This window comes from Zingiber officinale, chromosome 3B (genome assembly GCF_018446385.1).
Source record: "Zingiber officinale cultivar Zhangliang chromosome 3B, Zo_v1.1, whole genome shotgun sequence".
NCBI lineage: Eukaryota > Viridiplantae > Streptophyta > Magnoliopsida > Zingiberales > Zingiberaceae > Zingiber > Zingiber officinale.
The window spans coordinates 64,170,038-64,242,126 of record NC_055991.1 but is presented as its reverse complement, the minus strand read 5'-3'; the positions used below and the strand labels follow the sequence as shown (position 1 = coordinate 64,242,126).

Here is a 72,089-nt window from a genome sequence, read left to right as displayed (position 1 = left end):
GACTGCCAAAACCATCAGTTGACTGCCCTCTGTGGAGATTCAACCATTACATCCCAACAACTCGATAGCAGTCGACTGGTAAATGTACCAGTCGACTGCTCCACACTGGTTGAGCAATAGAAGCATTCTGTTGACTCCTAGTTGACTTCCCAGTCGACTACGACAGTAGACTGATGAAACCACCAGTCAACTGCTACCCGAGTACAATCTCTCAGCACTTAGAGTCTCGCCCTTACGACTCACTTAACACGTCTTTGTAGCCTTGACCTCTTGCCTTCAAGCATACTTCCTTTGGCTCTCGTCCCTCAGATGCATTCAAGCCCATAGCTCATCCCCAATGTCATCCTACGAGTATGCCTCGAAGCCACTTCCCTTAGCCCTTATCCTTGCTGCCTTGTCCACGGTCCCTCAGATGCTCCATCCTTCACCGGACCCGAAGCCATCAACCTGAGTCATATGTGTATCCTGTAAACTTGCACACTTATATACACATATCAAATACAAGGGTGAACCTAACTTAAACTTTTTGCCCAAATACTAAACACATGGTCGCTTGGACCATTGGGATTGCTGCAACAAAGGACACAAGGCAAATTGTCTAGACAGATTGAGGACTGGATGTCTAGAGGAAAGTCTCAGAGGTCAAGATCAGATGCTAATCAAAATTCCAAATAGGTTTAGAAGACTGTATGTCTGAAAACAAGGAAAGCTCTCCTAAGAGAAGTAGGTGAGGATGCATTCCCTATTTAGGGAATAATAGGTGTTGGTCTGACCTAATGATTTAGTGAAATTCAAAAGTCTGTCAAATCATTCTATTTCATATTATTGTGTTTTCTATGCTAACTCTGTGATGTAGAAGTCAAAAGTCTAGAAGAGCTTATCTAGGCGCCTGGAATGGATCTAAGTGCCCTAAGCTGATATAGGCACTTGGAAGGGATCTAGGTGCCCTGATCACCTTAGCTAATAGTAAGATGAGGTGGCAACCTCTGATTGGTCAGCGTATGTCAGCATCCAGGCACCTGGGATGGGATAGACTCGACTAGGATAGGGCTTCACTTAGAACTCTCCACATTAGCAATCAAGGTGGCTAGAAGGGATCCAATCACCTGGAAGTGGATAAGTTATGATTGTAGCAGATCTAATAGGCTTTGATTGAGGCGCTTGGAAGTGATCCAGGTGCCTGGATAAGGCTATAAAAGGTCTTGATCTTCTCAGAATCATCTTTCACATGTCTAAATGACTCTTGAGCTATTCTAAAACTCTGCTACAATACTGAAACACTATTTTAACAATAACCTCCAAGTTTATACTCTTTCCGAGTTGTTGGTATAATTGTTCATTTTTTAATTAAGCTTTGTTTCTATATTTGTAATCAGATTTCTTGTACTTAACAAACTCTTAGTGAATTTTTGAACAAAAGTACTCAACAAGTGCAGACCTTGGATTAGCAGCATGGGTTGTGAACCAAGTAAAATAAAGTATATTAGCATTCTTTCTAATTCTTATTATTCCACTACTTTAATTCATGTTTTCTATAAAAGTGAAACAGTGATGCACGCTATTTAACCCATCCCCCTATTAGCACTCCTTTCAATTCCTACAGGGGTTCATCTAAGAAACAAGAGTACTAGTTCAGTTCTATGAATCATGACTATTTAAAAATATATCAACTATCAAAATCATCCATGATGTGAACAAAAATCATAAACAAATAGGCCAACACAATACTCTTACAATAAAAATGTTGCTCAAGTCATACTACTATTGATATAAGAAAAGAGATTGCTATGTATACTAGCAAATTACAAAAGAATATAAAGTCTATCATGCTAATGTCATGCTATAAGAAACAAACAAGTAATGCATGAATTATGACATGCAAACATGACAAAAGGAATAATTATGATGTCAAAAGAAACATAACAAAACTAATCAATCTAAGCTAAAAACTAACTAATTGACCTATATACTGTTGAACCCCGTGGTAGTTTTGATGTGATCAACCAAGTTTGGGTTAGGTCCTGTTTTGTGTTTGATCCCTGTGTCTAAGTGTGCAGGAGCTTAGGAGCGCAGGAAGTCGAGCAGAAGACGTAGCTAGCGAGAAGGACGGCACGGGAAGGGAGCCGACGGGCTCGGTGCATCCGAAGGATGAGAGAGCTGCGGAAGAGTACACCCGGTGGGCGTGAAGAACATGCGTAGTGTTCGAGGGACATAAAGCCAGGACGGAAGACTACTCGAGGAGAAGGCCGGGAACTGGGTTCGGGTGAGCCCTATTCCGGATGGCCGCAATCACCCAAGGAGCTGAACCGGAGCAAGTCAACTGGAAGATGACTTGTCAACTGTTCGGTCGACCAAACCTATTGATCGGTCAACCGAACCCTTCCTTAACCGAAGCCAACCGCAGCAGACACGTCGAATGCCACGTCAGAAGCTGACCATTGGTGAAGCTGATCGGTCTACCGAACCTCCTGATCTGTCGACCGAACCGAAGTTAATCCAAAGACTTAGTCGAGCAAGATGATCAGGCCAACTAAGCTGGAAGACCGTTGGTCGATCGATCGACCGAACATAAGGATCGGTCGACCGAACAAAAGCTCATCCTCAGAGACTACACCTAGACGGAAGACTGGGCAGGTACAGCAGGTTCGGTTGACCAAACCTGGGGATCGGTCGACCGATCCCTCTCGAGTCAAACCTGATCCCGAAGGATCAGGTGATCTGATAAGCTCGAGAACCCCTATATAAAGAGGGTCTCGGGCAGCTTTAGAGTACAACGATTTTAGAACGAAATTCAACTCTGTAATTCCTGTTTAAGCAACCTATGTGCTCTCAAAGTGTAAATGGCTTCTCCGCCTTCAAAGAAGGAGTTTCTTACTGCGCTTTCCATCGCCTTGGATTAACAACCCTCTTGGTTGTAACCAGGTAAAGATTCTGTCTTCACTTCTCTTTATTTTATTAAGTGTTGCTTTATTTTAGAGTTGAAACGCTTTGAGGAGGGTACCTTTTATTTGCAGACAATTCACCCCCCTCTTGCGGGTCCCCACTGTACCAACAAGTGGTATCAGAGCCTGACAGCCTCAGAAGGACTAACTGTCGTCTGAAGCACTAAGATCAAGACAATGGCCGGCGCGAACATTCATCCCCCGAAGTTCGACGAAGATTTTGCTACATGGAAGCGAAAAATGGAGGTATTCTTTAAAACATACTTTGATATTTTAATTACTATGAAATGTGGTTTTGCAGCTCCTAAAGACAAAGAAGAAAACACGTGGAGAAAGAAGGAGCAAGCCGATTTCGTTGCCAACGGAAAAGATGAATTCACCTCCTCGGCGTTCTGCCACCTCAGGAGGTAAGTAGGATCGGAAGCTACAACTCAGCGAAAGATCTCCAGGAGAAATTTCTGGAGCTTCACGAAGGTACCTCTGAAGCGGAGCTGGCGCGGCGTGACATCCTCCGCACACAACTAACAAACCTCCGAATGAACTACGGCGAGAAGGTAGCGCAACTCCAAGCAAGAATCAAGGAGCTGATAACGCAACTAACGAACCTTGGAGAAGAAGTAACGAACCGGGACTCGATCCGGTACGCGCTCAACGCCTTCCCGAGAACTCCAGAGTGGGCCTCCTTAGTAGATGCGTACTACATCTCTAAGGACTTCGAGGTAAGTACACTAGAACAACTATTTTCCACTTTTGAACTTCACGAATCTCAAATTTCAGAGCCCAATGGAGCAGAGAAGACCAGTCAGAACATTGCCTTAAAGGCAAAAATGAATAGTTCTGACTCCGAAGCCTTGGTTGACGAATCAGAAGCGGCACTACTGGTAAGATGATTCAATAAATTTTTTAAATCTAACAAATTTAGATCGCAGAGGCATGAGAGAAAAAGAAGAACGATTCGTTGCTACAACTGCAACGAAGAAGGGCACATCAAGGATGACTGCCCGAAATTGAAGAGCAAGCAAAAGGAGAAGGCAAAGACCAAGTACAAGAAACCAGAATCCTTCAAGCACAAGAACCTGAAGGACACTTGGTCAGACTCATCCTCCGAATCAAAAGTCGAAGAATTCTCGGGAATAGCATTGATGGCCAACCATCAGCTAGAAGAAACGTCTAGCTTAGAGATGAGCATCGATGAAGGGGGAGGAACATCAGAAGAAGAAAGCAGTAGTGAAGGGGGAGCGACACCAGATCAGGTAAGTAAGGTACACAATCTAACCCCGACTCAGTCTTTTAAATTTATCAAGTCTCTGTCCAAAGAATTAGATCAATTAGAAAAAGAAAATGCTGAATTAAATAATATCTTAGATAAATTTAAATCAGAAAATGAAAGTTTGAAATCAGAAATTGAAAAATTGCAATCTGCTGTATGCTTAAATCATTTTCCAAAGTCAAAAATAAAATTATATGGAAAATTAAATTGGTACATAAGGAAGGATCAGGGTCAACTTAGAAAAATACCGAGAAACTATGTACCCCCTAAGTTTTTAATTAATCCTATAGGAAGGAATTTGTATTGGATCCCAAAATCCTTACTAAATTAAAACTATATAAATTAAAAGCTTACAGTGAGAAAATTAAACATTGAGGTTCTTTATGGAAGCTTTGTCTAAGGAAGTGGTTGTTGCTCCAATAACCAAGAAAGCCAAGTGTCTCGCCACGACCTGGAAGCTGAAATATCGAAATAAAAATGTTTAATTAACATTCTGATAAAAAGAATTAAATTTAGAATTAAACAAATGCTTTTAAAAGTTGTTAAACATTTCCTTAGAAAATTCTTTAAATTTTTTTTTGAAAAACTGTTCCTTAAAATTTTTACTTAGAAATTCTCTTTGGAAGATTCTGAAAAATTCATTTTAACTTAGAATTTTTTTTTAAACCTAACTCAATTTGTTTACACCCCGTTTTTGCTGTGATCAAAGGGGGAGAATAAAGATAAGTTCAGTTAGTTAGGGGGAGTTAGTTAAAAAAAATTTAAATTGTCATATTGCAATTTATTTTAAAGTTGCAAATTTATGCCAGAATTGTTAGTTTAGTAATTTCGTTAAATTACTATCTCTTTGTTTTACCCTAACCTGAACTTGGGTTGATGCACATCAAAAAGGGGGAGATTGTTGAACCCCGTGGTAGTTTTGATGTGATCAACCAAGTTTGGGTTAGGTCTTGCTTTGTGTTTGATCCCTGTGTCTAAGTGTGCAGGAGCTTAGGAGCGCAGGAAGTCGAGCAGAAGACGTAGCTAGCGAGAAGGACGACACGGGAAGGGAGCCGATGGGCTCGGTGCGTCCGAAGGACGAGAGAGCTGCGGAAGAGTACACCCGGTGGGCGTGAAGAACATGCGCGGTGTTTGAGGGACGTAAAGCCGGGACGGAAGACTGCTCGAGGGGAAGGCCGGGAATTAGGTTCGGGTGAGCCCTATTCCGGATGGCCGCAATCACCCAAGGAGCCGAACCGGAGCAAGTCAACTGGAAGTTGACTTGTCAACGGTTCGGTCGACCGAACCTATTGATCGGTAGACTGAACCCTTCCTTAACCGAAGCCAACTGCAGCAAACACGTCGAATGTGTTGGTTGCTACTTGGAAAACCTAATGGTTCCACTGTATAAAAATTTTGTTCAAAGGTCTGAACCATTTCCTAGCTACCATGTGTTCTTTTAAATTAAACTCGGATCGCCTGCGGAACTTAACACGTTTGATCCTAAGTTTAATTTATTTGTTCTTTTAGGTTTAGACTTAGATCTCCTGCGGAACTTAACACGTTCGATCTAAATCACCTAGGTTATTAATTCCATTAAATATTAATTTTCAAAATTGGCTTCCAGGACTGCATGGCGAGGCACATGACCTTTTTGGATAGGGGAACAACCACCACCGCCTAGACAAAGCCTTTTAAGGAAAGCTAATATTTAATTTCCTTAAATTACTTTAGGTCAACCAAAAGGAACAATCAAATCACAAGGAAAAGAAAAAAAAAAAGAACACAACATCGAAAACTAATTCGAAATACTAGAATCGCATGCCTCTTGTATTTGGTATTTTTACAAAGAAATAAAACTAGTATGATGCGGAAATTAAATACTAGTATACCTTTTCTTTTGCAAGCAAAAACCTCTAGGTATTCTACCGTATTCCTCTTCTAACCTCAGACGTTGTGTGGGCAACGATCTTCCAAGATGAGAAATCACAAAAGCACCTTCTTCTCCTCCTTGCAAGGTTCAGCCACAACAAGAGCACCTCCAAGGATGAATAGATTCAACCACCACCAATGCTCTAAGGGATGCTAGAAAAGAGACTTCTTTTCTCTCCTTCTTCTCCTTCTTAGATCCGGCCACCAAAGCTATCTCCACCAAGAGAAGGTTTCGGCCACACAAAGGAGAGGAGAGGAAAAGGAAGGGCCGGCCACACCCAAGGAGAAAAGAGAGGAAAAATAGAATAGAGTCATTCACCCATGAAGGCACCTCTACCCCCTCTTTTATAATCCTTGGTCTTGGCAAATAAGGAAATTTTAATAAAAACTTCCTTAATTCTTTTGCCATGAAAAGGAAAATTTAATTAATTAAAAATCAATTTTCTTTTCTCAATTCATATGGCCGGCCACCACAAGCTATAAACAAGGAGAGTTTTAATTAATTAAAACTTCCTAATTTGTCTCCAGAAATTTATAAAAATTTCTCCAATAATTTTAATCCCTTCATGGTTAGTAAAAAGGAAATTTTATAAATTAAAATCTTTCTTTTAAACATGTGGATAAAAAAAAAGTTATCTCTAAAAATTAAAATCTCTTTTAATCTACAAATAAGGAAAGATATCAAATCTTTTCTTAATCTTTTGTAGAAACTTATAAAAGAGAATAATTAATTTTTAAACTCTCTTTTAAATCATGAACATGGTTAAAAAGGAAAGTTTTCTTAAAATTTAAAATCCACCTTTTAATCAACAAATAAGGAAAGATTTCAAATTTTAAACTCTCTTTTAAACATGTGGATGATTTACAAATAAGGAAAGTTTTTACCAAAAATTAAAACCATCCTTTTAATCTACAAATAAGGAAAGAGATTAATCTCTTCTCTTAATCTTTTGTAGAAAGCTATAAAACGAAATTTTTAATTTTTTTTAAACTCTCTTTTAGAACTATGATATCCACATAAGAAATAATTTTAATAAAAATCCTTTTTAATATTCTAGTGGCCGGCCACCTAAGCTTGAGACCAAGCTTGGCCGGCCACCAACTTGGCTAATTCACTTGGTCTTGGCCGGCCCTAGCTTGGGTTCCAAGCTAGCTTGGCCGGCCCCATTGGATGGGTAAGAAGGTGGGTATGTGGTGGGTATAAATCTCTATATACAAGAGGCTACGATAGGGACCGAGAGGAGGAATTGGTTTTGGTCTCCCGATGAAATTAAGCTTCCCGTGTTCGCCCCGAACACACAACTTAATTTCATCAATAATAATTCATTCCACTAAAGAACTATTATTGAACTACCGCACCAATCCCAAATTATATTTTGGGCTCCTTCTTATTATGAGTGTGTCAGTCTCCCTGTGTTTAAGATGTCGAATGTCCACTAATTAAATGAGTTACTGACAACTCACTTAATTAATATCTTAGTCCAAGAGTAGTACCACTCAACCTCATCGTCATGTCGGACTAAGTCCACCTGCAGGGTTTAACATAACAATCCTTATGAGCTCCTCTTGGGGACATTATCAACCTAGATTACTAGGACACAGTTTCCTTCTATAATCAACAACACACACTATAAGTGATATCATTTCCCAACTTATTGGGCTTATTGATTTATCGAACTAAATCTCACCCATTGATAAATTAAAGAAATAAATATCAAATATATGTGCTTGTTATTATATTAGGATTAAGAGCACACACTTCCATAATAACTGAGGTCTTTGTCCCTTTATAAAGTCAGTATAAAAGAGGCGACCTCTAATGGTCCTACTCAATACACTCTAAGTGTACTAGTGTAATTATATAGTTAAGACAAACTAATACCTAATTACACTACGATCTTCCAATGGTTTGTTCCTTTCCATTTTGATCGTGAGCTACTATTTATAATTTATAAGGTACTGATAACATGATCCTTTGTGTGTGACACCACACACCATGTTATCTATAATATAAATTAATTGAACAACTACATTTATCATAAATGTAGACATTTGACCAATGTGATTCTTATTTCTAGATAAATATTTATACCAAAAGCTAGGCTTTTAGTATACATCCTAACAGAATGCAACGTCAGAAGCTGACCGTTGGTGAAGCTGATCGGTCGACCGAACCTCCTGATCGGTCGACCGAAACGAAGTTAATCCAGAGACTTAGTCGAGCAAGATGATTGGTCCAACTCAGCTGGAAGACCGTTGGTCGATCGGTCGACCGAACATAAGGATCGATTGACCGAACAAAAGCTCATCCCAAGAGACTGCACCTGGACGGAAGACTGGGCAGGTACAGCAGGTTCGGTCGACCGAACCTGGGGTTCGGTCGACCGATCCCTCTCGAGTCAAACCTGATCCCGAAGGATCAGGTGATCTGATAAGCTCGAGAACCCCTATATAAAGAGGGTCTCGGGCAGCTTTAGAGTACAATGATTTTAGAACAAAATTCAACTCTGTAATTCCTGTTTAAGCAACCTCTATGCTCTCAAAGTGTAAAAGGCTTCTCCGCCTTCAAAGAAGGAGTTTCTTACTGCGCTTTTCTATCACCCTGGATTAACAACCCTCTTGGTTATAACCAGGTTAAGATTATGTCTTCACTTCTCTTTCTTTTATTAAGTGTTGCTTTATTTTAGAGTTGAAACGCTTTGAGGAGGGTAACTTTTATTTGCAGGCAATTCACCCCCCTCTTGCCGGTCCCCGCTACACCAACATATTTAAATATTTCGCTGTCCCAATGAAATTCTAGTATGGAGGAGGAGAAGAAAATTTTGGTAACTAAGGTTGATTACCTAATTGCCCATGCTAGCTGTATACATTGTCGATTTAACATTAGGTACAACCTAGAGATGGGGAGAATACATTCAAGTATGGTGGTGGTTAACTGGTATGGCCGAGCCATGCTAAAATATATGCTTGGGGACACAATCGTACTTGGTAACATGACCATATCATGTCTCATTCTGGAGTCGCCGACACGGTCTCGCCTGGGGGCACAACCTAGCCGTGTTTCTTAGTGTATGCTTGGGTATGGCTATGCTTTTGTTTCAGTCACCTTCCGCACATATGGTAATCACAATAACCATCTCATAGGTACTCCCGACCCTAAAATAAATCAAAATAAATGTTAGAGTTAGAAAAATCAAAGCTAGAATGAAAGAAAACTTGGGTTGCCTTATAAAAAGTGTTTGTTTTATGTCATTAGCTTGACCCTTATCTATCTTAATCTAGAGTGTCTGGCTTGAGGAAGTCTTGATCCTCTTCTTTCTCAATCAGCATGCCAAAGAAATGTTAGAGTGTATACTAAAAGCCTAGCTTTTGGTATAAACATTATCTAGAAATAAGAATCACTTTGGTCAAATATCTACATGTATGATAAATGTAGTTGTTCAATTAATTTATATTGTAGATAACATGGTGTGTGGTGTCACACACAGAAGATCATGTTATCAGTTCTTTATAAATTATAAACAGTTGCTCACGACTAAGATGGAAAGGAACAAACCATTGGAATAGTCGTAGTGTAATTAGGTATTACTTTATCTTGACTAATAAATTACACTAGTACACTCTAAGTGTATTGAGTAGGACCATTTTAGGTAAGTTATTTTTATACTGACTTGATAAAAGAACTAGACCTTAGTTATTATGGAAGTGTGTGCTCTTAATCCTAATATAATAACAAGTATTTGATATTTATTTCTTTAATTTATCAATGGGTGAGATTTAGTTTGATAAATCAATAAGCCCAATAAGTTGGGAAATGATATCACTAATAGTGTGTGTTGTTGATAATAGAAGGAATCTGTGTCCTAGTAATCTAGGTTAAGAATGACCCCAAGAGGAGCTCATAAGGGTTGTCATGTTAAACCCTGCAGTAGGACTTAGTCTGACATGACAATAAGGATGAGTGGTACTACTCTTGGACTAAGATATTAATTAAGTGAGTTGTCAGTAACTCATTTAATTAGTGGTCATTCATTATCTTAAACACAGGGAGACTAACACACTGATAATAAGAAGGAGCCCAAAATGTAATTTGAGATTGGTGCGGTATTTCAATAATAGTTCTTTAGTGGAATGAATTATTATTGATGAAATTAAGTTATGTGTTCGGGGCGAACACGAATGCTTAATTTCATCGGGAGACCAAAACCAATTCCTCCTCTCGGTCCCTATCGTAGCCCTTGTATATAGAGATTTATACCTACCACATACCACCTTCTTACCCAACCAATAGGTGCCAGCCAAGCCAAGCTTGAAGCTCAAGCTTAGGGTCGGCCAAGCCTAAAGGTTGAGCCTTAAGGTGGCCAGCCAATAGCTTGGAGCCCAAGCTTAGGTGGTCGGCCACATCATATTTAAAAGGATTTTTTATTAAAATTATTTCTTATGTGGATATCTTGGTTTTAAAAGAGAGTTTGAAATTTAAATCTTTCCTTTTATAGCTTTCTACAAAAGATTAAGAAAAGATTTGAAATCTTTCCTTACTTGTAGATTGAAAAGGTAGATTTTAATTTTAAGAAAACTTTCCTTTTTAACCATGTTCATGGTTTTAAAGAGAGTTTAAAAATTAAATATCTCTTTTATAAGTTTCTACAAGAGATTAAGAAAAGATTTGATATCTTTACTTATTTGTAGATTAAAAGGAGATTTTAATTTTTAAAATAACTTTTCTTTTTGAAAATTATCCACATGTTTAAAAGAATGATTTTAATTTATAAAATTTCCTTTTTATAATCCACCATGAAGGGAAAAATTATTGGAGAAATTTTTTTCCGGAAACAAATTAGGAAGTTTTAATTTTTGTTTTAATTAAAACTCTCCTTGTTTTGGGGAAATAAGTGGCCGGCCATGTATATTGAGAAGAGAAAATTATTTTTAATTAAATAAATTTTCCTTTTCATGGCAAAAGAATTAAGGAAGTTTTTTTTTTATTTAAATTTCCTTATTTGCCAAGACCAAGGATTATAAAAGAAGGGGTAGAGGTGCCTTCATGAAGAACGACTCTATTATTCTTCTCCTCTCTTTTCTTCCTTGGTGGTCGGCCCTAGCTTCTCCCTCTTCTCTTCTTCTTTTGGCCGGTGGCAACCCCTCTTGGTGCTCTTGATGGTGGCCGGTTCTAGCTAGGAGAAGAAGGAGCGAAAGGAGGTTTTGTTCTTGTATCCCTTGGAGCTTGGTGGTGGTGGCCGGACCTCTACTTCTCTTAGAGAATTAAGGTGGCCGAAACCTAGAAGGAAGAAGAAGGTGCTTGGTGGTTCTCATCTCGGAAGATCGTTGCCCACACAACGTCCGAGGTTAGAAGAGGAATACAGTAGAAGATCAAGAGGTTATTTTTGCATACAAAGAAAGTTATAACTAGTAATTGTTTTCCGCATCATACTAGTTTTCTTTGTATTGTTATTTTTGGAAATACCAAACACAAGAGGCATATGATTCTAGAGTTTTCGAAATAGTTTTTTGAGTTTGTATTTTTCTTCTTTTTTGAATTTGTGATTCGATTGTTCTTTTTGGTTAGCCTAGAGTTATTTAAGGAAATAAATATTAGCTTTCCTTAAAAGGCTTTGCCTAGGCGGTGGTGGTTGCTCCCATGTCCAAGAAGGTCATGTGCCTCGCCATGCAGTCCTGGAAGCTAATTTTAGAAATTAATATTTATGGAATTAATAACTTAGGTAGATTTGAATCAATAGTGTAAAGTTCCGCTTGCGATTCAAATCTAAACCATTAATAACAGATAAGTTAAATTTGGAATCAATGATGTTAAGTTCCGTCTGCGATTCCAAATTTAACTTCTAAAGAACACAATAGGTTATTTAAGGAAAGGTTCGACACTTGTATAAAAAAATTTTGTACAGTGGAACTGGTACGATTTTCTTAGGACTAACCAACAATTGGTATCAGAGCTAGGGTTGCCTCTGTGTGTTTGGTTTTCATATTAGGTTATGCACATGTCATACATAATTTAGGCAAGATAATAGTAGGATGTGCTAACTTTGTGGTTGCAGGCTCCAACTATTATGTCTTATAGATGTTGTGTGTGATTGGACCCTTGGACATGTCAAGGGCATTATTTTGTGTGTGCATGTTTGTATGTAACTAATACAGCAGGAGCTGTATTAGCCCTAGGATTTTAGAATTTTATTTTCGATCGAGATTACATGTTCATTCCCTCGTGGAATATAGGATCGATATATGTAAAATTCTATTTTTATCGTAGATCGGATGCTTGTGAGGCGAGGTACTTTTGGAGCACCAAAGGCGCAGCGGAATAAGAAGCAAGATGGATGTGACGATTCGACCCGATGGCGGTGGCTAAAGATGGCAGCAGCTAGGGTTGGAGCACATGGAGGACAGTGATGGAAAAGGACATAATAGTTGGAAATATAATTTCCATATTTATTGCTTTTATTTACTATGATGTGTATGTATGCATGTGATGTATGCTAGCATAGGTTAAAATTCCTCACTTTAAATAACTAAGTGGGAGAGGGATTTATTTTAATAAATTCCACGGTCTCCATTACTGGTTTGTGAGTGATGCAAACAAACTTGCGCGTTGGCTCTTAGTGCCTTCCTCCATATCGGATGAGTTTGTTTGCGGATCACTAGATCAAACTTCCATTTAGGATTACTATAGGAAATTAATTAAGAGCGTGTGATCTTCCCCATCGGAAGGGGCATAATCTTATTAATGGACTTAGTGTCAAGTAATGGTATACACTTAGGCACGTCAAATAGTATCCTCCCCATCGGAGTCACTACTATTATTTGTGTGACCAAAGGAAAACCAACTATTAATTTGTCAAAAAGATAAGTTGACAAGATAATAAAATTAGAACACCCTCTTACAAATGTCGATTTTTTGTATACGTCCACACTATTGTGGCATACAAAATTCACGGTGTATGAGGTAATTTTATTTGTCAGGATGACAAGAAAATAAAATTAATGAGAAAAACTCCTCTTACAAATGTTTGGTTTTGTATACGTCCACACTATCGTGGCACACAAAATTTACGGTGTTTGAGGTAATTTTATTTGTCATAAAGACTTATTGACAAGATAATTAATGGGTAAAACCCTCCACCTACAAATGTTTGAATTTGTATACGTCCACACTATCGTGGCATGTAAAATTCACGGTGTTTGAGGTGTTGGTAAATTTAAATGATATTGTTTAGAGGAATCAATATTATTTCAAATTCAAAGTTATTGACCAAAATAATTGATAAACCAACTATTAATTTTATTGGTCATAAAGTTAGGATGACGAGATAATAAAATTAATGAATAAAATCTCCTCTTTGTTTTTGTATACGTCCACACTATCGTGGCATACAAAATTCATGAGGATTTTAAGGTGTTGGTCTTGACCAAATATTTTTGTGATTCTTTGGATTTAAAATGTTTGTCAATCCCTAGTTGTTATACTATAGAATAGACTTAGTAGTCCCAATTGTAATGATTGAAAATAGGACTTGGACATTTAAGGTAGACTGTCCACTTAGAGCTAAGAATAAAATAGGTGTATTTCATTCATTAGTTAATACATGATTAGTGATGTTATCTACCGGTACCTGATGTGTAGATACGGGAGCCACTAATCATGTCTTCAATTCATTACAGAGGTTCCAGGAAACCCGATAACTATATGAAGGGGAAGTCACCATCCACATGGGAACTGCTGTAAAAGTAGCAGCTGTTGCAGTGGGAGATGTTTATCCTTTGATTGGAATAAAATATGGATTATTAAAAATTGTCTTTACGTACTAAGTTTAGAAAGAACCTGATTTCAGTTTCTAAACTATTAAAGAATAGATATTCTATCTATTTTGATAACAAACTTGTTATCAAGAAAATAGGAAAGATATCTATTCTGGTACGTTGGTTAACAATTTATAAATCCAATAACTCCCACGATGCAATAAATGAAAATTAATAACACATCTTCTAACTATTAAGAGAAAGCAACCTTTAGAAATGAACCAATTATATCTTTGGCATCAAAGGCTAGGTTATTTTAACTTAAGTAGGATTCATTGGTAGTTGATGAACTTTTGGGTTCATTGGTAGTGGAAATCTTTCTAACCTGAGAGTCTTACTTGGAAGGAAAAATAACCGAGAAGTTTTTAAGTCTAAGGGATATGGAGCCAAAGATATAATGGAATTGGTTCATTCTGATTTTTGTGGTCCTATGACTATCCAGAAAAGAGGTAGTTTCAAATATTTTGTCTATTTTATAGACAACTATTCGAGACACAGATAGATTTACTTGATACACCGCAAGTCTAAGTGCTTTGATTAGTTCAAAGAGTACGAGGCTGATGCGGAGAAATGTCAAAGTAAAAATATCGAGACATTACGGTGAGATCTAGTAGCAAATACCTCTTGCGAGAATTTAGGAGTCACTTATCAGAAGTAGGGATTCAATCCCAAGTAACTGCACTTGGTACATCCCAACAGAATGGCGTAGTAGAAAGAAGGTATAAGGCTCTTATGGAATAATTAGATCGATGATGAGTTACCAAATTCGTTTTAAGGATATACACTGGAAACGGAAGTCAACATAGTACCTTCTAAGTCAGAACTCTCTACTCCCACAGAATTGCAGAATAGGCGTAAGCCTAGTCTGAAGCATATTCGGATTTGGGTGGTCTAGCACGTGAGAGACATTGAAAAATTGGACATGAGTTCACTTGTTTGTGAGTTATCCTAGAAAAACGAAAAGAGGTTTGTAGTCCTTAAAATCGGAAGGTCATTGTTGGCACCAATGCTCGATTTGAGAAAAGGACTATACTATAAACCACAAGCCCATGAGTAAAAATTGTTCTTAAGGAAATTAAAGGACACGTCGAACCTAGTACCAACTGTACAAGATGAAATATCACAAGAAATTGCAACACGTATCACAAATGATACACAATTGCAGAAAGTGCCTCGTCGTAGTGGGAGGGTTGTTAGGCAACCTAAAATATTCATGTTTTGGGAGAGTCTTTGGACTCGATCCCTGGTGGACATGAACCTGATCCCCGGATATATGACGAAGCACTCCAAGATAAAGAGGCAGCATCTTTCCAAAAAGCAATAAATATAAAATTAGAATATATGTATTCTAATAGAGTCTAGGAGCTTATAAAATCACCAAATTGTGTAAAAGCCATTGGGTGAAAATTAGTCTACAATAGGAAAAGAGGGATAGACAGGAAGGTAGAAACTTTCAAAGCAAGGCTTGTTGAAAAAGGAAATCTTTTTTTACCGGTAGTCATGCTTAAGTTTACCCGGATTCTTTTATCTATGAGATTTAGCAAGTGGATGTCAAGACAGTTTTCCTTAATGAAAGTCTTGAAGAAAACATCCATATAAAGCAACCAGAAGGGTTCATTGCAAAGGACAAAGAAGCATCTTGTGTGTAAGCTCAATCAGTCTATGGACTGAAGCAAAGCTTCAAGGTCTTGGAAAATCTGGTTTAATGAAGTAATCCAGACCTTTGGATTTATTTAATAACCGAATAAGTCTTGTGTATACAAAGAGTGTGATGGAAATGTGGTGGTATTTCTTGTACTATACGTAGATAACATTTTTGGTAGTTGGAAACAATATCAAAGTGTTGTCAGAAGTAAGGGTATGGTTTTCCAAACAATTTGATATGAAGGACTTGGGAGAATGCATATATTCTTGGGATCAAAGGGATCGCAAGAAAAGAATATATTTTACTTATCCCAAGCTTCATATCTTAGCTCATTTTAGCATGCAGAAGTCCAAGAAAAGTTTCTTACCTTTTAGGCATGGAGTAGCTTTATCTAAAGAGATGTCTCAAAAGACATCAAAGGAAATAAAGGACATGAAGGCAGTTCCTTATGCTTCGGCTTTAGGAAGTCTAATGTATGCAATGCTGTGTACGAGACTGAATATCTGTTTTGCCGTGAGCATGGTTAACAGATATCAAAGTAACTCTGGACAAGGAAATTTGTCTATGGTAAAGCATATATTGAAGTACCTTAGAGGAACTAGAGATTATATGCTAGCTTACAATGCAGATAATTTGGTCCCTGTGGGTTACATGGATTTTAACATCCAATCTGAAAGGGACAATAGTAAGTCAACCTCAGGGTTTTGTGTTTACTTTAGGAGGTAAAGTCATAACTATGGAAGAGCGATAAGCATAGGTGCTTTTTCAGACTCCACCATAGAAGCTGAGTATATGGCAGCCTCTGAGGTGGCCATAGAAGCTGTATGGCTCAGATACTTCAAGATAGACTTAGATATGATTTTTGGTTTGCCCAAAATAATTTGGTGCAGTAGCAAACTCGAAGAAACCATAAGTCCATAATGCAAGTAAACACAATAGAGTGCAAGTACCACCCAATACGAGAAATCGTATAAACGAGGAGAAGTTGTTGTCACCTAGATTGCATCAGATGATGACCTATAGAACTTTTCACTAAGGCCCTTAAGGCAAGAGCTTTTGATGGGCATGTTGAAGGGTTTGGAATCAGATGTATGGCAGCAGATATGGTAGCTTAGTCTTTTAGTATAAGTGGGAGATTGTAAGAGTGTATACTAAAAGACTAGCTTTTGGTATAAACATTTATCTAGAAATAAGAATCACATTGGTCAAATATCTACATTTATGATAAATGTAGTTGTTCAATTAATTTATATTATAAATAACATGGTGTGTGGTGTCACACACAGAAGATCATGTTATTAGTTCTTTATAAATTATAAACAGTTGCTCACGACTAAGATGGAAAGGAACAAATCATTGAAATAGTCGTAGTGTAATTAGGTATTAGTTTATCTTGACTAATAAATTACACTAGTGCACTCTAAGTGTATTGAGTAGGATCATTTTAGGTAAGTTCTTTTTATACTGACTTGATAAAAGAACTAGACCATAGTGTTGGAACCCCAAGGTTGTTTTGGTGTGATCAACAAGTTAAGTTAGGTCCTGCGTTGTTTCTAACCTTGTGTCTAAGTGTACAGGAGCTTAGGAGCACAGGTACTCGAGCGGAAGACGCAGCTAGCGAGAAGGACGGCACGCTGTGCGTCCGAGGGACGAGGTGCTGCGGAAGAGTACACCGGCGGACGAGAAGGAAGTGCGCGCGGTGGTTCCGAGGTACGAAAGCCGGAGCGGAAGATTGCTCGGGGAGCAAGAGACGCAGCTAGCGCGAAGGTCGGCACGGGGTACGACCGAGGGACGAAGTCTGCGGATGAGTACGCTGGTGGACGAGAAGGGACACGCGGTAATTCCGAGGGACGAGAAGCCGGAGGGAAGCACGCTCGAGAAGACCGGAAGATGGGTTCGGGTGAGCCCTATTCCGGATGTCAGAGATCACCCAAGCAAGCGGAGCCGGAGCAGAAAGACTCGGACCAGAGGCGAGCTGAACCAGAGAAGAGAGCACGGACCAAAAGTCAACTGGGTTGACTTTTGGCTCCGGGGCGCCCGGAACTATCCGGGGCGCCCGGAACCATCCGGGGCGCCCGGAAGGGACTTTTTCACAGGATCGAGCTTTGACTCGATCCAACCGTTGGGGGATAAATTTTATCCCCCCAGGGCGCCCGGAACCCATCCAAGCGCCCCGACCAAGGCTATAAATATAGCCTTGGTCCAGAAGCTTTTGAACAATCACGCTCATTCTATTTCCAAGCACTTGTATGCTTTAGTTGTAGTTAAGCTTCTGTTTTCTGTGCCTAAACGCTGTAAGAGGCTTCTCCGCCTGAAGGAGTTTTTCAGTTTAATCTTCCTTGGATTAACAACCACATCGGTTGTAACCAAGTAAACATCTGGTGCCTCATATTTACTTTTATGCTTTTTATTTATCTGCTTAATTCATTTTACAAGTGTTAGCTTAATCGTTCGAGGAAGGGCTGTTTTTAATTGACAGGTTATTCAACCCCCCCCCTTCTAGCCGGCCCAACGGTCCTACAAGTGGTATTAGAGCCGAGTACGCCTCAGAAGGACTAACCGCCGTCTGAAGCAACAAAACAATGGCCGGAGCTAGCGAATATCCACCAGCATTCGAGGGGGAGTTTTCTTCATGGAAGAAACAAATGGAGGTATACCTTAACTCAGACCTTGGTATTTCCTTAATTTTAAAATCTGGTTATGAAGAACCGAAGAACACGAACAGAGAAAGACTCGATCTACGTCTCTGGAACAAAAAGCAACGTAACGAATCGATGGCAAACGGACGGGCAAAATTTCATCTCCTAACCGTGATACCAAATGAAGATCTCAAAAGAATCGGTGAATACAACAGCGCAAAAGAACTTTGGGAAAAGTTCTTAAAACTCTACGAAGAACCAACTGAAGCCCAATCCGACTCTTTGATGGACACCGAGCTGCCGACAGAACAGTCTGAGATGGAAGAAATTACCGAGACAGCCCCAACAGCCGAAGTACATCCCGAGAGTGATGAAGGGGGAGAATCTTCGAATAAAAGCAACTCGACAGGGGGAGAATCAACTACCGAAAAGGTAAGTCAGGTATCGACTCGAACCTCTGATCAATTAAATGATTCAATCGAAAAATTGCCTGAAGAGTCTTTCGAATCAGAAATTGAATCATCGAAAGAATTTTTCGAATTAGAAATCAATTGTCAAACTTGCCTTGCAAATTCTTATTAAAAGAATTTTGCAAGTTAGAAATTTTGTCGAAAAACTTTTGTAAATTGCAAAATATTTTTTCGAAAGAATTATGCAAATTAAAATTTTTATTAAAAAATTCTTGCAAATTACAAAATATTCTTTCAAACGAATTTTGCACATTGTCGAAAGAATTTTTTATAGCGTCGAAAAATTTTATCAAGTTAGAATCTATGCTATCGAAATATTTTCGTGAACTTGAAATTCAAAAAATAATAGAAATTAACATGATACAAATTGTTGCATGTTTAATATTTTTTGCCTTAAATCTGAAAAAGTGTGACTTAAGAATTTCTGATAAATTAAAATGGAAATTTAAACCTTCTGATTAAAGCATAAAATATATAAATAAATAAATGCATAGAAAATTTCTCTTTATGTTATTCTCTGAAATTTTCTTGCATAAAGCTTTCTGTTTAGAAACTTCTTAATCTTGATGTCGAATGACTTAGAATTTTGTCTTGACTTAGAAATATTTCCCTGAAAATTATTGAAATATAGTTTCAAAATTTTTTTAATGTCAACCCTTAGATTTCGTTTGTACCCCATTTTTATTGTGATCAAAGGGGGAGAAGGGAAAGTATAAGTCTAGGGGGAGGTAGAAAAAATTGAAAATTAAAATTTGGAATGTTTGAAATTTAATTTTTTCTATCATGTTGCATGTTATTGCAATAAACTGTTTAATTTCATATCTATTGTTGACCCTAGCTTAACTTGGGTTGATCACACCAAAAAGGGGGAGATTGTTGGAACCCCAAGGTTGTTTTGGTGTGATCAACAAGTTAAGTTAGGTCCTGCGTTGTTTCTAACCTTGTGTCTAAGTGTGCAGGAGCTTAGGAGCACAGGTACTCGAGCGGAAGACGCAGCTAGCGAGAAGGACGGCACGCTGTGCGTCCGAGGGACGAGGTGCTGCGGAAGAGTACACCGGCGGACGAGAAGGAAGTGCGCGCGGTGGTTCCGAGGTACGAAAGCCGGAGCAAGAGACGCAGCTAGCGCGAAGGTCGGCATGGGGTGCGACCGAGGGACGAAGTCTGCGGATGAGTACGCTGGTGGACGAGAAGGGACACGCGGTAATTCCGAGGGACGAGAAGCCGGAGGGAAGCACGCTCGAGAAGACCGGAAGATGGGTTCGGGTGAGCCCTATTCCGGATGTCAGAGATCACCCAAGCAAGCGGAGCCGGAGCAAAAAGACCCGGACCAGAGGCGAGCTGAACCGGGGAAGAGAGCACGGACCAAAAGTCAACTGGGTTGACTTTTGGCTCCAGGGCGCTCGTAGCTGTCCGGGGCGCCCGGAACCCTTCCGGGCGCCCGGAAGTGACTTTTTCATAGGATCGAGCTTTGACTCGATCCAACCGTTGGGGGATAAATTTTATCCCCCCCAGGGCGCCCGGAACCCATCCAGGCGCCCCGACCAAGGCTATAAATATAGCCTTGGTCCAGAAGCTTCTGAACAATCACGCTCATTCTATTTCCAAGCACTTGTATGCTTTAGTTGTAGTTAAGCTTCTGTTTTCTCTGCCTAAACGCTGTAAGAGGCTTCTCCGCCTGAAAGAGTTTTTGAGCTTAATCTTCCTTGGATTAACAACCACATCGGTTGTAACCAAGTAAACATCTGGTGCCTCGTATTTACTTTTATGCTTTTTATTTATCTGCTTAATTCATTTTACAAGTGTTAGCTTAATCATTCGAGGAAGGGATGTTTTTAATTGACGGGTTATTCAACCCCCCCTTCTAGCCAGCCCAACGGTCCTACACTTAATTATTATGGAAGTGTGTGCTCTTAATCCTAATATAATAACAAGCACATATATTTGATATTTATTTCTTTAATTTTTCAATGGGTGAGATTTAGTTCGATAAATCAATAAGCCCGATAAGTTGGGAAATGATATCATTTATAGTGTGTGTTGTTGATAATAGAAGGAATTAGTGTCCTAGTAATCTAGGTTGAGAATGACCCCAACAGGAGCTCATAAGGATTGTCATGTTAAACCCTGCAGGTGGACTTAGTCCGACATGACAATAAGGATGAGTGATACTACTCTTGGACTAAGATATTAATTAAGTGAGTTATCAGTAACTCATTTGATTAGTGGACATTCATTATCTTAAACACAGGGAGACTAACACACTTATAATAAGAAGGAGCCCAAAATGTAATTTGGGATTGGTGTGGTAGTTCAATAATAGTTCTTTAGAGGAATGAATTATTATTGATGAAATTAAGTTATGTGTTCGGGGCGAACACGAATGCTTAATTTCATCGGGAGACCAAAACCAATTCCTCCTCTCGGTCCCTATCGTAGCCTCTTGTATATAGAGATTTATACCCACCACATACCCACCTTCTTACCCAACCAATAGGGGCCAGCCAAGCCAAGCTTGAAGCTCAAGCTTAGGGCCAGCCAAGCCTAAAGGTTGAGCCTTAAGGTGGCCGACCAATAGCTTGGAGCCCAAGCTTAGGTGGTCGGCCACATCATATTTAAAAGGGTTTTTTTATTAAAATTATTTCTTATGTGGATATCATTATTTTAAAAGAGAGTTTGAAATTTAAATATTTCCCTTTATAGCTTTCTACAAAAGATTAAGAAAAGATTTGAAATCTTTCCTTATTTGTAGATTGAAAGGTAGATTTTAATTTTAAGAAAACTTTCCTTTTTAACCATGTTCATGGTTTTAAAGAGAGTTTAAAAATTAAATATCTCTTTTATAAGTTTCTACAAGAGATTAAGAAAAGATTTGATATCTTTCCTTATTTGTAGATTAAAAGGAGATTTTAATTTTTAAGATAACTTTCATTTTTGGAAATTATCCACATGTTTAAAAGAATGATTTTAATTTATAAAATTTTCTTTTTATAATCCACCATGAAGGGAAAAATTATTGGAGAAATTTTTTTCCGGAAACAAATTAGGAAGTTTTAATTTTTGTTTTAATTAAAACTCTCCTTGTTTTGGGGAAATAAGTGGCCGGCCATGTATATTGAGAAGAGAAAATTATTTTTAATTAAATAAATTTTCCTTTTCATGTCAAAAGAATTAAGGAAGTTTTTTTTATTTAAATTTCCTTATTTGCCAAGACCAAGGATTATAAAAGAAGGGGTAGAGGTGCCTTCATGGAGAACGACTCTATTATTCTTCTCCTCTCTTTTCCTCCTTGGTGGCCGGCCCTAGCTTCTCCCTCTTCTCTTCTTCTTGTGGCCGGCGGCAACCCCTCTTGGTGCTCTTGATGGTGGTCGGTTCTATCTAGGAGAAGAAGGAGAGAAAGGAGGTTTTGTTTCTTGTATCCCTTGGAGCTTGGTGGTGGTGGCCGGACCTCTACTTCTCTTGGAGAATTGTGGTGGCCGAAAACTAGAAGGAAGAAGAAGGTGCTTGGTGGTTATCATCTTGGAAGATCGTTGCCCACACAACGTCCGAGGTTAGAAGAGGAATACGGTAGAAGATCAAGAGATTATTTTTGCTTACAAAGAAAGGTATAACTAGTAATTATTTTCCACATCATACTAGTTTTCCTTGTATTGTTATTTTTTTGAAATACCAAACACAAGAGGCATATGATTCTAGAGTTTTCGAAATAGTTTTTCGAGTTTGTGTTTTTCTTCTTTTTTGAATTTGTGATTCGATTGTTCTTTTTGGTTAACCTAGAGTTATTTAAGGAAATAAATTTTAGCTTTCCTTAAAAGGCTTTGCCTAGGCGGTGGTGGTTACTCCCATATCCAAGAAGGCCATGTGCCTTGCCATGCAGTCCTGGAAGCTAATTTTGGAAATTAATATTTATGGAATTAATAACTTAGGTAGATTTGAATCAATAGTGTAAAGTTCCTCTTGCAATTCAAATCTAAGTCATTAAGAACAGATAAGTTAAATTTGGAATCAATGATGTTAAGTTCCGTCTGCGATTCCTAATTTAACTTCTAAAGAATACAATAGGTTATTTAAGGAAAGGTTCGACACTTGTACAAAAAAATTTTGTACAATGGAACTGGTACGATTTTCTTAGGACTAACCAACAAGAAATATCTCTTTAATCTTTGTCAATTTACTGTGAAAGATCTTGATTTTTTACTCCAAATGTCTACTACTCTATATAAATATACCTTCTAGATTTTAAAAGGTCATGACTACTGTGATTTTAGTTTTCCTAAAAAAGGGCACAACCTTGAATTGAAGAGTAATACGAGATCTTCTTCATTGAATTCCTTTCGCATAATGTGTTTGGCATGCCACTCTTTGGTTCTCTCCTTATATGACCTTTCATGCTCATAAGCATCCATTTTCAAATCATCTACTTCATTCAGCTGAAGGTTTCTCTTTTCTTCATCCATCTTTAAATAGAAGTTTAGTCATTGGATTTCCTAATAAGCATTATGCTCTAAGTCTACTGGAATATGATAAGGTTTCCCATAATCTAATCAAAATGGGATCATACCAATGGAAGTTTTATATGATGTCCGATATTCCCATAAAGTATTGTCCAATTTAAAATACCAAACTTTTCTCGATATGGACATAGTTTTCTAGGATTCTCTTAATTTTTCTACTTGATACCTCCACCTATCCACTATTCTAAGGGTGATATGGTGTAGCAATCCTGTGGTTCACTCCATATTTCTTGAGTAGATTCTCAAACTGTCTCTCAATAAAGTAAGATCCTCTATCGCTGATGACTACTCTAGGGACTCTAAATATGGGGAAAAAATAAGTTTTTGAACATCTTAATAATTGTCTTGGCATCACAAGTTAGAGATGCGATGGCTTCTACCCACTTTGAGGCATAATCCACTACTACCACAAGGATATAGCTGTTGTTGGATGAAGTAAATGACCTCATATAATCAATTCTCCAAATGTCAAAAAGCTAAACCTCAAGGATGTTATTAAGAGGCATCTCATATCTTCTAGAAATGTCCCTCATCTTTTAATAGTGATTGCAAGCTAGCACATGTCCCGAGAGTCCTTGAACAAATGAGGCCAATAAAACCCAGTTTGCAAGACCTTTATTGTAGTTTTCCTATGCCCAAATGACTCTATAAGACGAAGAATGGAAAAGGTGAAGAATATCCTTGATCTCATCTTCGAGAATACATCTCCGGTAAATCACATCAGTACACTTACAGTATAGCAGAGGTTCAGCCCACACAAAATATTTGATATCTATAAACTTTTTTCTGATGATATGTGAGATATGGTGACAAAATTCTACAAGCTAGATAGTTGACGAAGTCTATATACCATGGAGCATCCAAGCTATCAATAGTTAGAAGGTGTTCATTAGAGAAAGAGTCATCAATGGGAATTTGATTATCTTTATCCCCTTACACATCTTGACACATCCTTGACAAGTGATCTGTGATAACATTCTATGATCCTTTCTTATCCCAGATTTCCAAGTCAAATTCTTGAAGCAAAAGAATCCATCGTGTGAGTCAGGATTTAGCCTCTTTCTTACTTAATAAGTATCGGAGGGTCGCATGATCTTCGCATGATCTTGTATACAATCACCTTTGATCCAACCAAGTATGATATGAATTATCAAATGCGTAGACCACCGATAGTAATGTAGGTGCAGGGATCACTAGATGATCAAACTTGTATTTTGATAATGGCAAAGGATTCAAAAGTTAAGTTATTTTGTTATCTAGCAAGTGTGAATGAACTTGTAGGAAAGTCCTAGTGGATTTTAGGCAGGTGGAAAACCCTAGGGGGAGGTAACCCTAGGTTATGGAAAGTCCTAACTGCGGTTAGACAATGAAATCCTGGTATAGGGGACTGGGTAAAGTCTTAGCAGGTCGAGGACGTCAAGAAAAATCCTAGAGTCGAGGACTCTAGGTGAAAATCCTGGGGCTCGCGGACACTAAGTGAAATACTGGATAGGTTGGGGATCAGACGTCTAGCGGAAAAGTCTTGAGTCTCAGACACTGAGCAAAAGTCCAGACACTCTGGAGGACCAGTCTGGTAAAAGGTAAACTCTTTTGAGAGGAGTAGGTGAGGATGCATTCCCTAAAGAGGGAACAGTAGGAGTCGGTCTGACCTAGAGTTTCAACGAACTCAAAGTCAAGACCAGACAGTCCGAAAGCTATCAAAACTTATCTTTATATATTATTTTATTCTAACTCTATTTTGTAGGAAGACTAACATTTTTACAAGGTCAGATTATACATTATTCGATCGACCGAACCACTAAGCTAGAAGAGCAAATTTCAGCTCATGATGAAGTGTAGATTGAGGGATCAGTCGATCAAACAGGGAGGTTCAATCGACCGAACGTTGGATAAACTTTAGACTAGGTTGATCAGACCAGATAAGCTAAGGAGTGTCAAGGGTTCATTTGACTGAATAGAGGGATCGATCAACTAAACAAAGATTCCATCCAAAGCGACAGCATCTGGACGGAAAGCCGAGTGGGTTCAGCAGGTTTGGTAGACTGATCAAGGGGATCAATTGACCAATCAAGGGGATCGATTGACCAATCAAAGTTGAGTCAAACTTGATCTCGAGATTAGTAGATCTAGATCAGGTTTAACTTGGCTATAAAAGAAGGTCTCATCCTAGCACTTTGACACAATTCTTTTAAGAATAAATTGAGTTCATGTGCGCACTCCGAAAAAGTCTAAATGTTGCTCCGACGATGATCAAGCTAGAAGATCGATTTCTCCAAGTTATTGGTAACTATTTCATTTCGTGAAATACTTGTAAGCTTTATCTTTGTAATCAATACTTGTAAAGATTTTTCTAACCAAGTTAAATATCGACGATCACAAGTCTTGGAGTAGGAGTCGTCACAAGCTCCGAACCAAGGAAAATCCTTAGGGTTCTTGTTCTGTGTTCTTTACTTTTCGCTACGTCTTACTCTGTGATTTGTGAAAAACAAATAGGAAACCATGAGTGTTATTCACCCCCCTAGCACGCATTGATCTTACAATTGGTATCAGAGCGGGGCCGCTCTGAATCGGTACAACTACTGTTCAAGCATTTTCATCGCTTTTTCATTCATTTTTTTTCAAAATAAATTCTTATGCCTTTTTTCCTATTTTTAAATTTTTTTCTATAAGTCAGGATTGGTCTAATAACCTCTCTTGACAAATTTGTCGATTCATCAATTTTTTTCTCAAAATTGGTGCAACCCCATTCAAGCCGATTTATTACTTTATTTTTTTCAACACTACCAATCCAAGACAAGTCTTTAGATATTTGTTATTTTTTTATTATGTGTAAGATTTTTTATAAATGGCCCACCAAGTAGGATATAGCACTGCATGCACACTTCTATTCACCGACAAAGATTTCGGCTACTGGAAGAGCCGAATGGAGTACCACCTCAAAATGCAGGTGGACATGTGGATAATTATCCAGACGGGATTCACATATCCCACTGAAGACAGACCTCTCATCCCCTACAACAAATGGGACGCAACAACTTGTAAGAAGATTGAAGTTGATGCAAAGGCTACCCAAACCCTTCAATGTGGCTTAACTAAAAAAGAGTTGAACCGGGTTAGCGCCTTCAATAGTACCAAGGAGCTGTGTGAAAAGCTAATCGGGCTGCATGAGGACACCTCCGACACTAAGGTAAGTAAATGGGACCTAATTTTTAATAAATTATATAATATAAAAATGTAGGATGGTAAGAAGGTGATCCAACTACACACACGCATCCAAGACCTTCTCAATGGTCTCCATGCTATTGGTTAGAATGTAGAAAATCGCGATGTTATAAGGTATGCCCTTAATGCTTTACTAAGAAACACTTTGTGGGCATCCATGGTGGATGCATACAAAGTGCCCAAGGATCTCTCTTTAATTAGGTTAGATGAATTGTTTTCAAAATTTGAACTTCATGAATAGACTAATGTATTATCGGTTGAGAAAGGTTTTGCTTTGATCGCAGATGTAAGCAGAACGAGGGAACCCAAAATCAAGCGCCGAACCGAGCTCGAGTCCAAAGATGAATCTGACTCAGAAGAAGATGATGAAATTACCACTAAACTCATGAATCTAGTTCAGAAACTATACAAGAAGAAGAAAGAATTCACCAAAAAGGAGATCAAGAAGGTGATCTAGTCGAAGACAACACAACCGAGTCCAAAGGCTATGTCCGAAGTCACCTGCTATGGCTGCAACATAAAGGACATATCAAGGCTAACTGTTCAAACTAGAAGGAAACAAAGAAGCAACTGAAGAAGAAGGCACTACAGGTAACGTGGGATGAATCTTCATTAGAAGATTTTGACAATATGAATCTTCATCAGAAGATTCTGACAATATGAATCTTTATCAGAAGATTTTGACGAAGATCTTGAACAGACAAGCTTCCTTGCACTTCTGGCTCGAGAACAAGTCATCGAGTATGAAATCGAGAGCAAATTTAAAACTAAGTCTAAGAGAAGCCACAAATCTATATCCATTTATGAAGGGTCTAACCACACTGTAAGTTCTTCTCAATTAGATAAGTTACATAACCTAGTAAATTATCTCTGCACAAGATAGCCAAATCCAATGTCTGGGTCAAGTCACTCCAAAAGGATATAACAACCCTTAAGGAAGTGACTAACCCAAGCTCCTTAACTAAATCTGTTCAGATTGAAACTTCAACTCAAGTCCAACAACTTGAGGAAGAAAATTCCCGTATAAAAAGTCAAGTCACTAAAGGATATATTGGAATGGTTCACTTTGGGTTCTAAGAATCTTGATTTGATTCTTGGAAAACAAAGCATATACAATCGATCAGTACTTGGATATAAGGCTAAACATAAATTTAAATCTTCTTTGTCTCTCGTTAATCGAACAAATAGAAGAGTAGTCCAAGCATGGGTTCCCAAGTTTAACTTGATTAATCAAGTTAGACTTGATCAATATTGGATCCCCAAGGATCAAATCTAATACCTTGATAAACACTATCGAGACTTTGATCTAGGGGGAGCCAATAGAAATACCTTCTTCATTATTAAATAAAATTGCTTGATGTTTGCTTTACTGCTTTCTTTATACATGCTTAGACTAAGGTAGATAAGGACTTAGACTTGATCAACACTTGATTAGTTAGACCTAGAATTTTTAGAAAGAAAATTAAATATTTAATTTCTTTAAAAGACTTTGTCTAGAAGTGGTTGTTGCTCCAATACCTAATAAGGTCTAGTGTATCGCCACAACCAGAAAACTAATTATTAAAATGGATGTTTAATTGACTAACTGTTAAATCTTAGTCTAACTCAAATATAAATCAATCCTTAGATATTAATATATATTAAAGATAAAATTAACCATCTCACAAAATAGATAAGGTTCCCTGATTGATAATCTAAAAAAAGGTGAGATTGATTTATATTAAAATAAAAATTAATCAAACTCAAATCAACCTTAATCTAACTAAACTCAAATTAAATTTAAATCAACCTAATACAAACCCAACTTAAATTAAACCCAAATAAAATTAAAACTTAAATTAAACTTAACTTAAATCAAATTAAATCAATCAAATTTAACTAAACTTTAAATCAAGTCAAATTAAACTTTAAATCAAATCAAATTTAAATTAACTTTAAATCAAGTCAAATTAAAATTTAAATCAAATCAAATTTAACTTAACTTTAAATCAAGTCAAATTAAACTTTAAATCAAGTAAATTAAATTTAACATCAAATCAAATTTAAACTTAAATTAAACTTAGCTCAAATCAAATCAAAATTAAACTTAAATTTAAATCAAGTTAAGTTAAACTTAAATCTAATGAATCTAACTAAAGTTAAAGTCAATCAACCATCTCGCAATCACCCATAGTTATAACATGATTGACAACCTAGATTGGGTGAGATGAAAAATAAGTAGTTGAATTCAATCAATCTATCTTATAATCTATTTAAATTGGATTCAAATCAAATACTTTATGTGTAGAAACATAATGATTTAGACCAATGAATGTTGGATAGTGGATGCTTCAGACACTGACTGGAGATCGATTAAAGTGCACCAAGCTAAAACATTAGAACTTAGAGTTAGTTGTGTTTGGCAATGATAGAAAACTTAAGGTAATCAGAATAGGTGATATCAAACTGAGTTTCGATTTTATAATTTGAAAAGTTTTATTAGTTAATAAGTTCAATTTTAATTTACTTAGCATAAGTCAACTGTGTGACTATAGATACTTAGTAGCATTCTCTAACCTTGAATGTTTAATTAAAAATGTTGAAAACCCTGAATTACACTTAAGGGAACTAGGAAATATAACATCTACACAATTAACCTACCAAACTCCTCACTAATGTGTCTTTTGACATAATAAGAGGAAATCAAATTGTGGCACAGAAGAATAGGTCACACTCACATCAGACCCATTACAAAAATGAGTCAAAATCACTTAGTTAGAGGTCTACCTAAATTAAAGAACATTGAAAACATAATCTGTAATGCTTGTCAATAAGGTAAACAAACTAATTCAACCTATAAATCAAGAAACTTAAATCAAACTAAGTCAATACTAGAGCTCCTACACTTAGACCCATTTGGTTCGTATGGAGCCAAGTTACTAAGCAGAAACCAATACTGCTTAGTCACAATTGATTATTACTCAAGATTTACTTGGGTAAAATTTCTAAAAGCTAAAGATAAAACTTTTGAAATCTTTAATACTTTTAGCAAATTAATAGAAAATGAAAAAGAAACCAAAATTAAAAGAATTAGAAGTAATCATGGAGGAAAATTCAAAAATCATAGGTTTACCGAATTTTGATAAACTAATGGTTATAATCATGATTTTTCATATCCTAGGACTCTACAACAAAACGGTTTAGTAGAACAAAAGAATAGAACATTACAAAAGGCTGCTAGAATCATGTTGAATGAATATAACTTAAGTGACTAATTTTGGACAGAAGCAATAAACATAGCATGTTACATTTAAAATAGAATATTAATTAATAAATTTTACAATAAAACCCCCTATGAAATATATTATAATAAAATTCCTAACTTAAATTATTTAAAGGTATTTGGGTGTAAATTCCATATACTAAACACTAAAGACTATTTAGGTAAACTTACATCAAAATTAACAATAGGGATCTTTTTAGGGTACTCCACAATCAGTAGGGTTGATATAGTCTATAACAAAAATACGCTAAAAGTTGAAGAAACAACCAATGTATTTTTTTTATGAAGAAAATAATTTACCTAACTAAATCAAAAAAATATTAATCAAAATACAAGAAACATAGAAGATGTTGAAGAATGAAATTAGACCTAAATCAAGTGAATCACAAGAACCAAGAGTTAACCCTGAAATAAGACCGCATAGGGTAAGAATCAACCACCCACCTGACCAAATTTTGGGTGACCCAACCTAGAAGTTCGAACTAGATCATCTTATAGAAATCTAAGTCAAATAGTACTAATTTCTAAAATTGAGCCCAAAACTATAGAGGAAGCCCTACCTGACCCAGATTGGATAATTGCGATGCAAGAGGAACTAGCTCAATTTGAAAGAAACCAAGTCTGGGAACTAGTGCATAAACCTATAAATAAATCCATAATTGATACCAAGCGGGTATTTAGAAATAAGCTAGATGATAAAGGAGAAATAGTAAGGAATAAGGTTAGACTAGTAGCTAAAGGATTTAGCCAAGTAGAAGGATTAGATTATGATCAAACTTATGCACCTGTAGCCAGACTTGAATCCATCAAGATGTTGCTAGCCTATGTAACACATAAAGGATTCAAGTTATACCAAATGGATGTAAAATCCACATTCCTCAATGGGTTCATTAAAGGAGAGGTTTATGTAAATCAACGCCTAGGATTTGAAGATTTAGACTACCCAAACCATGTCATTAGGTTAAAGAAAGCTTTATATAGATTAAAACAAGCACCTATAGCCTGGTATGAACGACTATCAACATACCTAATATCTAAAAGGTTTAACCAAGGCCAAATAGACCAAATCTTATCTGTTAAAACCTTAGATAAAGAAATTTTTATAGCTCAAATTTATGTAGATGACATAATCTTTATCTCAACAAATACTAAATTCTTAAAAGAATTCATTAAAATAATAGAAAATAAATATGAAATGAGCCTAGTAGGAGAACTTAATTTTTTCTTAGGATTATAAATAAAACAAACAAAAAAAAAGAAAATATACCAAGGAATTAATTAAGAAATTTAGAAAGGAAAATTCAAAAAATATTAATACCCCAATGGAAACCAATGTTAAAATTGACTCTGACTTAGATGGAAAATCAATAGACTTAAAATATTATAAAAGTGCAATAGGAAGTTTACTTTACCTAACTATAAGTTAATCTGTTATTATATTTGTAGTAGGTATGTGAGCTAGGTACCAATCTTGTACAAAACAATCACACTTAACTAATGTAAAAAAGGATACTTAGATGCATTAAGGGACCCTAAGTGTAGCACTTTGGTACCCTAGGACTAGCACATTTGACTAACTGAGTATTCTAACTCAGACTATGCTAGGTGACTAGATAGAAAAAGTACAAGTAGAAGCTGCCAACTTCTAGGATAGTGCTTAGTAAGCTGGTACAGTAAAAAGCAACACTATGTTGCCTTATCAACTACTGAAGTAAAGTACATAGTGTAGGATCGTAAATGTGCTAGAGGTGTGAATAGTGTTGGAATGTATACTAAAAGTCTAGCTTTTGTAAACATTTATTTTTTAAATAAAAGAATCACATTGGTCAATATCTGTATTTATTTGTTAAATGTAATTGTTCAATTAATTTATATAGTAGATAAACAATTAAGAACAGATAAGTTAAATTTGGAATCAATGATGTTAAGTTCCGTCTGCGATTCCTAATTTAACTTCTAAAGAATGCAATAGGTTATTTAAGGAAAGGTTCAACACTTGTACAAAAAAATTTTTTACAGTAGAACCAGTACATTTTCCTAGGACTAACCAACAATTGGTATCAGAGCTAGGGTTTGCCTCTGTGTGTTTAGAATTCAAATAGGTTATGCACATGTCATACATAATTTAGGCAGGATAATAGTAGGATATGCTAACTCTTTGGTTGCAGGTTCCAACTATTATGTCTTATTGATGTTGTGTGTGATTGGACCCTTGGACATGTCAAGGGCAATATTTTATGTGTGCATGATTGTATGTAACTAATACAGCAGGAGCTGTATTAGCCCTAGGATTTTAGAATTTTATTTTCGATCTAGATTACATGTACATTCCCTCGTGGAATATAGGATCGATATATGTAAAATTCTATTTTTGTCGCGGATCGGAGTCTTGCAAGGCGTGGTACTTTTGGAGCACCAGAGGCGCAGCGGAATAAGAGGCAAGATGGATGCGACGACTCGACCCGATGGCGGTGGCTAAAGATGGTAGCAGCTAGGGTTGGAGCACATGGAGGACAGTAACAGAAAAAGGCCATAATAGTTGGAAAATAATTTCCATATCTATTGCTTTTATTTACTGTGATGTGTGTGTATGCATGTGATGTATGCTAAGGATAGTTTAAAATTCCTCACCTTAAATAACTAAGTGGGAGAGGGATTTATTTTAATAAATTCCACAATCTCCATTACTGGTTTGTAAGTAATGCAAACAAACTTGCACGTTGGCTCTGAGTGCCTTCCTCCATATCAGATGAGTTTGTTTGCAGATCACTAGATCAAACTTCCATTTTAGATGACTATAGGAAATTAATTAAGAGCGTGTGATCTTCCCCATCGGAAGGGGCACAATCTTATTAATGGACTTAGTGTCAAGTAATGGTATACACTTAGACACGTCTAATAGTATCTTCCCCATCGGAGTCACTGCTATTATTTGTGTGACCCAAGGAAACCAACTATTAATTTTATTTGTCAAAAAGTTAGGTTGACAAGATAATAAAATTAATGGGTTACACCCTCCTTTTACAAATGTTGAATTTGAATACGTCCACACTATCGTGGCATACAAAATTCACGGTGTTTTGAGGTATTGGTTAATTTAAAATAGTATTGTTTGAGGAATCAAAATTATTTTAAATTTAGAGTCCTGACCAAAGTTATTTTGTGATTCTTAGGATGACTTTCAACCCACTAGCCATTATACTGAAAGAGAACAAACTTACTGGGCCCAACTATAAAGATTGGAAAAGAAACATGGACATTGTCCTTACTACTGAAAGCTATAAATTTGTACTGACTGAGGCTTGCCGTGATTCACCTGACGGTGACTCTACCCCAGAGGAGATTGAGTATCATAAGAAATGGGTAAAAGCTGATGAGATGACGCGGTGTTACATTTTGGCATCAATGTCAAATGTATTGCAATATCAGCATCAAGATTTACCAACAGTTTATGATATAATGAACAATCTCAAAGAATTCTTTGGGTACCAGAGTCGGACTGCTAGGCAAGAGGCAATGAGAAAGCTAATGACAGCCACCATGTCTGAGGGGACACCCCTAAGGGATCATATCCTCAAAATGATGGCCTATCTGAATGAAATACAAGTTCTTGGAGGAAAAATCGATGGGGAAACCCAGATAGATATAATTCTCCAAACGCTAGCCAGAAGTTTTGAGCAGTTCTGCCTGAACAATAACATGAACAAAAGAGAGTATACGTTGGCAGAACTTTTGACAGAACTACAGGCAGTAAAAGGTATATTTCGTCAAAGTTCTCAGATTCACTATGCTGAAAATGGTTCTACTTCTAAGCCGAAAGGTAAGAAGAAGATGAAACAGGTCTTTTCAACAAAGAAGGTGAATAAACCTCAGAGTACAGGACAAAAAGCTGGAATGAAGAAGCTGAAAGGCAAGTGCTTCAAATACAAGCAAACAGGGCATTGGAAGGTGGACTGCCCTCGTAGGAATCAGAACAATAAAGGTATATCGCATGCTCTAGTGGTTGAAACATATTTAGCGATGTTATCTACCAGCACCTGGTGTGTAGATACGGGAGCCACTGATCATGTGTGCAATTCCTTGCAGGGGTTCCAGGAAACCCGACGACTATCTGAAGGAGAGATTACCGTCTACATGGGCAATGCTACTAAGGTGGCGGTGGGAGACGTCTACTTATCTTTTGATAGGAATAGAAAATTGGTTTTAAGAAATTATCTTTATGTACCCAGTTTTAGAAAGAATTTAATTTCAGTTTCTAAACTGTATTTGGATGGATATTCTGTTTCCTTTAATAACAATGTGGTTATAAAAAGAAATAGGGTTATTATCTGTTCTGGTGCATTGGTTGACAATTTATATACTTTAAATCCAATTTCTCCCACAAAGCAACAAATGGAAATTTATAACACATCTTCTAATTCCAATAAGAGAAAAGAACCTTCGGAGATGAACCAAGCATATCTTTGGCATCTAAGGCTTGGGCATATTAACTTAAGTAGGATTCAAAGGCTTATAGATGATGGACTCTTGGGTTCATTAGAGTTGGAAAATTTTCCAACTTGTGAATCTTGCTTGGAAGGTAAAATGGCCAAGAGGCCTTTTAAGGCCAAGGGGTATAGAGCCAAAGAAGCATTAGAATTGGTTCAATCTGATTTGTGTGGTCCTATGTCTATCCAGGCTAGAGGTGATTTTGAATATTTTGTCTCTTTTATAAATGATTATTCAAGATATGGATACATTTACCTAACGCGCAACAAGTCTGAATGCTTTGATAAGTTCAAAGAGTACAAGGCTGATGTGGAGAAATGTCTAGGTAAAAGTATCAAGACACTACGGTCTGATCGTGGTGGCGAATACCTCTTAGGAGAATTTAGGAATTACTTATCATAGACCGGGATTCAATCCCAATTGTCCGCACCTGGTACACCCAAACAGAATGGTGTGGCAGAACGAAGGAATAAGACTCTTATGGAGATGGTTAGATCGATGATGATTTATTCAGAATTACCAAATTTGTTTTGGGGATACGCTCTGCAACGGCAGCGCACATTCTGAACTTAGTTCCTTCTAAATCAGTATCTTCTAGTCCAATAGAATTGTAGAATGGGTGAAAGCCCAGTCTAAGACATATTCGGATTTGGGGTAGTCCAACACATGTGCTGAAACCAGATGCTGATAAGTTAGAATCTCGTACAGAAGTTCGTGTGTTTATGGGTTATCCCAGAGGAAAGAAAGGTGGTTTATTTTATAGTCCTAAAGACCAGAAGGTCATTGTTAGCACCAATGCTCAGTTTTTAGAATAAGACTATATAATGGATCACAAGCCCAGTAGAAAAATTGTTCTAGAAGAACTTAGAGAGGGCACATCTACTTTAGTACCAACAGTAGAAGATGAAGTACCACAAGAGACTGCAACACTTGTCACAGATGATACACAACCACAGATGGTGTCTCGTCGCAATGGGAGGGTTGAAAGGTTGCCTGAGAGATTCATGTTTTTGGGAGAGTCTTCGGATTTGATCCCGGGTAAACATGAACCTGATCCCCAGACATATGACGAAGCACTCCAAGATATAGATGCAGTATCTTGGCAAAAGGTAATGAATTCAAAAATAGAATCTATATATTCTAATAAGGTCTGGGAGCTTGTAGAACCACCTGATGGTGTAAAAGTCATTGGATGCAAGTGGATCTACAAAAGGAAAGGTGGGACAGATGGGAAGGTAGAAACCTTCAAAGCAAGGCTTGTTGCGAAAGGGTACACTCAGAAAGAGGGAATCGATTATGAGGAGACTTTTTCGTCGGTAGCTATGCTTAAGTCTATCCGGATACTCTTAACCATTGCCGCTCATATGGATTATGAGATTTGGAAAATGGATGTCAAGACAGCTTTCCTTAACGGAAGTCTTGAAGAAAACATCCATATGAAGCAACCAGAAGGGTTCATTGAAAAGGGCAAAGGGCATCTAGTGTGCAAGCTCAATCGGTCCATTTATGGATTGAAGCAAGCTTCAAGATCTTGGAACATCCGGTTTAATGAAGTAATCCAGTCATATGGATTTATTCAGTGTCCGGATGAGTCTTGTGTATACAAGAAGTGTAACAGAAATGTGTTGGTATTTCTTGTACTATACGTAGATGATATTTTGTTAATTGGCAACAATGTCAAGGTATTATCGGACATAAGAGTATGGTTGTCCAAAAAATTTGATATGAAGGACTTAGGAGAATGTGCACACATTCTTGGGATCAAAGTCATAAGGGATCGCAAGAAAAGAATGTTGTGCCTATCTCAAGCTTCATATATAGATACGATCCTTGCTCATTTTAGCATGCAGAACTCCAAGAAAGGTTTCTTACCTTTTAGGCATAGAGTAACTTTATCTAAAGAGATGTCTCCGAAGACATCAAAGGAGATAGAGTACATAAAGGCAGTTCATTATGCCTCGGCTGTAGGAAGCCTAATGTATGCAATGATGTGTACATATCTGTTTTGTCATGGGCATGGTTAGCAGATATTGAGTAACCCTGGACAAGGACATTGGATTGCGGTAAAGCATATATTAAAGTACCTGAAAAGGACTAGAGACTATATGCTAGTTTACCAGGTAGATGATTTGCTCCCTGTGGGTTACACGGATTCGGAATTCTAATCAGATAGGGACAACAGTAAGTCTACATCAGGCTATGTGTTTACTCTAGGAGGTGGAGCCATTGCATGGAGGAGTGTTAAGCAAAAATGCGTATCGGACTCAACCATGGAAGATGAGTATGTGGCAGCCTCTGAGGCAGACAAAGAAACTGTATGGCTCAGGAACTTTCTAATAAACTTAGATGTGATTCCTGGTTTGCCCAAAATCATCACAATTTATTGTGATAATAACGGTGCAGTTGCAAACTCGAAGGAACCACGAGCCCATAAGGCAAGTAAACATATAGAGCGCAAGTACCACCTAATACGAGACATTGTCAAGCGAGGAGAAGTTGTCGTCGCCAAGATTGCATCAGCGGATAACCTGGCAGATCCTTTCACTAAGGCCCTTCCGGCAAAAGCTTTTGATCGACATGTGGAGGGGATGGGAATCAGATGCATGGCAACAGATATGGCAGCTTAGTCTTTTAGTATAAGTGGGAGATTGTTGGAATGTATACTAAAAGCCTAGCTTTGGTAAACATTTATTTTTGAAATAAAAGAATCACATTGGTCAATATCTGCATTTATTTGTTAAATGTAATTGTTCAATTAATTTATATAGTAGATAACATGGAGTATGGTGTCACACTCAAAAGATCATATTGTCGGTTCTCTATAAATTATAAATAGTTGCTCACGACTAAGATGGAAAGGAACAAACCATCAGAATAGTCGTAGTGTAATTAAGTATTAGTTTATCTTGATTAATAAATTGCACTGGTACACTCTAAGTGTATTGAGTAGGACCATTTTAGGTAAGTTCTTTTTGTACTGACTTAATAAAAGAACTAGACCTTAGTTATTATGAAAGTGTGTTCTCTTAATCCTAATATAATAACAAGCACATATATTTAATGTTTATTTCTTTGACTTATCAAAGGGTGAGGTTTAGCTCGATAAATTAATATGCCCGATAAGTTGGGAAATGATATTACTTATAGTGTGTATTGTTGATTATAGAAGGAATCTATGTCCTAGTTATCTAGGTTGAGAATGTCCCCAAGAGAAGCTCATAAGGATTGCCATGTTAAACCCTGCAGGTGGACTTAGTCTGACATGACTGTGAGATCTCGGAAAAATTTAATTAATAGGGTTATTTGGAAAATAGCCTTATAGAATTTTTCCGGAATTTTTAGAAATTTTCTAGGAATTTTTCGGAGCTCATATGACGGGTTTTGAGGGGATTAATTTCGGGTACGGATTAAGCCTATTTGGGATACCCATTTAAGAGAGGAAATGCTTTTATTATATAATCCCTTTTCTTTATTTCCTTCTTCCCCCAAAAGTGCCGACCCGACCCTCTCTTAGCCGATCTCCCCGATTTCCTTCTCCCCTCTCTTCTTCCCGATCGCTCTCTGTTCCTCGCAAACAACTCGACGCCGACGGGGCTTGCAATCGTCTTCACCGCTTGAGGAGGAGGTCGCCGGAACCTTGCTAGAGGTCGAACAAGGAGGCGGATCCTCTTGATCTCCTGTTCTCAGGTCTTCCCCGAGCCTTTCCTTCCCCGATCCTTCCTCTCAGTTTTGCCGATCCTTTCTTCCCCGATTCGATCACCGGCTTGAAGATGCCCTAGGGTTTCGAAGGTAAGCTATTAAACCTAGCTGTGGATTTTAGAGCTTCGGTTTTCTTCTCTGTTTACCGATCCTCATCTTCTTGGCGGTGGAATTAGGTCACGGATTTGGAGAGGTTGGAATCAGGGAGGTGTTGTTGGATTAGGGGAAGGAATCAGATCAGACTCGTGCTAGGTTTTCCCTTGATCGGATCAGTGGACCTCCACCTCCTTGCTGTTGATTGAGGTCTCGAATTGAAGGTGAGTTCTAGTTGGAATTATGTGTTGCTTGATCAGAGATCACCATTTTATGTTGATATGTGATCTTTGCTTGATTCCTTCTTGATCCGGGTGATCCAGCAGGTTAGGTACTGTGGGGTTTTGGTTGGTGGTCAGTAATTGCATCCGGGCAGAAAGGTAGATTCTAGCAGCTCATTTGGCAGGACCTCTTTCCGGCAGCCCTCTTGTTGACTGAGCTTGAGGTATTGTGTATTGATTGATACATGTTCTAGAGGAATTAGGTTTCGTGTGATTGATTAGTTGAATGTAGGTTTTTTTCTTTGTTTTAGATAATTGATCTTAGTTGTAGATCATGGTATGATTTGAATACTAGATGGTTAGTGTATCATTAGTTGATACATGTTGTATTTAGTTGCTAAATTGTAATTAGATTTATTTGCCTAGATTAATCTAATGGAATGATTAGGGTTAAGGTAATTAACCCTAGTCAACCGTGAATTATTAATCTAATTGGTAATTAGGGATTAGATAACTAACCCTAATTGATCGTTGGATTTTATTTAGGTAGATTGATATGATTAGGGTTTTGCCCTAATTTAGTTTAGGGATTTTATTTAGCTATTCATGTGATTTAGCTAAATAAAATATATATGTTTGTTTGACACAGGATTCTGATTCGAGACAGGCGTCTCGACGTTGACTTCGGATTTGGGATTGTACCTTCTATTTGAGGCGGGTACCCTTTGACTTATCTTTTGATACTGTCTTATGATATGTATAGTTTATATATAGTTACTAGTGATAGGTGGTAGATTTATTTCTTCCCTGGTCTTAGCTAGTTGATACCTATCACATGCTTCACCTGTTAGTTGCTTTACTTCAGGATTGGATATTTACCTCTTGCCATGCATATATATGTTCATAGAGATGCATATCTATAGTGCTCTACTCTACTGGATTAGTTGCTTTACATGTGCGATACATGCTCTTGGATTCATGATACTTACATCATTGTTATATGTGATGTCTTTGGGTTTATGCTGTTTATATCATGGTTATATATATGCGTTTACCTTTTGGGCACACACATATATGGAGGAGGCTATGTTCAGGTATGACATACTGTAGCATCATGCACCATCCTGCATGATTGCATGCTGGGCGATTGACGACTCCATTATTGTTGAGCTCGTCGGCCGGCTACATGGGCCTGCACACAACGTGACCACTGCATGGGTAGTGGCACAACACCTAGGGTGTGTATGGCAGGTTGCTCAGTGGTGCTCCGCTTGGCCGCTCATGGGTAGTGTGATTGCAGCGTGGTAGCACGACGGGATCCCTCCCCGTCATTGCGTCTGGGAGTTGAGAGCGTTGCGCTCCCTCACTATGTTTGAGGTAGGAGGATAGGTGTACTCCGACAGCATCCCGTCCACTCGGTCACTCATCAGGGGTAGTGACGACAGAGTGCACGGTGTCACAGCCCTACCTACTCGGTCTCGCCATCGCGTGTGAGACGGCTGACTAGCGTCAGGGGTGACCATGTCATATCGCATCATATGCACAGATTGCATTTATTGTGATTGTTGCATATTGGATGATGCACTTGGGTGACTGCATATGATTGACATGCATACAGGATACATGTGTATTTGTTCTGACTATCTTTATCTGTGTATGTCCACAGTCATTCGCCCAAGCCTCGCAGGTGAGTACAGTTTATTTCAGTTATGCATTTCTTATTATTCTTGCTGTAAACTGTATTACATGCTTCTGGTTACTCATTACAGTTTATTCAGCTTTGCATACCTGTTATATTGTTAGGAGACTGTACTGTAGGTCCTATGGTTTAGGAGACTGTACCTTAGGATATTACTGGTAGTTATATGTTGCTGTACATATCTATTGGATTACCTGCTGAGTTCTTTGAACTCACCCCGTTGTTACTATTTTTCAGGTTGAGGCCGTCAGGAGAGATTCCAGTCGCTAGCCCCATTATCGCGAGGATTTTCTTTGTCGGATTATATTTTGCTTTTGCATCTTATATACTTGTATTGTTGGTTTGTATTGTGGACTTTACATTGAACATTCGGGTTTGCTACTTTTGTTTTCTGCTGCGGTTGTATTTTCATTACTTCGTGGATTTGTTTTCTTCGTTGTAGTGGAGTAGGCTGTGTACATATATCTTTGAGGTTCTATATCGTCTTTCCTTATTAAACTGCGTGGGTTGATCATATATTGTATCTGTGTGGAATGTGGATATAAACTGCGTGGTTTGTTTCTTAATTGTATTGTATTATTCCGGCCGTGTGTGGCCGAGGTATAGAGATATATGTATACTGAGCTTCATATTGTCCGCCGTACAGGGGAGATGCTGCCGAAATTTCTTCGGACAGGGACTACCTGGGGCGTGACAATGACAATGAAGTTGAGTGGTACTACTCTTGGAGCTAGATATTAATTAAGTGAGTTGTCAGTAACTTATTTAATTAGAGGACATTTGTTATCTTAAACACAGGGAGACTAACACACTCATGATAAGAAGGAGCCCATAATGTAATTTGAGATTGGTGTGGTAGTGCAATAATAACTCTCTAGTGGAATGAGTTATTATCGATGAACTTGAGTTGTGTGTTCGGGGCGAGCACGAGATACTCAAGCTCATCGGAAGGACAAATCTAATTTCTCCTCTAGGTCCCTGTCGTAGCCTCATTATAGCCTCAAGTCCATCCAAATGTAAGGCTCTTCTTGGTGTCCAAGAAGTGGGCTCATCCAATGCTTGGTGACCAAGCAAGGGCCGGCCACATCCTCTTCTATAGGGGCCAGGCCTTTGCTTGGTGACCAAGCATGAAGGGGTCGGCCACAATAATCAAACAAGGATGGTTGCTTTTGAATTTTTAAAATCTTCTCTTTGTAGAAAACTATAAGTTTTAAAAGAGAGATTTTAATTTTAAAAACATTCCTTATTTGAATTTGGCCACATGTTTTAATAGAGAGTTTTAAAGGTTTTAAAACTTTCCTTTTTTAACCATCCTCATGGTTTAGAAAAAAAAATAAAGATAAGTTTTAAAGTTAAAATTTTCTATCATCATGTTAAAAAAGAAAACTTTATAAGAGAAGTTTTAAATTTTAAAACAAGGTTTTAATTTTTAGAACTTTCCTTTTTTAACTCATACTTTAGAAAAGAGAGCTTGTAAAATTTTATAAGAGCTTTTCTTCTTGTAAAATTTTATAAAAATTTTATTTCCTTCCTCTTATAGGGGCCAGCCGCCCTTGCTTGGTGCCCAAGCAAGGTGGCCAGCCATATTAAAAATAATAAAATCATCAAATTTATTTTTGTTGATTGATTCAATCAAGAGAAAGAAAAGGAAAATAAAAAGGGAAAAGGAAAAACTAGAGTATGATTTTATTTTTTGTAAAAAGTTTTTCCTTATTTGCCTTGGGCAAGTAATATAAAAGAAGGGGTGAGGGGGCTTCATGAGACACAACTCTTATTCTTTTGCTTGGAGGCACTCTTGGTGTGGCCATCCCTCTCCCTTCTCTTTTCCCTTTTGCTCTCTTCTCCTTGGTGGTGGTGGTGGCCGGATTTTAGAAGAAGAGGAAGAAGCTTTTGGGTGGTGTTCATCTTGGAGGATCGTCGCCCACACGACATCCAAGGCGAGGCGAGGAATGCGGCATAAGATCTCGAGGTTATTAGCTTACAAAGAGAAGGTATAACTAATAATTTTCTTCCGCATCATACTAGTTATTTTCTTTCTAAGAATTCTAAATACAAGAGGCAATTAGATCTAGTATTTCGAATTTATTTTTCGAGTTTGTGTTTTCTTCTTTTTCAAATTTGTGATTCGATTGTTCTTTTTAAACCTAGAGTTATTTAAGGAAATTAAATATTAGCTTTCCTTAAAAGGTTTTGCCTAGGCGGTGGTGGTTGCTCCTATATCCAAGAAAGCCATGTGCCTCGCCATGCAGTCCTGGAAGCTAATTTTGGAAATTAATATTTAATGAAATTAATAACTTAGGTATATTTGAATAAATAGTGTTAAGTTCCGCTTGCAATTCAAATCTAAACCATTAAGAACAGATAAGTTAAATTTGGAATCAATGATGTTAAGTTCCATCTGTGATTCCTAATTTAACTTCTAAAGAACGCAATAGGTTATTTAAGGAAAGGTTCGACACTTGTACAAAAAATTTTGTACAGTGGAACCGGTACATTTTCTTAGAAGTACCAAACTATAAGTTAATGATATACCTTTATTTAAGTAGTATACATATTAGGTAGGAATGTGATATATACACATCTTAATAGTACAAAGATGATAATTTGATGCATTAAGGTACCCTATTTTAGCATTGTTGAGGACTAGCATTTGATTGAGGGTATTCTGAGACTAGACTATTGTGAGTGACAAGATAGAAAAAGTACAAGTAGAAGCTGCCAACGTCTAGGATAGTGCTTAGTAAGCTGGTACAGTAGAAAGCAACACTATGTTGCCTTATCAACTACTGAAGCAGAGTGCATAGTGTAGGATCATAAATGTGCTAGAGGTGTGAATAGCACGTGTTGGTTATCGTTCATTTCAGAAAGCAAACAGAATACGCAGTGGAAATAAAGAAAGAACCAAAAGCGATCACTAACACAACTTCTTTTACTTGGTTCAGAGCATGTGGCGACTCCTACTCCAGGGCCCACACGTGAAAGTGCTTTCAATGGGTAATCACTATAAGTTCGAAAAGCTTTACAAAGAAACAATACCAGTATAAAGCCTTACAAATGTGAGATACAACTTGTTACCAACGACTTGATGAAATCTATCTTCTGACTTGATCGTCATTGGAGTAGCGTTTAGATGTTACCGTAGTATGTGTAGTTGTTCGTTCTTGATCTTAGAGAATTGTTGTCAAAGCCCCTGATTGAGTCCTCCTTTTATAGCTGAGCTTGATCTGATCCAAAACCCCTAATCTCGGGATCAAGTTTGATCTGTCGTTGATCGGTTGACCGATCCTACCTGAATCGGTCTGCCTTCCGATTCTTCTGCTCGGATATACTTTCTTCATTAAGTCGACCAATCCTGACGTTCGGTCGATCGATCCCTAAAACATCTGGTCCGATCAACTAGCTCGACCACGTCACCGCTTATCCATGGTTCAATCGACCTATCCCGAGGTTCAATCAATCGATCCCACGGTTAAACCCGATCCACTCACTGGAACTCTACTATGTTTGCTTGGAGGTTCGGTCACCGATCCCCAGGTTCGGTCGACCGATCTAGACTAAACATCAACCTGCAGAATCATTAGTCTTCCTGTAAAATAGAGTTAGTACATAGTAGATAATATATAAATCATTTAACTTGACAATCTTCGGACTGTCCGGTTCTAACTTCGGATTTTCTCCGAAAACCTTAGGTCGAACCGATGCCTACTGTTCCCTCACATGAGAACGCATCCTCACCTACTCCTCTCAGGAGAGATTATCTGTTGTCAGATCTATCTTCCAGACCAACATGACTTTCCGCCTAGGGTTACCACCCCCTAGGGACCTAGGGTTACTGCCCCCTAGGGTTTTCCATCACCTAGGGTTACCACCCCCTAGGACCTAAGGTTACCACCCCTTAGGGTTTTCCATCACCTAGGGTTACCACCCCCTAGGACCTAAGGTTATCGCCCCTTAGGGTTTTCCATCACCTAGGGTTACCACCTCGTAGGACCTAAGGTTACCGCCCCTAGGCTTTCTATTAGAGTGTATACTAAAAGTCTAGCTTTTGTATAAACATTTATTTAGAAATAAGAATCACATTGGTCAAGTATTTACATTTATATATACTAAGTGTAGTCATTCAATTAATTTATATTGTAGATAACACGGTGTCTGGTGTCACACACAGAAGATCATGTTATCAGTTCTTTATAAATTATAAACAGTTGCTCACGACTAAGATGGAAAGGAACAACCCGTCAGTAAAGTCGTAGTGTGATTAGAGATTAGTTTATCTTGACTAATAAATTACACTAGTACACTCTAAATGTATTGAGTAGTATCATTTTAGGTAAGTTCTTTTCATAATCACTTGATAAAAGAACTAAACCTTAGTTATTATGGAAGTGTGTACTCTTAATCCTTATATAATAACAAACACATATATTTAGTATTTATTTTTTTGACTTATCAATGGATGAGATTTAGCTCGATAAATCAATAAGCCCGATAAGTTGGGAAATGATATTACTTATAGTGTGTGTTGTTGATTATAGAAGAAAACTGTATCCTAGTAATCTAGGTTGAGAATGACCCCAAGAGGAGCTCATAAGGATTGTCATGTTAAACATTGCAGGTGGATTTAGTCTGACATGATGATGAGGTTGAGTGGTACTACTCTTGAACTAAGATATTAATTAAGTGAGTTGTCAGTAACTCATTTAATTAGTGAACATTTGACATCTTAAACACAGGGAGACTAACACACTCATAATAAGAAGGAACCCAAAATGTAATTTGGGATTGGTGCGGTAGTTCAATAATAATTTTTTAGTGGTATGAATTATTATTGATGAAATTAAGTTGTGTGTTCGAGGTGAACACGGGAAGCTTAATTTCATCGGGAGACCAAAACCAATTCCTCCTCTCGGTCCCTATCGTAGCCTCTTGTATATAGAGAATTATACCCATCTATACCCACCTTCTTACCCACTCTTTGGTGGCCGACCAAGCTAGCTTGGAACCCAAGCTAGGGCCGGCCAAGACCCAAAGATTGAGCCAAGATTAGTGGTCGGCCCTAGCTTGGAGTCCAAGCTAGGTGTGGCCGACCACATATAATATAAAAGGGATTTTATTTAAATTTTTTCTTATGTGGATAACATGATTTTTTAAAAGAGAGTTTAAAATTTAAATCTTTCCTTTTATAGCTTTCTACAAAAGATTAAGAAAAGATTTGAAATCTTTTCTTATTTGTAGATTGAAAGGTGGATTTTAATTTTAAGAAAACTTTCCTTTTTTAACCATGTTCATGATTTAAAAGAGTTTTAAAATTAAATATTTCTTTTATAAGTTTCTACAAAAGATTAAGAAAAGATTTGATATCTTTCCTTATTTGTATATTGAAAGGAGATTTTAATTTTTAGAGATAACTTTCCTTTTTGGAAATCATCCACATGTTTAAAAGAAAGATTTTAATTTATAAAATTTTCTTTTATAACTCACCATGAAGGGAAATATTATTAGAGAAATTTTATTTTTAAAATTTCCGTAAACAAATAAGGGAGTTTTAATTTTGTTTAAAACTTACCTAGTTTTGGAAGCTCTTAAGGTGGCCTGTAACTTTAATAAGAGAAAATAAAATTGATTTTTATCAATTAATTTTTTCTTTTTCATGGCAACGAAAATAAGGAAGTTTTATTAAACTTTCCTTATTTACCAAGGCCATGGATTATAAAAGAGGGGGTAGAGGTGCCTTCATGTGGGCTAACTCTATTCTATTTTTCCCTCCCTCTTTTCCTTGGTGGCCGGCCCTAGGGCCTCTTCTCCTTCTCTTCTCTTCCTCCTTTGTGGCAGGTGGCATCAACATAAGAGAAGTCCATGGTGGCCAGTTCTAGCTAGGAGAAGAAGGAGAGAAAGGAGGCTTTGTTTCTAGCATCCCTTGGAGCTTGGTGGTGGTGGCCGAACCTCACATCTCTTGGAGTTTTTGTGGTGGCCGAAACCTGCTTGGAGAAGAAGGGCTTGGGTGGTTATCATCTCGGAAGATCATTGCCCACACAACCTCCGAGATTATAAGAGGAATACGGTAGAAGATCAAGAGGTTATTTGCTTACAAAGAAAGGTATAACTAGTAATTGTTTTCCGCATCATACTAGTTTTCTTTGTATAGTTATTTTTGGAAATACCAAACATAAGAGGCATATGATTCTAGAGTTTCGAATTTGTTTCGAATTTGTGTTTTTGTTTTTGTTTTTCAAATTTGTGATTCGATTGTTCTTTTTGGTTAAACCTAATGTTATTTTAGGAAATTAAATATTGAATTTCTATTAAAGGTTTTGTCAACGCAGTGGTGGATGATCTCATACCTAAGAAGGCCTAGTGCCTCGCCATGTTTGACCTCGGAGCTGATTTTAGAAATAAATATTTAATTAACTTTGTAACATTGGTTGGACTTGGATCAATAGTGTTAAGTTTCGCTTGCGATCTAAGTCTAAACCATTAAAAACAGATAAGTTAAATTTGGAATCAATAATGTTAAGTTCCGTTTGCGATTCCTAATTTAACTTCTAAAGAACACAATAGGTTGTTTAGGAAAGGTTCGACACTTGTACAAAATTTTTATACAGTGGAACCGGTACGATCTTCCTAGGACCAACCAACAATTTCCACCTACCTAACCGTAGCTACGACTTTTGCTTAAGACAACTTAGGACTTTTCCTGCAAACTCAATCAACCTTGTTAGATCACAAGACAACCTGTAAAATATGGCAATTTAATAATAGGGGTTATTTGACGAATAACCTTAACGAAATTTTTAGGAATTTTTAGAAATTTTTTTGATTTAATCGGAGCTCAAATGACAGGGTTAAGAGGGATGGATCGGTTAAGTTAGATAAAGCTTGTTTGAATCTCCTGATTAAGTTAGGAGTTGATTGATTAAATTAACCTAAAGTTGGTTAATTAAAGCTTAGGTATAAAATATCTAACCTAGGTTTTCTTTTTCCCAATCACGTCATTTTCTTCTTTTCTCCTCCCCGAGCCTCACCTTGCGACACCACTTCCCCCCTTCGCCGAGCTCTCCCTCCCCCTCCGCTCTCCCTCTCACGAGCACCCCCGGACGCCGTCAGCGTCTCCCCCACGCCGACACTTACTGGTGCCGCCCTCTTCTTTTCTTCTGCCCAACGCCAACTCTACGCCCGATCCTTCCGCCGCTGTCGCCTCCCACCGCCGAGCAACACCGCTACCGGGGCATCTCTCTAAAACTATCTCCACCCTGAGCTCGCGAGACCGCCAACCCCTCTCCGGCCCATATCCACGCAAAGGAAAATCGTGATCGTAATGCTTCTAGCTGTCGTCGTTCACTCTGTTCACCGAAGCCACTACCCTGGTCAACACCATCCCCAACGAAGGCTAGGGCATTGCTGGGTCGTTGTGCCCTAATTCCTCTTGTCTTTTCTGTTCGCGCTGTCAGCGCCATCGCCGACCCCTTATTGTTGTGAGCCGCTGCTTGGGCAATGAACATCCACCGTAAGAAGTTGTGGGGTAATGAAATCTTGCTTCTTATTAAACTTACACCAATGATTTGGCTAATTGGGAGAATTCAGATTCTAATGCATTGATTACTTGTACATTTGTGAAATTAATGGATTAAATTTGGTAATAGATCAGTTGAGGATAGTCTAACTACAAATTTATGTAGGATATAGATTTAGTAGTTGAGAGGTAAACTATACCCATCGATTGGGGAAATTAATTAGTGTAATACCATTGAACTCGGGTGAGTTTTGAGAGATGACTCATGAATAAACCTAGTCTAATTAGGTTATAGAATGGATAGGGTTAATGATCATTTCAATAAGGGTGTATACCAATTGGATTTGGGTTTTAAGTTAGCTAATTGATGCATGATGAAATTAGCTAAATACAATACGTGATTGCAGGACTTGGATTCGGGACAAGCGTCTCGACGTGAGATTTTTAGACACTATTTATGTATTAAGGCGGGTACTTCTTACCTTGATTCTGTAGTTCTTTAAACTTAGTGCATGAACTATTTTGGATAAGGACTATTTTATCTTGACTCCACTCTTATTTTTCCTGCGTCTGATACTTCCATATAATCTTTGAGATATTCGTTTCCATATATATACAATCTCTTGTTGTTGTCCATGATAAGTAGTAGATATTAGATACCATGTTTATATGCTTTGATTGTTGTTTATTTATGTACTATATTAAGCATGCTGGCTTCATGGAGCATACTTAATTTTTACTTATATTGGTATGATGACTGTTGTTTGTTTATGTACTGTATTGAGCATGTTGGCTTCATGTAGCATACCTAATTTCTGCTTATATTTATATGATGACTGTTGTATTTGGCACATCATATCATGACATGCATGTCAACGACCAATTCTACCTTGCAGTCGAGAGAGTCGTTGACCATGGCCGCATCCTTGGCCACTCGAGAGAGTGGTAGCTGGAGTTGATGCCGCTTGTCCTGTCATGCTTTCACTCTGTCACTCATAGGTAGTGATAGCTAGAGTTGTGAGCAGTAGGGACCCCCGTCACAGATGTAGCTAGTTAGCTACTATGTAACTGTCTACTCGGTCACTCGAGAGAGTGGTAGCTGGAGTGGTGTACAGTCTGTCACTGACCCGACCTCTCGACCATACAGGGGTCATGGTGCAGAGGGGTAGGCGGGAGTGACCATCCATGCATACACTCTTGGCTCACTTTCTATTTGTATATTACGTTCATTCACTATCTTATCTTTACCCGCTGAGTTCCAATACTCACCACCTCGCAATTTAGTTTTCTTTCGCTAGGTAACAGGTCGATGAGTCATGGATGCTTGGAGAGTCTCGGCTGCCAGTCCCACATCACGCTCGGGGATAGTTTTCTTTTGGTTTTATTACTATTTGGGGGGTATGTTGATTTTGCGTATTTTGCTTTTCAATAAGTCGATGTGGATTTTGAAGTCTAGTATGGTGGATTTGTAATACCCACTAAGCTTGTAAGATAAATATATGAATGTGGGATTTTGCCTTAGAAAAATAATAGGAAGTGAGTTGAAGCAAAAAGAAATAAAATGAAATAAAAAGAAGTGAAGGTCAATGATTGAACCTTGAACCTCTTATATTATAATTCATAGAATTAAATAGTAGAATCCAATTGGGATAGAGAGAAGATATTGATAGCAAAGGAGGGAAACTCATGATAAAGGTAAGAGTAAAAGCTAGCCAAAAGAAAACAAGAAAGGAGCAAGAGAAAGGCAACTTGCCTTCCTCCCTTTCTCTCCTTCTTCCTCTTTGGTTTTGCCGAAATGTTTAAAGAGGAATTAAGGGGATTCAATCCCCCTTATTTCACCATGAATGATGAGGATAAATAAACAAATAAAAATAAAAATAAAATAGAAAAAAAGGGCTAAGGGAGAAGGAAAGCAAAAAACTAAGTTTGCTACCTCTTCCCCCTTAACAGAAAAGAGCAAACTATTTTTCTCTCATTTTATCTCATTCATCCTCTCCCTCACCGAGAACACCACAGTCCCCTCTCCTCCATATTCAGCCCCAAAGCCAAATTTTTCCCTAAGAAAGCCTAAGATACAAGGAGGACTTAGCAAAGGAATCAAGGGAAAGGAACTAGAAGAAGAGGCTACTTCTTCTTCTTCATACCTTAGATCCACAAGCGAAAATGGATGTAAGCTTCCCCTCACCTGTGGTACAAGGCTTTTATGTGCTTTTTGGATTTTACGAAGATTTTAAAACCTAGAAACAAGTTTGAGAAAATTCGGCCAAGAAGAGCTTTCAAAATCTAATGGTGTTTAAACTAGTCTTCACTACATGATAGATTTTTCTATGCTATGAAAGGGGGTTCTTCCTCATGTTTTTATACCTATATGATGCTTGATCAGAGGAGTACTGAACCCTATAATTTCGGCCAAAAATATTCTTAAGAGGCTAGGGAAATTTATTGTTTTACCCAACTAGTACAAGGTTCTCCCTATGAAATATTAAGGATCATGTATTAGTTTTTTCTTCCTTAGAAGATATTGAAACTAAAAGAAAACCCACTCATATGATTCGGTCAAGAAAGGGTTTAGGGTTAGGAAGACCTTTAAATTTAAATAACCATGCTCATGTGATAGAATACAAAGATCTTAAAGGATTTGTATGCTTGAATATTGCTAGAATTTCATGAACTCCTTCTTAGGGTTTTTCGGCCATGATGAGATGGATAGCTTAGAAAAGCTTAAACAAAATTTTAATATGCTCAAGACCTCTGTGCTATTTAGATATGAAAGTTGTTTAATGCTCTCATGCTTAATTAGGGTGTAGAAAAATTAGTTGCATGACATATAATATGTATGACCACAAGGGGTCCTAGCTTATTCATGAACCAAATTGTATATATGTTTCTTAGTAACTTTTGCCATGAAACTTACATAGGTTTTTCATGCTTTAGGCCACTTAAAAACCTAGCTAAGGAATGGTAGGTTTCGGCCATGAGAAAAAAATAAAAGAAAAAGAGAAAAAGAAACCTAGAAAGCCTAAGACACAATTCATATGTATACTCATTATGCTTGTCCTTATACATGCTATGAAACTTGTATAAATTATCATGCTTTTAGGCTATTTGAAGCAAGTTTATATTCTGTGAGTTTCAGCCAAGTAGGGTTTAAAAGACCTAGACGCCTTAGAAATGAAACCAAATGTGTTAAAAGTACTTCTTATGAAAATAGAATAATGTGTTGATTGTTTCACATGCTTGTATAATTTTTCCATGACCTAAATGAACCCTTGAATGTTTCGGTCATGAAGGAATAGATGCCCTAGAAACCCTAGGACTTAAATTAAATATGCTCATGTCACTCTACATGAAATATGATAAGTAGAAAGCCAAGGTGCAATTGCTATATGTTGTTTTTGTTGGTGCGGGTAGCACTAACGGTCTAACCCAGGTTTTGATGAATGACAAATAGGTTAAGTTAGTTGTGTTGTTGTCTGACACTTTGATCGAGTGTGCAGGAGAAGTCCAGACAGGTCGACGGGCTGACCAGATGTCTGGCACTAAGTCCAGCTAGGTCGACGGGCTGACCGGATAGCTGGCGAGAAGTCCAAGCGGGTCGACGGGCTGACCGGACGCTTGGCGAGAAGTCCAGCTAGGTCGACGGGCTGACCGGATAGCTGGCGAGAAGTCCAAGCGGGTCGACGGGCTGACCGGACGCTTGGCGAGAAGTCCAAGCGGGTCGACAGGCTGACCGGACGCTTGGCGAGAAGTCCAGCTAGGTCGACGGGCTGACCGGATAGCTGGCGAGAAGTCCAAGGGCTGACCGGACGTCTGGCAGGTGAGTAAAGGTAAGTCACTGGAGGGGAGTGACTGCGAGGACGCGTTCCCGGGAAGGGAACATTAGGCGTCGATCCGGCTTAGATCCATTTCGGATATCTAAGTCGAGATCGTGACTAGATTCCGGTCTCGGAAAGACGGAATCTAAGTCATACTCTTGATGCTAATTTTTATTACTTAGCGTATCTATAAAAATGTGCTAACAAACTGTGCTGCAGGGTTTATTTGCCTCGGACTAACACTGTTTTGCAGGTAGGGAACAGTGAGGGTCCGGGCGCCCGGAATGGCTCCGGGCGCCCGGAGGCAAATTTTATCCCCAGGACGACGTTGACACTTGGAGCATGCTGGTTGGGAGTGTTACGTCACATTCCAGGCGCCCGGAGCAGCATATAAAAGAAGCCCCAGGCAGGAGCTTCAATATATCAGTCTTCTGAGAACTCTGAGTCCAATCACTCTGCTGCTCTGCGCTCCAACGACGTTCACAAAGCTCCGACGACTCACTCCGGCTCTCTTTTTAATTCATTGTTTGTCGGTTAGCTTTGTTTTCTTTCTTTTCATTAGCAATATTTGTACGTAAATTGTAATTATCCGAATTGCTAGTGAATTTCCCAACGAAAGTACTCAAGGAGTACGGGCCTTCGAGTAGGAGTCGTCACAGGCTCCGAACGAAGTAAAAATCAATAGTGTTCATCTCTTTACTTCTTTACTTTTCCGCTGCGTCTTAACTCGAGATTTTCGAATCGATATTTATTTCGTTCGGAGCACTATTGATTTCCCCCCTCTATCGAATCTAACGGTCTTACAAGTGGTATCAGAGCAGGTACCGCTCTGATTTGGTGCAACCACCAATCAGACAGGGGGTGAAATCATTTTTTTTAACAATTCCAAACTGATATTATTATCTTTTTGGAAGATTTTTTTTCTCGTTGCATTTCAAATCTAAATTGGTACAACACCAACTTAGAGTTTCTATTTCTCCCGCACTGCTAATCCAAGACGAAGTCTTGGGATTTTTTTCAGTTAATTTAGTGTGTGCAGGATAAGATGTCTCAACAAGAAGGCTTCAGCACAGTACGTCCTCCCCTATTCAACGGGGATGACTTTTCGTACTGGAAGAGGAGAATGGAGGTCTACATGAAGACAGACTACGACCAATGGATGAGCGTCACAAGGGCTTACAAAATTCCAGTAGACAACTCCGGGAACATAGTCGACCCTGAAGACTGGACAAATGATATAAAGAAAAAGGCATCAATTGAAAACAAAGCCATCAATACTCTACACTGCGGACTAACACGAGAAGAACTGAACCGGGTCGGACCGCATCAAAACGCTAAGGAGCTTTGGGATAACCGATCGAGCTGCACGAAGGAACAAGCGACGCGAAGGTAACAAAAAGAGATTTGCTGTTAAATAAAATTTTTAATATAAAAATGCAGGAAGGAGAAACGGCAAGTCAGCTCCATGCGAGGGTCAAAGATATCCTCAACAGTCTCCACGCGATAGGCCACCAAATGGAGAACCGAGACTTAATCAGGTACGCGTTAAATGCTTTTCCGCGAAACAATTTGTGGGCATCAATCGTAGATGCCTACAAAATTTCAAAAAATTTATCTAAATTAAAATTGGATGAACTCTTTTATGAATTAGAACTTCATGAGCAAACTAACGCCGGGGTCAAGAAAGGTGTAGCTTTATTTGCAGGTTCCTCTAAAGAAAAGAAGAACAAGCCCGAATCTGAAGAAGATTCCGATCAAGACTCTGAAGATGAACCTGGTAAGGAAAATGTTCACCAGGAAAAAGAGAAGCTTCAGCAAACAGGATCTTCAGAAGATCAGTTCGGCAGCCGACTCAAGAAATGTCACATGTTTCGGATGTAACAAAAAGGGGCACTACAAGAACGAATGCCCAAGATTGAAACTTGACAAACCAAAGTCAACAAAGAAGAAAGCCCTCAAAGCAACATGGGATGATTCCTCCTCAGACGAATCGGAAGGAGAAAGGCAAAAGCACCAAAGTCACCTCGCGCTGATGGCTCGCGAAGCTGAAACAGAAGACGAATCAGAGGAATTGGAAGACGGGTCCGAACCCGAATCGTGCCACGAGTCCGAACTCGTTTCCGAAGGTTTCGAAGAGGTATACCTAAACTTAAATCGTAAATTCTTTAGAATTATCTCGTGTTTAAATAAAAAATTAGTTAAATTGGAAAATAAAAATAAATCGCTTCTTGAGGAAAATCAAAACCTCAAGGAACAATTAAAAAATTCGAATCCAACTCAAGATCGAACACTTGAGGAGGAGAATTTATCATTAAAAAATGAAATTAATAAGTTAAAAGAATTGTTGGAAAAATTCACAACAAGATCTAAAAATTTAGATTTAATTCTAAATAACCAAAAGGCATGCTATAATAAAACCGGACTTGGATATAAGTCAAACTCAAACAAAACCTTTAAATCATTATTAACCCAACACAGAGCAACTAAACAAGCTTGGGTCCCGAAAGCATGCTTAACCACGCAAGTAGGACTTAATCAATTCTATATACCTAAAGATAAAATACATTATATAAACTTGAATAAATCAGATCAAAAACTAAAATATAAATCTAAATTAAAATCAAAATTCAAAACTCAACAAAATTTAGATTATCACCAAGTTGATTATAACTATAAAAAGAATCGACACAAATCCAAAATCTAAATTAATGGCCAATAATTCAGGGGGAGGCTCCAGAATAGCTGGCACCTCCAAAACTAACCTACACGACAGGGTAACCCAAAACAAACTAACCCGGCAGGGTAATTAGGATTAGTTAAAGAGAGACCAAGTTTAACTTGACTCATGGTACTGGTGAAGTTTTTGGATGATAGTACGTTAGGGAAGCTTGGGCATCGCATGTCTAGAAAGATATGGCTTCGATCTGGTGCATTTGGCCAAGTGGAGCTGACCGAAGCTACCCTTAAACGAATCCTAACCAGTTAGACCAAGATTTAGTACTAAGTTCCGTGGATAGGACTATTCGGAAAACTTCGAAAGGTTGGTTACTTCTAATGATGTCCATGTGACTCACCAAGCTTAGAAATTTATCCGAAGAATGCCTATTTGTGGAAACCAAAACTAAATCTGAATCTAACACACGTTAAACCAAAACTCCATAATTAAAAATCTAATTTCATCTCACAAAATCATAGGATTCCCTGATTGATAATATAGATCGGGTGAGATGAATAAGGCTTAAAAATTAATTTCAAAATTTTAATTTTAAATTAATCTCAAAATTTAATTTTAAACTTAAATTTTAAACTTAAAATCAATTTCAAATTTTTAATTTTAAAACTTAAATTAATTTCAAAATTTTAATTCTAAAACTTAAATTAATTTTAAAATTTTAATTTCAAAAACTTAAATTAATTTCAAAATTTTAATTTTAAAACTTAAATCAATTTCAAAATTTTAATCTTAAAACTTAAATCAATTTCAAAATTTTAATCTTAAAACTTAAATTTCAAAATTTTAATTTTAAGACTTAAATTATTTTTAATTTAAAAAAAAAACCAGGGGCGGGCGCCCCTGGTATTCTCGTCGGGGGCGCCCGGAAGGGATTCCAGGCGCCCCGCCCCAGCAACCCCGGGCGCCCGGAAGGGATCCGGGCGCCCGGAGTCCCCTATAAATAAGGGGCAGCAGGCGCCCCCAACCTCTGCCCCACTCATTCTCACTTTTTGCCAAGGTTCACTTTGAACCTCAGTGCGAAAGTACTCTAAATCAAAATTTTCTTGCGGTGAAGACGCTGTTGCGATTCAACCGAGGTCGTCAAATCTATATTTTTTTCGATGGCTCCTCGGTAAAACATTCTTCCCCTCTCTAAATTTTTTTTTGTTTTCTAAATTTTTTTTATTCTTTATATACAGTAGGAAACGAACAAATACTGGTGCTGGACCCTCTAATGCTAGTACAGACCCTAGGTTTCCCACAGACGAACTTAGGATTAAATTTGAGTCCACCATTTATAAGGCCATTAGGACTACCTGCATAGATAGAGCGTTCTTCCTTAGGTCATGTCCCTCTGCTTTAGAGGTTATAGGCCACTATAGTTTAAGGAACCTTGTCGAATGTACCAGTCCAATAAACATAAGTCTATGTGCCAAATTTTGCAATAACCTAGTAAAAGTAGACGATTTCACCTACACCACTAGGGCAGCAGGCACTGATATCGTATTTTCCCCTACGACTATCCGAGAGTTTTTAGAGTTGCGTCCATCTACTTGCTCCTTTTTGTGCTATCCTCCGAGGGATCTACCGTTCGACGATCCCTACTCACATATTACTCTCGATACGATGTATTCGTATTTTTTTGAGGGAGAGAGAGATCCCACTGTGACACAGTTTAGGTCAGTAGAACTTAGAGTCCAGGACTACGCTCTTTATAGGGTTGTAGTTCTTTGCATTTTACCACTGACTACTCGGGACATCGCTATAATGCGCCCATTCCATTCATTCGTACTTTATGCCCTGATTCATAGGTTAGAAATTGACATTAGCCTACATATCTTCTCCACCATCATTTACTCAGCCGGATTCGTGACTGACAGTCGAGTCCATATGCCATTTGGTCACATTCTGACAGCCTATATGTCCTCGTTGCACATTGATGTCACTAGAGGAGACGTTGCCCATATGACCGAGTTCGATGTTATATCCTCTCGGAACTTTTCCCTAGCCGGCATCCAAGAAGATAGAGATGACGGGACTATGACTTGGCGGAGGGGGGCACAGCACCAGCCCGATCCAGACGCACAGATGGACGAGTTCATGCTCGCACTATTTCCGGAGGAAGCCGCACCGGCTCCACCACCACCCCCAGCTCGAGCACCACGACACGCTCCCCGCACCCTAGCCGACCGTATGACCGGACTAGAGAGAGCCATGGCGAGTCTCCAGCTGGAGAACTCCGATTTTCATCGGGACATACGGTGAGAGGTTGCCGAGTTACGAGCTGCCGGGGACACCCGCCACACTGAGCTGATGGCACTTCTTCGATCCTTGGGATCTGGACCACCCCCTTCATCATCTCAGTAGCTTTAGTGATGACCTACTTCTGTAGCTACAATATTTATAAAATATTTTGGATTTATCTAGTGGCATTTCAAACTTACATTGAATATGTTCTATCTTAATAGACTAGGATCTTTCAAAATACTTTCAAAAATGATTTTATCAACTTATAGGCTAAACGTGATTGTTTTCAAACTTTCCATTTTTAGACTTTCAAAAACAGTTTTGGCCTTAGACTAGTTTTGAATCCTTAGAAAGCATGTACCCATAGGTTTAGTTCTTGAGCATCTCACCAACATCTTAGGTTTACCTTGCTTGTGTTTGATAAACATAGAAAGGGGTGAGATGCATAGGCCAACTGTCTGGACTTAAGATGCTTATTTCAGTGCATCAGCATAAGTCTGGACATTAAATACAATTCAGATATTAATCAGATTAAAGTTCATCAGTCAAGTCAAACACTGACTGATCATAATTAACTTAATCTGACTAACCAAGTGAAAGCTACTATCTTCTGATAGTTAGTTAGTACCAAATTGGTTAGACAGCTGGTAAGAGTTAAGTATCAAATTCAGGGGGAGAAATAAAACTACTTTAGTTTTCCAAATTGAATTTTAAACTTAATTTTGAAAATCAAAATTTAAAAACAACTTGTTTAAAATTGTGAAATTTTTTTTAATTCACAAACTTTTTATCCTTTTTACCTAGTCTTTGAAAACTGAACTTTTCAAGTATTTTAAACCATGGTTTTGAATCTAGTACGTTTAAACTTTGAAAATTTGATTTTGGAAAACAAATTTTATCAAAACATTCTAAAAAAGTAAAGATTTAAATTTAATTTAACTTTACTTTAAAAATGTTCCTGCATCTAGTTCTTAAAATTTGATTTTACTTAGTTTTGACAATTTGATTTGAAGGTTAAATTTTACAAAAATTATTTTACAAACTAAGCTTCTCAAAATCATTTTCCTTGATTTTGAAAATTGAATCTTTTACAAACTTCGTGTTGAAAAATAAATTTCAATTAGTTTTGAAAAATAGATTTTTCAAACTTAGCTTTGAAATTTTGGTTTTGAAAACTTATGTTTGAAAAGCGTTTCAAAGTTGAAACTTGTTTCAAAGCGTTTCAAAGTTGAAATTTAATCTTGAAATTTAGACCTTATACACTTATGTTTGAAAATTAAACTTAAAAGTTTTCAAATCTTTATACTCCACCCAGTCAACTTGATCTTTTCTTGGATTTAAAAATTATACTTTTGTCCTTGAATCCTGAACCAAACTCAGTTATTTTTCAAGATTAAGTGTTATTGTTTTAAGTAAACTCTACACTATGATTGTTTACCCTTGTTTTTTTGATGAATGCCAAAGGGGGAGAAGGGTTAGGTGGTTAAGTTAGCTAAACCAATCTGAAAACACAAACTAACTTTAAAACCACACAAATGCATGTTGTTTCGTACATATGCTTTCACTAACTTAACCAGGTTGTCATTCCATCAAAAAGGGAGGTTGGTGCGGGTAGCACTAACGGTCTAACCAGGTTTTGATGAATGACAAATAGGTTAAGTTAGTTGTGTTGTTGTCCGACACTTTGATCGAGTGTGCAGGAGAAGTCCGACAGTCGACCGGCCGACGGATGCACGAAGTCGGCTAGGTCGACGGTGACCGGATAGTGGCGAGAAGTCCAAGCGGTCGACGGGTGACCGGACGCTGGCGAGAAGTCCAACAGGTCGACGGCTGACCGGATAGTCGGCGAGAAGTCCAAGCGGGTCGACGGGCGACCGGACGCTGGCGAGAAGTCCAAGCGGTCGACGTGCTGACCGGACGCGGCAGAAGTCCTAGGTCGGGGTGACCGGATAGTGGCGAGAAGTCCAGCGGTCGACGGGCTAACCGGACGCTGGCAAGAAGTCGAAGGTTGGGTGGCCGGACGTCCGCGGTAAGTAAGGTAAGTCACCGGAGGGAGATCTGCGGGACGCGTTCGGGAAGGAACATTAGGCGTCGATCCGGCTTAGATCCATTTCGGATATCTAAGTCGAGATCGTGACTAGATTCCGGTCTCGGAAAGACGGAATCTAAGTCATACTCTTGATGCTAATTTTTATTACTTAGCGTATCTGTAAAAATGTGCTAACAAACTGTGCTGCAGGGTTTATTTGCCTCGGACTAACACTGTTTTGCAGGTAGGGAACAGTGAGGGTCCGGGCGCCTGGAAGGGATCCAGGCGCCCGGAGGCAAATTTTATCCCAGGACGACGTTGACACTTGGAGCATGCTGGTTGGGAGTGTTACGTCACACTCCAGGCGCCCGGAAGGGATCCAGGCGCCCGGAGCAGCATATAAAAGAAGCCCCAGGCAGGAGCTTCAATATATCAGTCTTCTGAGAACTCTGAGTCCAATCACTCTGCTGCTCTGCGCTCCAACGACGTTCACAAAGCTCCGACGACTCACTCCGGCTCTCTTTTTAATTCATTGTTTGTCGGTTAGCTTTGTTTTCTTTCTTTTCATTAGCAATATTTGTACGTAAATTGTAATTATCCGAATTGCTAGTGAATTGCCCAACGAAAGTACTCAAGGAGTACGGGCCTTCGAGTAGGAGTCGTCACAGGCTCCGAACGAAGTAAAAATCAACAGTGTTCATCTCTTTACTTCTTTACTTTTCCGCTGCGTCTTAACTCGAGATTTTCGAATCGATATTCACCCCCCCCCCCCTCTATCGAATCTAACGGTCTTACAGTTTTATGACCTAAAATGATGCTAGGGTATGTTTCGGCCATAACTATTGTATGATGCCTTGTATGAATTTATACATAATGTTAGTCCAAGTTCACATGCTTGTATGCTTGTTTGTAGCCCTAATGAGAACTTGTTAAATTTCAGCCATGACATATGTTAAGGGCTTAAAGAACTTAGGAACTAATTCAAATGTGTCAAATGTGTTTACCTTGTTCCTTGGTAAAAATGTTATAAATATGATTTAAAGTTGTCCATACTTTTATGTCATATGGAACCTTGTTTCACACCTTAAGGTTTCGGCCATATGAAATTAGGGACTTGAGGAACTTAGAAACTAAGTTAATCATGTTTATAATGCTTCCTATGAAAATGTTATGATGATAATTTAGGTGCCACATGCTTGGATGTTGTGGTTAACCTAAATTGAGCTCTAAAGGGTTTCGGCCACAAGGGTTTAGGAAGCTTAAAACCAAGATAAATATGATACCATGTTTCCTATGATAGGATAATCACAAGATACACCCTTATGCTTAAAATGTATGCTTGTGATTTATGACTTATGATATGATATGCATGCTTTTATGATATGATATGCTTTGTGCTTAAAATATGCATGCTTATGTTATGATATGTGGTTGAATTATGCATGTTTTGATGCCATGGTTAGTGCTTAAAATATGCATGCTTTCATGATATGTTATGTGGTTAAATCATGCATGCTTGATGATATGCTTTATGCTTAAGATATGCATGTTTTTATGATCTATGCCTAAGTGATGCATATTGTTATGACATGATGTATGCCTAAGTGATGCATGCCTTTATGATGAGATGTATGCCTAAGTGATGCATACCTTTATGACATGATGTATGCCTAAGTGATGCATACCTTTATGATATGATGTATGCCTAAGTGATGCATACTTTTATGACATGATGTATACCTAAGTGATGCATACTTTTACGATATGATGTGTGCCTAAGTGATGCATGCTTTTATGATACATGATATGTATGACATGTACTTTACTTTATATGTGAGTGGCTTGTACCAAGGGTGGGCTCCATAAGCGCCCCGGGGACTAAGGACCTCGTTAGGGATGGGCTCCTAAGTGCCCCTAGGACTAAGGGCCTAGTATGTTTGCCTCGTAGGGTTCAAGACTTGCTACCTTGGACCTACAAGGTTGCGCGCAATATGTAAGTGGTACATAGCGGGGATCCCCCTTATGTTGACATTACTTTCAAGTATATATGTAAAAGAAAATGGTTTTAAAGATCATGAGACATACACATGTTTTTCGGATACATGTTTTCCAAAATCATATTGCATACACCTTATGATTATGCTATGTTTCATGTTATGCTCTTGATTATGATATGCCATGATAAGGTATGATTATGTTATGTTCATGCTATACCTTATAGACATGTTTCGGCCATGGATTTGTTGATGCTTGATATATAGATTTCGGCCATAGATATGATGATGCCTTGATGTACATGTTTTGGCCATAGTATGATGCTTTGATATACATGTTTCGGCCATGCTTTGATATACCATAATACTTGTTTGTTATGCCATGTCTAGCTATGTTTTATGCAATGCACTATGTATATGTTTCGGCCATGGTGATGCTTGATATGCTATGACTAGTTGTGATTATATTATGATGCATGATATGCTTGAATAGAATGCTATGTTATGCCATGATTAGTTGAGATTATAACTTGTTGATGCATTCTTGATTATGTGCTGATTGTTGGTTTTAGTGAGTAGGAAAAGAACTTACTGAGCCATGAGTGCTCATAGCTTACTTTCCTTGTACCACAGATAAAGGAAAAAGCTGGATGAGTTAGAGGAGCAGCAGGAGGGGCAACGAAGATGTGTGTGGCAGTGGCTAGGCAACCAAATAAATAAGAACCTGCTTAAAGTTTCTTTAAAGAACTATGCATTCGTATTTTATGACTTGTGATACCTAAACATGTGTGGCTTGACATTATGGTTCCACCGGATTTGATGTTATGATTTTGATGCCATGTGATAGTATAGTTCAAAAGAAATTTAAAAGAAAAGTTTTATTAAAACTATGAAAATTATTTTAAGTCTTCCGCTGTTTTAAAAAGAAAAATTTATACGTAGAGTATCGTAGCCCCGTCCCTTAGGGTAGCAGGGAGGGCGGGCGTTACAGGTTGGTATCAGAGCCAAAGTTTATTGCCAGCTCACTACACACACATCAAGCCTCCTACCTGCCGCTCCAAGTAAGAATGTTTATGTTAAATTTATTTGTTATATGTTTATGTTTGATTTTCTTGTCATATACTTATGCTTTATTTTCTTTACTACATTGCTTATGCTTTATACCCTTATGTTACATTGTTTGTCATTATATTCCTTATTTTTTTTCCTCATGTTGTTTATGCTTTAGTTCATGTTTTACTTGCTTATGTTTGATGCTTTATTCTATGCTTTTAGTTATAAATTAGATTAGGAGTACATATTGGTAGGTTAGGAATAATACCATAACAAATAGATAGAAACAAACCAGTACGTTAGATTGGATAAAATTGATAACCACTTACACTAGTCTATTTCTTTTAGATAAACATGGTTAGGACACGCAATACCCGAACCGGAGGGACAGTGACTCCACCAGATCTGACGCAGGTAGTCGCAGACCTCCAGCATCAGATCGCAGAACAACAACAGCTGATCACTACCTTAATGGGTCAGCAAGGCAACCCAGTTACCCCACCGGTGAATCCACTACCTGTTATACCTACAGCCGCACCAGTGCCCCCGGCAGCCCCTACTCCGATGGTCCGACAAGAGGCCTATCTAATTCAGTGGCAAAGGCTTAAGCCGGAAGCATTCTCGGGAAACTGTGAACCATGGGATGCGCAAGCCTGGCTCAAAATCGTGGAGAACATAATGGAACTATTGGATTGGCCTGAACACGAGAAGGTCAAATGCGCGTCGTTCTGTCTTACCGGAGATGCCCGGATGTGGTGGGACAGAGTAAAGGCGAAAAGACAAGTAAACCAAATGCAGTGGACAGATTTTGAGACAGAGTTCTTAGAGGAATTCTTCCATATGCGAGTGACCAACAAGCACTATGACGAGTTCACTGAGTTCCGACAAGGTGATCTGTCAGTTAATGAAGCCGTCAAGAGGTTCAACCGCCTAGCCAGACTGTGCCCAGAACTGGTCTGAACTGAAAAAGAAAGGGTCCGGTTGATGTTAAAAATACTCCGACCTGAGATAGCTCTGAACGTAGCCGGCGGAGTTAATAGACCGCAGACTGCAGAGGAGCTAGTCAGCAGTGCCCTGATTACCGAGCACTATCAGGAAGCAATGAATAAGGGCAAGAACCAAGCACTGACCGGAGGACAAAAATCGCACAGTACCAGAACTGACTGGAAAGGAAACTCAAGTGGAAAGAGGAAACAGTGGAATAAAACGAAAGGTGGTCCGGCCAATAAGCAGACCAAGTACCCTCAGTGTGCCACATGTGGGAAGATGCATTCTGGAGTATGTCTTCTCAGCACCAAAAAGTGCTACAACTGCGGAAGGGAAGGTCATTTGGCAAGAAATTGCCCTACTCAGTCTCAGGCACTACCTCCGCAGAACTTCCAGAACAAGAGTGCCCCCGCACAGCTTCACCAGATGCATACTGCCATAGAAGGGACTTCAATCAGCCAAGGAAGATTGGAGGCCCCTCCCACTATGACCAATGCCAGAGTCTACTCTCTCGCTCAAGATGACGTGGCGAACGCCTCTACTATCGTCACAGTTGAAACCATGTCCGGACGACTCTCTACCCTCACCATAACACCAACGTTATTTGGGAACATGTTAGAGAAGCAAACCAGGGACCTGAGCCTTCAAAGAATTAAACAAGAGACCACAGAAGGAAAGAATGACGGGTTCCGTATCGCAGACGATGGAATATTATACCTCAGGGATCGATTATGTATTCCGGAGGATCCAGAGATGCGAAAGAAGATACTGGAAGAAGCCCATACAACGCCTTATGCAATGCACCCGGGTTCCACTAAGATGTACTAGGACCTGAAAAAGAAATTTTGGTGGTTCGGTATGAAAAGAGAAGTGGCTCAGTACGTCAGTACTTGTCTGACGTGCCAAAGGGTAAAAGCTGAACACCAGAGACCCGGTGGATTATTGCAACCTGTCCAAATTCCAGAATGGAAATGGGAAGAAATCTCCATGGATTTCATTTCAGGTCTACCCAAGACGACAAACGGGTATGATGCTATATGGGTGATCGTGGACAGACTGACGAAGTCTGCACACTTTTTGGCGATCAAGATGACTTATTCAACTGAACAACTAGCGCAACTATATGTTAAGGAAATCGTCAGATTACATGGTGTCCCTAAGACCATTATTTCTGATAGAGACGTGCGTTTTGTCTCGCACTTTTGGGAGTGCGTTCAGAAGGCCCTCGGCACGAAGTTGTTGTTTAGCACAGCCTTCCACCCACAGACTGATGGGCAGACTGAAAGAGTAAATCAAATATTGGAAGATATGTTAAGAGCTTGTGCCCTGGACTTCAAGGGGAGCTGGTGCCGATATTTATACCTGGCAGAATTCGCCTACAATAATAGCTACCAAGCTACTATTGGAATGGCACCTTACGAAGCTCTATATGGGAGGAAGTGTAGGTCTCCTATATGCTGGTATGAAAGTGGTGAAAAGAAAGAAATGGGGTTCCGAACGGAACTTATTGATGACACCACCCGAGCTATACAAAAGATCCGTCAACGAATAGAAACTGCTCAGAGTCGGCAGAAGAATTACGCCGATAAACGGCGTAGGCCGCTAGAATTCAACATCGGAGATTTGGTATTCCTTAAAGTATCCCCTATGAAAGGGATAATGAGGTTCGGAAAGAGGAGCATGTTAAGCCCACGATATGTAGGACCGTACCGGATTGTAGAAAGAGTGGGCCAAGTCGCATACAGACTAGAACTACCTCCAGACATGGCAGCCATTCACAATGTGTTCCATGTATCGATGCTCAAGAAATGTACTCCTAGCACAGATCAAGTGATTGAGCCTCAGTCGGTACAGGTGCAGGAAGACTTGAGTTACGAAAGTAAACCCATCCAGATTCTGGACCGAGAAATAAAGAGATTGAGGAACAAAGAAATATCCTTAGTAAAGGTATTGTGGTGGAATCAACGATTCGAAGAAGCCACCTGGGAGCGCGAGGACGATATGAAACAAAAGTACCCGGAGCTATTTTAAAGTTCGAGGACGAAGTTTTTATGAGGTACGGGGTACTGTAATACCCACTAAGCTTGTAAGATAAATATATGAATGTGGGATTTTGCCTTAGAAAAATAATAGGGAGTGAGTTGAAGCAAAAAGAAATAAAATGAAATAAAAATAAGTGAAGGTCAAGGATTGAACCTTGAACCTCTTATATTATAATTCATAGAATTAAATAGTAGAAATCAATTGGGATAGAGAGAAGATATTGATAGCAAAGGAGGGAAACTCATGATAAAGGTAAGAGTAAAAGCTAGCCAAAAGAAAACAAGAAAGGAGCAAGAGAAAGGCAACTTGCCTTCCTCCCTTTCTCTCCTTCTTCCTCTTTGGTTTTGCCGAAATGTTTAAAGAGGAATTAAGGGGATTCAATCCCCCTTATTTCACCATGAATGATGAGGATAAATAAAAAAATAAAAATAAAAATAAAATAGAAAAAAGGGCTAAGGGAGAAGGAAAGCAAAAAATTAAGTTTGCTACCTCTTCCCCCTTAACATAAAAGGGAGCAAGAAAAGATAAAACTATTTTTCTTTCATTTTCTCTCATTCATCCTCTCCCTCACCGAGAACACCACAGTCCCCTCTCCTCCATCTTCATCCGCAAAGCCAAATTTTTCCCTAAGAAAGCCTAAGATACAAGGAGGACTTAGCAAAGGAATCAAGGGAAAGGAACTAGAAGAAGAGGCTACTTCTTCTTCTTCATACCTTAGATCCACAAGCGAAAATGGATGTAAGCTTCCCCTCACCTTTGGTACAAGGCTTTTATGTGCTTTTTGGATTTTACGAAGATTTTAAAACCTAGAAACAAGTTTGAGAAAATTCGGCCAAGAAGAGCTTTCAAAATCTAATGGTGTTTAAACTAGTCTTCACTACATGATAGATTTTTCTATGCTATGAAAGGGGGTTCTTCCTCATATTATTATACCTATATGATGCTTGATCAGAGGAGTACTGAACCCTAGAATTTAGGCCAAAAATATTCTTAAGAGGCTAGGGAAATTTATTGTTTTACCCAACTAGTACAAGGTTCTCCCTATGAAATATTAAGGATCATGTATTAGTTTTTTCTTCCTTAGAAGATATTGAAACTAAAAGAAAACCCACTCATATGATTCGGTCAAGAAAGGGTTTAGGGTTAGGAAGACCTTTAAATTTAAATAACCATGCTCATGTGATAGAATACAAAGATCTTAAAGGATTTGTATGCTTGAATATTGCTAGAATTTCATGAACTCCTTCTTAGGGTTTTTCGGCCATGATGAGATGGATAGCTTAGAAAAGCTTAAACAAAATTTTAATATGCTCAAGACCTCTGTGCTATTTAGATATGAAAGTTGTTTAATGCCCTCATGCTTAATTAGGGTGTAGAAAAATTAGTTGCATGACATATAATATGTATGACCACAAGGGGTCCTAGCTTATTCATGAACCAAATTGTATATATGTTTCTTAGTAACTTTTGCCATGAAACTTACATAGGTTTTTCATGCTTTAGGCCACTTAAAAACCTAGCTAAGGAATGGTAGGTTTTGGCCATGAGAAAAAAATAAAAGAAAAAGAGAAAAAGAAACCTAGAAAGCCTAAGACACAATTCATATGTATACTCATTATGCCTGTCCTTATACATGCTATGAAACTTGTATAAATTATCATGCTTTTAGGCTATTTGAAGCAAGTTTATATTCTGTGAGTTTCAGCCAAGTAGGGTTTAAAAGACCTAGACGCCTTAGAAATGAAACCAAATGTGTTAAAAGTACTTCTTATGAAAATAGGATAATGTGTTGATTGTTTCACATGCTTGTATAATTTTTCCATGACCTAAATGAACCCTTGAATGTTTCGGTCATGAAGGAATAGATGCCCTAGAAATCCTAGGACTTAAATTAAATATGCTCATGTCACTCTACATGAAATATGATAAGTAGAAAGCCAAGGTGCAATTGCTATATGTTGTTTTATGACCTAAAATGATGCTAGGGTATGTTTCGGCCATAACTATTGTATGATGCCTTGTATGAATTTATACATAATGTTAGTCCAAGTTCACATGCTTGTATGCTTGTTTGTAGCCCTAATGAGAACTTGTTAAATTTCGGCCATGACATATGTTAAGGGCTTAAAGAACTTAGGAACTAATTCAAATGTGTCAAATGTGTTTACCTTGTTCCTTGGTAAAAATGTTATAAATATGATTTAAAGTTGTCCATACTTTTATGTCATATGGAACCTTGTTTCACACCTTAAGGTTTCGGCCATATGAAATTAGGGACTTGAGGAACTTAGAAACTAAGTTAATCATGTTTATAATGCTTCCTATGAAAATGTTATGATGATAATTTAGGTGCCACATGCTTGGATGTTGTGTTTAACCTAAATTGAGCTCTAAAGGGTTTCGGCCACAAGGGTTTAGGAAGCTTAAAACCAAGATAAATATGATACCATGTTTCCTATGATAGGATAATCACAAGATACACCCTTATGCTTAAAATGTATGCTTGTGATTTATGACTTATGATATGATATGCATGCTTTTATGATATGATATGCTTTGTGCTTAAAATATGCATGCTTATGTTATGATATGTGGTTGAATTATGCATGCTTTGATGCCATGGTTAGTGCTTCAAATATGCATGCTTTCATGATATGCTATGTGGTTAAATCATGCATGCTTGATGATATGCTTTATGCTTAAGATATGCATGTTTTTATGATCTATGCCTAAGTGATGCATATTGTTATGACCTGATGTATGCCTAAGTGATGCATGCCTTTATGATGAGATGTATGCCTAAGTGATGCATACCTTTATGACATGATGTATGCCTAAGTGATGCATACCTTTATGATATGATGTATGCCTAAGTGATGCATACTTTTATGACATGATGTATGCCTAAGTGATGCATACTTTTACGATATGATGTGTGCCTAAGTGATACATGCTTTTATGATACATGATATGTATGACATGTACTTTACTTTATATGTGAGTGGCTTGTACCAAGGGTGGGCTCCATAAGCGCCCCGGGGACTAAGGACCTCGTTAGGGATGGGCTCCTAAGTGCCCCTAGGACTAAGGGCCTAGTATGTTTGCCTCGTAGGGCAAGACTTGCTACCTTGGACCTACAAGGTTGCGCGCAATATGTAAGTGGTACATAGCCGGGATCCCCCTTATGTTGAGATTACTTTCAAGTATATATGTAAAAGAAAATGGTTTTAAAGATCATGAGACATACGCATGTTTTTCGGATACATGTTTTCCAAAATCATATTGCATACACCTTATGATTATGCTATGTTTCATGTTATGCTCTTGATTATGATATGCCATGATAAGGTATGATTATGTTATGTTCATGCTATACCTTATAGACATGTTTCGGCCATGGATTTGTTGATGCTTGATATATAGATTTCGGCCATAGATATGATGATGCCTTGATGTACATGTTTCGTCCATAGTATGATGCTTTGATATACATGTTTCGGCCATGCTTTGATATACCATAATACTTGTTTGTTATGCCATGTCTAGCTATGTTTTATGCAATGCACTATGTATATGTTTCGGCCATGGTGATGCTTGATATGCTATGACTAGTTGTGATTATATTATGATACATGATATGCTTGAATAGAATGCTATGTTATGCCAAGATTAGTTGAGATTATGACTTGTTGATGCATTCTTGATTATGTGCTGATTGTTGGTTTTAGTGAGTAGGAAAGGAACTTACTGAGCCATGAGTGCTCATAGCTTACTTTCCTTGTACCACAGATAAAGGAAAAAGCTGGATGAGTTAGAGGAGCAGCAGGAGGGGCAACGAAGATGTGTGTGGCAGTGGCTAGGCAACCAAATAAATAAGAACCTGCTTAAAGTTTCTTTAAAGAACTATGCATTGGTATTTTATGACTTATGATACCTAAACATGTGTGGCTTGACATTATGGTTCCACTGGATTTGATGTTATGATTTTGATGCCATGTGATAGTATAGTTCAAAAGAAATTTAAAAGAAAAGTTTTATTAAAACTATGAAAATTATTTTAAGTCTTCCGCTGTTTTAAAAAGAAAAATTTATACGTAGAGTATCGTAGCCCCGTCCCTTAGGGTAGCAGGGAGGGCGGGCGTTACAGGATTGTAGTTATGTTAGTTAGTGACTTTGTTGGTCTTATGTTTGTATTTTTTCTTTGTGACTTCCATTGTGCTTATTTCTTGCCGTGTGGGTTGTTATTTAACTGCGTAGTTGTGTTTATTTCATTGTTGTCTAGCTGGGTAGGCTGAGTATATTAAATTGCATGGTTATGTTGATTCTATATTATGTATGTTCAAGCTGTGTGGGCTGATGAATATGTTGATATATTGTTTGTGTATGTATTTATTGCTTCATATTGTCACCGGTACAGGAGAGATGCTGTCAGATTTTTGTTTGGCAGGGACTCCTTAGGAGCATGACATGTAACACCCCAAATTTCCTCAATTAGAGTCCTAAAAGTAATTTAAAAATATTTAGAAATACTTTAGAAAATTCTAGAGATTTTTAGGAATTTATAGAATATTTTTATGCAATTTTTGGAGGCCGTTTGGTATTTTTACTAAACGAAAGAAGTTTCGACAAAAAAATGTCCAAGCTAAGGCTTGAACCGGCAACCCCTGACCCGAGCAAAACCCAGCTAACCAACTGGGCTAGCAATTGTTACTTGAATAAATAGAGGAAGAGATCTATTTAAGTAATAGGAATTAATAACAAAGAAATAAAAGGAAGAAAAAGAGGTAGCAGCCGAGAATTGAACCCGGGGCTTTTGGCTTGGTCAAAACCCAGCCAACCAACTGTTCCGCGGATATTTCGCGGAAGAGTTGGCAGCGAAATAACCTTAAGTTAATAGAAATACCAGAGTTATAAAAGGAACTTAGGGCTTGAGAATTTCCCGAGCCCTAATTTCTCCCGAATCCCTTCTTCTCTTCTCACGCGTGCGCGGCGTCGGCGACTTCTCTCGGGCGGAAAGCGAAGCCGAGTAAGGCCTTCTCTCCGGCGGCCGACGGAGGGAGATTTCCGAGAGCTCTTCACACAGCCGAGCTTCTCTCGACGAGGAGAAGTCGGGAGCACGAGGAGGAGCCGCGATTTCGAGTCCTCTGATCAGAGCTCCGAAACCCTAGAAGTTCTTTCTGGCTGTGAGTTCAGGAACAGCAAGGTGAGTTGCTCACTCACCTACAGTAAGAGTAGTTCCGACTTCATTTTCATGTTTCCTTGCTTGTTTTGAGTTTCTGCCATGAAGTTTCTTTGGGTTTTGTTTACTGTCGGGGGGTTAAAGGAAGAAAGGAAAAGGTTAGTTAAGTTTCAGCAGGTGGGTTGATCCCTTCAGGTTTTGAAATTGGTTGGGACCTTGATATGCATGCTCGGTTCATGTGGAGTTTTTTTTAGTTTCCAAATTCTGTTGTTCTTTTATGATTTTCTTTCCTTGTTGCTGTGAAGTTGTTTGAAGCTTGCTGCTAGGGTTGCTGCCGTGAGTTTTTGTAGGAGGTTGAGATAGGGTTTGGTTTACAATCACAGATTTAGGGCTTTTGGTTGAGTTTTATGTGCCGTGTTTCTTCTCACTGGTTAGAATTTGGTAAGTTCCTGGTATTTGGTTCCAGCGGTGGACCTTGCTTCTTCTTGACTAGTTAAGTTGTTTTTTTTAGGAATTGATTCAACAGATTGTAAAATATCTGCTATGGTGATTACAAGTAATTGTTATGTTCGGGATTATCGAATTGGAGTTATTTAGTTATGTGGTAGTAGATATTTTCATTATCTCCTTGGAGGAGTAGACCTAGTTATGCATGCTTTAGTATACCATGTGTTATGAACAATTAGTCTCAGTCTTTAGGTTCTTAAAGTATGAAACAGTTTTAGTTTTTAGGTTGTTTGTGACCTTAACTAGCTTTTGTTTTTGTGTTGAATTACTAAGTGTGAACAGTCCTTTGGAGCTACTATACACTTTAGCTCACTGTTTAATTGTCGAGGCAATCTTAGAGCTTATAGAGCAGAATTATGTTAGCTTAGCGTGAAGAATTTTAAGTGTAGATTTCATTAAGTGCAGATCTTATTAAATACACAAGTGCAGATTTTATTAAGTTTACAAGAGCAGATTTTTATTAAGCTAGTATGCAGATTTCTGTTAAGCATTAGTGCAGATTTTTGATAAGTATTGTATGTGTAGATTTCTTTTGTATTCTATGCATAATTATGTGTTACATAGTTAGTTTCATTCATAGATGCACATGAAAGATACCCTAACAGTATTTTGGGTTTAAGAAAAGTATAAGAAAGATAAAGAAAAGTATAAGAAAGATAAAGAAAAGCATGAGAAAGATAAAGAAAAGAAAGAAAAGGCCGAGGCCTTAAGTAGATCCCAAAGTCAAGACTTTAGGGATTTTTGGCACACAAGGTGGCCTATTAAAATGCCAAGGCATTTAAAGAAGAAGTAATTAAGATTATAAGTATTTTACTTTTAAGAAGAGGTTAGTACCCGACTTCCGAGGTTGTCGATAAACAAATCCAGGTGTCCAATTCCGAGGTCTTGGCCCTGGTAGACCGAGGTCTGCTCTTTTAGGATTGGTGGCTCGGTACCCCAGCCTATTAGGGAACGCGCATAAGATGGTACTATGTCTGGGCCAAGAAGAAGTTGATTATTATTTTGAAGTATTATAAGTATAAGTTTTTGAACAAGTAAAACGAGTTTTACATAAACATAAAGCATCAAAGTATAAGTTTTTAAACAAAAGAAATAAGCTTCACATAAATTTAAAGATCTGCAGGTGTAGTTCTTTATTCTACCATGTTTATCTAGTAGATGAGTAGTTTTTCATGTTTACCTATTAGATGAGCAGCATGATTAGCTATTAGAATTACATGAGTAGATTCCTTAGCTTTTCTTTGCTATTAGTTTGACATGAGCAGTTATGTTTATGCTTTATTTCTTTTTAGAGCATATAGTGTCTAGTTCTTTACGTATACATGCACATTCGTGATTTTGTGAGTTAGATGGCGCTTACTAAGCAAATTTTGCTTATAGATTGCATTTCCTCTTACTGCAGATCCGAAAAGGAAAAGATATAGAAATGAAGGCGACAAGGAGGTGTTCGAAGGATGTGTGATGCTAGGACTATGGAAGCCTTGGGACTCAGTTAAGGATTTGTCTAGATTAATTCTTTATTTAGAATGATAAGAAAATTAGGAAGTAAGAAGTTGCATTTCATTATTAAGTTTCCGCATTTTAGTAATTGGGATGATATATGTTATTTGATGTTATTAGGACATAGTAGATGAATTGTGATATGGTGTGATGAGTTGTGGTATTATTTTCTTTATTTTGGATTTATTATACTGCGTGGTTGATGGATATGTGTTCCAGCCGCTTGTGGCTGAGTATATATTGCATGTATTATTGAATATATGTCATCGGTACAGGGGAGACTCTGCTGAAATTTTTTGGTAGGGTTTCCATGTGATTTTTAATCATACTGGTTAAGTAGAGTTAGTAGTTAAGTAACGGTCATCCTTAGAGAGTAGTAGTAGTAAGAAGGGTGGTCGTTACATGGCACAACCTAACTTTGAAGCCTTTGACATAATCAAAACCCAAGTTCGATCGTCTGGCGCTTCCCGCACAAACACATAGTCATAGAGGAATGTGCATCTCAACTATTATAGATGATGCACATTTTAAGAGATAATCAATTAGAATATAAAAATATAAAAATTTAAATTGATAACATAAGCTCAATCAATCTAATTAAAAATCTAATACACCACTCAAGGACTAA

General features: G+C 38.1%; 1 long non-coding RNA gene across 1 annotated transcript; it reads left to right on the top strand.

Moving 5' to 3' along the window:
- Positions 1-37,933: 37,933 nt before the first annotated feature.
- Positions 37,934-40,176, top strand: LOC121968332. Its single transcript, XR_006108068.1, has 4 exons — positions 37,934-37,961; positions 38,048-38,188; positions 38,291-38,409; positions 40,122-40,176. It is a non-coding gene; the product is annotated as an uncharacterized LOC121968332 (long non-coding RNA).
- The last annotated feature ends 31,913 nt before the right edge of the window (positions 40,177-72,089 follow it).